The sequence below is a fragment of the Ranitomeya imitator genome, chromosome 2 (assembly GCF_032444005.1).
Source record: "Ranitomeya imitator isolate aRanImi1 chromosome 2, aRanImi1.pri, whole genome shotgun sequence".
Lineage (NCBI taxonomy): Eukaryota > Metazoa > Chordata > Amphibia > Anura > Dendrobatidae > Ranitomeya > Ranitomeya imitator.
In genome coordinates, this window is record NC_091283.1 from 835,343,814 (window position 1) to 835,415,902 (window position 72,089).

The 72,089-nt window shown below is 44.1% G+C and overlaps 1 protein-coding gene across 1 annotated transcript; it reads right to left on the reverse strand.

Moving 5' to 3' along the window:
• Positions 1 to 5,387: 5,387 nt before the first annotated feature.
• On the reverse strand, positions 5,388 to 40,071 carry LOC138667832 (transient receptor potential cation channel subfamily V member 6-like). The gene is made up of 15 exons (XM_069755919.1): positions 39,512 to 40,071; positions 20,656 to 20,753; positions 20,394 to 20,516; positions 19,686 to 19,826; positions 19,440 to 19,538; positions 19,022 to 19,197; positions 17,681 to 17,827; positions 17,391 to 17,603; positions 17,201 to 17,287; positions 15,821 to 15,897; positions 15,564 to 15,729; positions 14,989 to 15,055; positions 13,812 to 14,080; positions 13,467 to 13,573; positions 5,388 to 8,769 (listed from the first exon to the last, which is right to left on the reverse strand). The coding sequence occupies exons 1-15, from the start codon at positions 39,640 to 39,642 to the stop codon at positions 8,475 to 8,477; spliced, it is 2,196 nt and encodes a 731-aa protein (XP_069612020.1). The 5' UTR covers positions 39,643 to 40,071; the 3' UTR covers positions 5,388 to 8,474.
• Between the last annotated feature and the right edge of the window lie 32,018 nt (positions 40,072 to 72,089).

Sequence of the window (72,089 nt, forward strand, 5' to 3'; positions counted from 1 at the left end):
CTTTGCTATGACTTTTTCTCACTCTCTACAATACAGTTCTCTGTGTCCTTTCTTAGGAACTGCCGCACGTGGGGCAGGCACAGCTACGTGACCTTCTGTCTGGGCCTCTGACAGGATCCCATCCCTGTCAGGGACCAACTACCTGAGCAAAGCTCAGCCAGCAACTGCCTAACTTCCTATCCAGGCCACCAGTTTTACCTAATTGTGAAGAATGCCCTAATAAATAGGAGCATAGCTCCCCCTGGTGGACTGGAGTATGAAATGTGTTTTATGTTTGTGTTACCTGGTAAAGAGATCTCCTTTATTGCCTCCAAACGTAACATCACTCCCCCCTAGAGGAGAATGATATTACTGCAACAACTAGGACCCTGCACAAGCATGACACCGATAGATCATGCTGAGCTTTCTAGTAAGTCTTTTATTTCACCCCTAGAGCTGGATTCACATTTACTCTGCTCAGTACTGCTGTATAATATCCTCCATGTTGCCACCACTTGGAATGACGAGCAGGATCCCATGGCTATGGGTGCTGCATATTGGAGACATCATAGTGAACTGAAATACTACTGAAAACTAGAGATTAGAGCCTGCAGAGGGGAAAACTGTTGAAAAAAAGCAGGATACAAGTCTCATAATGGCCAGAAATAGTGTAATTCTCATATACACACAGTACGGTTTATTCTGAAAAGTCACCTGTCCTTTAACCCCTTAACGACTGCCTATACGCCTTTTAACGCTGGCAGGTAAGAGTACTTATTCCTCAACGCTGCTTTTTAATGGCACTGAGAAATAAGAGTATAGCGCCCCCAGTATCAGAAAATCTCCAGAGTCTTGGCTACTGGGGGGTAACTGAGACCACAGAGAACATGATTCGGGTCGTTTTTTACCATCCCCAGTCTTGTGATCGCCGTTATTCACTGAATAACGTCAATATAAAAAAAAGTCAGATTTTCCATAAGTTTCGCTCTCCTCTGATATGATCTAGCATATCAAAGGAGAGAGAAATGGGGTTCCCTGAAGCCCCCCATTCCTCTGCCATCCCCGAACCCTCTGGCTCAGTCCTCAGGCCCTCCATGTCATTTTCCCGGAAGAAAATGGTTGGCGCATGCGCAGTGCACCCAGGGGTGCTGCTATCATGAAGCAAGTTGAATACTTTGCCTCAGGCGGCAGAGCATCCTTAAAGACAGGGGGCGGCAGAGCAGCAGTCAGAACACGTGGTGCCGACTCTCCCTGTAATCCCTGCTCTGACACTTGCTGACAGTGCAGTGTCAGAACAACCTAATGTGCGGTGTGCCCGGCAGGTGACTGTTACTTACCCAGGCTGAGGTGCAGAGGTGCCCAGTCCCCTGACCTGCTGGGACACACACATTGCTGGGAGTCGGACTTGTACTGATTTTTACTACGTGGGGGGGGGGCGCCGTTTTGCAGTTCGCCTCAAGCAGCAGAGAGGCTAGGTTCACCCCTGAGTGCACCCGCCAAGATCTGCCGGCCAGCACCCGGCAACAGTAGGAGATTTTTTCCTCTTGGTTCATTTTGATCACTGTGATAGACCCTAACACAGTGATCAAAATAACAAAAATATAGTAAATCAAACCCCCCTTTATCACCCCCTTAGGTAAAAATAATAAAATTAAAAAATGTTTTTTTTTAATTTTCATTCTTTGCAGTTAGGGTTAGGACTAGGGTTGGGGTTGGGGCTAGGGTTGGGGGTATGTTGGGGTTAGGGTTAGAATTAGGGGGATTCCACTATTTAGGCACATCAGGGGGTCTCCATTGATTCCAGCCAATTTTGCGCTCTAAAAGTCAAACGGTGCTCCCTCCCTTCTGAGCTCTGCCATGCGCCCAAACAGTGGCTTTTTCCCCACATACGGGGTATCGGCGTACTCAGGAGAAGTTGCATAACAAATTTTGTGGTCCATTTTCTCCTAATACCCTTGTGAAAATAAATAAAGTTTGGGTCCAAATTTTGTGTGAAATTAAATGGCAGCTGATCAAGGGGAGCATCTAATAAGTAATTGATATATTCTGACAGGATGATCCCTTTAAATTTCTGCTGAATAAATAAGATGCTGTACAATATCATAGAATTGGAAACTCCCAGTCTGAGCATTGCTGGGGAGAAAATCATTCCATGTGAACCCACATGGATACAATTTTGCACTCCTGGTAATGGCCACTAGAGGGCACTGCTCAGTAGCAGCTTATATGCATTCAGAATAACCTGAGCGATCACTGACAAACTCTGGAAAACTGCCGAAATAGCAATTCCATAATATAATCAGATAGGGATAGACACCGTCACATCAGAAGCCTCATTATCTCGCGACTTTAACGAATTGTTGCAAAACTGTTGCAGTTTTATTGTGATCGCGGGATAAGTAACAAGACTAACGCAGCCGTTCAAATGTGGCACTTAATTATCTGATTCTCCATAGGCATCAGTGGAGAAGAGATGCTCGGAATTAATTTTGCAACACTTGGAAATCTACAGGTTGGAGACAACTGTGCACCCAACCTGCACTACAGGCCGCTACGTGTGCCGCCATATGGTGCCCCCTGCTGTTGGGGCATACCAGGAGGTATATTTTGTAACAAATGGTCAACCGCCGGCTGGACACCATTGTCAAAGTGCTTTATGGTCAGACATGGGGTCTCTATGGTTTGGTACTATGTGCCGCAATAGGGTGCAGCAGGCTGTCAGGGCATGCTGGGTGTTGTAGTTGTCAAACAGATTGGTTTTGATCGTGCGGAACCCCACTCAAGTCATTTATGGTTAGAGATAGGGGCTCTAATGTAATACGGAGCTGTTGTGCCGCCATATGGGGCACAATTCTGTTATCCATCATGGAATGCTGCACTGTTCCACATGGAGAGTGGAGGACCCCTGTAAGCCCCCATTTATTGAGGTATGTCCCCTTCTAATTGGGGTGGAATATGACCATATCCCAGTCATACACAAGGTGCAGACGTTTCTCCGTGCAGATCATTTTCTGAGCAGTAATGGATTACATAAAACAAAGACTCGTTAGTGATGTAACAGACGGAGGATGATTACCATCAGCACTAATGACAGATGTGCCTGATAATCAGATGTAAATTAGGGAAGAAGCAGGAGCTCCCGATGCCAATCTCAGGTTATTCTGGTCCCGGGTGGAGCACCTACTCTGGGAGTGGAGATGTTGACATGCAGGATTTACACGTTGGACCTCGAGGGCAAAAGATCCACTTGGACCTGGTAGTGGGGAATCTGCGGGAGAGTCACCCTGTTATGGGGGGAGAGGAAGGGAATCTCTGGCAGAAGCACCCTGTTATGGGGGGGCAGGGCCAGTTTTAGACAAAGTGAGGCCCTGGGCAAAAGTTTAAAGTGGAGCTCCAAATGCTGACATATTGCACTATCATACAAACATTTCTGTTGTATTTACGTGCACTGAGTTCAGGCCTCTAAACGAGCGATCGGCAATATTGAAGTCGTTCAACGCTTGTTTCCCGGCCTCTTTACACCAGCTGAGGTAGAATGATAGGTACAGATAGTCCTCAATACGATATAATGGAGGTCCATATAGTACATATAGTGTAATGCAGCCCCCCTCACAGTGTATAATGCAGCCCCCCTCACAGAGTATAATGGAATACCCCCCACAGAGTATAAGGCAGTCCCCCTCAGAGTATAATGCAGCCCCTCAGAGCATAACACAGCGCCTCTCAGAGCATAATGCAGCCCCCTCAGAACATAATGCAGCCCCCTCAGAGCATAATGTAGCCCCATCAGAGTATAATGCAGCCCCCACACAGTATAATACAGATCCACACAGACAGTACAATGCAGCCCCCTAAAAGTAAAAAGCAGCCCCCTCAGAGTATAATGCAGCCCCACACACACAGTATAATGCAGCCCCTCATAACACACAGTATAATTCAGCTGCCCACAAACACACAGTATTGTGCAGCCGCCCCACACACAGCACACAGTATAATGCAGCCCCCCACATACACAGTATAATACAGCCACACACAGTATAATTCAGTCCCCACACACACAGTATAGTGCAGCCTCCACACACAAAGTATAATGCTGCCCCCACACAGTATAATGCAGCCCCCCACAAACAGTATAATGCAGCCCTCATAGTATAAAGCACCCACCTCAGAGTATAATGCAGCCCTACACACAGTATAATGCTGCCCCCCACACAGTATAATGCTGCCCCCCACATGCACAGTATAATGCTGCCCCCCACACAGTATAATGCAGCCCCCACAAACAGTATAATGCAGCCCCCAGAGTATAAAGCAGCCACCTCAGAGTATAATGCAGCCCCACACAGTATAATGCAGCCCCCCCACACACACAATATAGTTCAGCACCCACTATACACAGTTTAATACAGTCTCCCCACACAAAGTATAATGCAGCAGACACAGACACTATAATGCATAATTATATATATATATATATATATATATATATATATATATATATGTATCACACACACACACAGCTTACCTCTTCTTCTTGTTCCCCAGTGCTATGGCTTCTGCAGAGCATCTCAGCTCCCCTGCTGGCACACGCTGAGTCAGAGGCAAAGGGGGAGTGATGGGAGAGAGAGCACCATCTGACACTCTCTCCTCCATCACTGCTTTCAACTATAGCGGAATGTATGATGCTGATAAATTGAATGTGGGGGAGGGGGCAGCACCGGGCCCCTCTTCCACGGGCCCCATAGCATGCCACTGGCTGGGAGCCCCTGGAGAAGTGGGGACCAGGCAGCTGCCTGCCCCTAATGCCGACCCTGATGAGGAGGGTTGTCAGAAGTACTGTGTTTGTTGGAGGTGGGGATCTGTGGCAGAGGTCCCCTGTGTTGGGGGGTGGTAGGGGGATGAAGAATCTGTGGCAAAGGTACGTAGATATTGGAGTAGGGGAAGGGGTATCTGTAGCAGAGGCACCCTGTTATGGTGGGGTTGTCAGAGTTACTGTTATTGTGGGAGATGGAATCTGTGGCAGAGGTACCCAGTTATTGGGGTAGGGGAAGGGGTATCTGTGGCAGAGGTACACTGTTATAGAAGGGGCATGTGGCATAGGCACCCTGTTATGGGGAGGGGAATCTGTGGCAGAGGCACCCTATTATGGGGGAGAGGAGGGGAAGGGGAATCTATGGCAGAGGCACCCCATATTGGAGGTAGGGAGGGATCTGTGGTAGAGGCACCCTATTATGGGGGAGAGGAGGGGTAGGGGAATCTGTGGCAGAGGCACCCCATTTTGGAGGTGGGGAGGGATCTGTGGTAGAGGCACACAGTTATGAGCCTTTTATAGCTAAAGTTCACTTTTATGGGGGAATTGTGGTAGATCAACTGAATCGTTTATTGACTGAATGAGGACAAGAACTTTATAGAAAATAAGATTTTATTGACAAAAATAACATTTCACTGACAAGAAAAATTAAAGTGCAAAACCAAAAGTGTTCCGTGTCTTCTGGGCAGTGGTAATCTATTATTCTTCAGCTATTGGAGGGTTCAAACAGAGGATGATAGAAGAGAGGAGTGAGTCGATTCGATCAGAATCAAAGTAGAGTTGAACTTTTAGGAATTTGCAAAACCCATTAATTCAAATAATTTGCATTTGATTTTGTGCAAATCTGACCAAAATTATATTTTACACATTTCCTCAGCCAGGGAAAGGTCACAGGAGCTTAGATGCAACCGGTTGGGCTTCCCCATAATGCCTTGCAGCCATCACATCATAGGATACAGCACAGCCAATCATGAGGACTATCATAGCCAGTATAAAAGCAGAGGCAGGGGAATGGAGCAGCCATTTTCTGATGAATCTGAATAGTTTCAGGACGTCACAGCTTTAGCCATAGAGATAGAAAGCCATAAACACTGAAGAAACGGTACTAATAGTATGTAACAGAGCAGTAGTGAAGAAGATTAGTGGGTGAATAAAATAGTATAGGGTTACAAGCCTTTTCAGTACTTTAGAGACATTGAAAATTACATTTAAAAAAAAAAAATTAAATGAAGCTAGCAAATTTAGATTTCACAAGGTCCGATGATCTATAAGGAAGTACAAATATCAGAACTGTTGGGAAAAGGACAAAATATAGTGAAAATATGAGCCTAAGCATACGGCGGGTCATGCCACATTCCGCGTGTGTAGTCATTGACCCAGCCAAGGTCGAGCTACTCAGCGGAAAGACAACAAAAAATCAGAGCCAAGTACAGGAGACAACCGTGTCCCGATACATAAGATGAGCCACATATAAATATTAGCTCTGTGTGGATTAATGTAATTATTCGCCAATGACTAACCTAGGATTAGATACATTAAGTGTCATGGATTACATGTAAAAACAAGATAATAGAAGGCACGCTAGAATCGGTGCACCATAAGCAAGAACATTGCCCTGGGTGCAAATATAAAAAAATGCCATCCGATAGGGCTCGTGTAGGATACATTAGGAGTGGGGACAAAAGTCAGGTGGGTTCTTTCATCATCGACTCTGGTGGTCCAAACCTGCACCAGACCATAGCTGAACATGAGCACCACAACTGAAGCAAGGAAGGATGATTGAACGGCAAACCATCTTTAGGTCTACATAGCCATAATCTTCCAAGAAGCATGGACATTTTTTGGAAGGAAACAAGTCCCAGGTCCCTCATGTCATAGCAGAGAAGAACCACCATTTACTGTTCCCTTAAAGTAGTGTTTCCCAAATCCAGTCCTCATGGTCCCTCAACAGATAAGGTTTTCAAGCTTCCCTTAGCACCGCACAGGTGAGACAACCTGCGGCCAGTTCTGATGCTTTGATGATAATTCCAACAATTGTATAAACTAAGGAAATCCTAAAAAAAACTCGATCTATTTGGGGAGCCTTGAGGACAGGATTTCGGAATCACGGACTTAAAAAGTAAAGATTTTTTCCCTTGAAATTTCCTCCATCCAAACTTAGAAGCGTTCATTTGGAACCCAATTTTTAATTACATTTTTTTTAGCTGTTTTACAATTTTTTTCAAGAAAAGCTCCCTAGTGGCTTGGGTATCTGAGGTTTCCTTCCAAAAATCCACAGGGGCCCTAGGTGATTAATAGAATATACAAATAGGCAAGAAAAAATAGATTTGAGGATTTCCCCTAACTGGATAATCTAGATCTGGCAAAATCTAATGTTCCTAGCAATTATTGGAGTAAGAGGTCCATCCAAATGTTGTTTTGGCCATCAGCTTTTCCTCCCCCCCATACACAATCTAAAATTGAGCATACATTTCCACCAAGAAATATGGGCACCTTAAAAGGGGTTATTTAGCTTAGTAAAAAAGGTGTGTTAAAATATATTGGAAATGCAAATTTAATAAAAACTTAGTAAAAAATACTTTCATTATGATATCTGGCAAATTTTAGAGCTTGTGTGCTCCAATTTTGGATTCATTCGCAAGAAAAGAGACCTCTATGACTACTGACTTCGAGGACGTCTATAGTCATGAGATTCAATCCTGCTTTGCCCCATATGTGTGCGGTTTGAGTAGAGAGGCCCCTAAAACATAAGATACATCCAGTTCCACTAAAACTGACAGATTTGACCAATTTTAAAATAACGTAAATGGGCACCTTAAGAACCTTACAAGGGTTGTCCAGTCAAAAAATAATCCCAGAAGTGGACCAACTGGTGTTGAAATCTGGACTTAGGAGCAACACATTTAAACATTTCCCTCTGGAAATAATACAACAACAGTGTAAAGACAGCGTTGACTCCTTCGTAGGGAATGTCTTCTCGAAAGAGTTTATGAAAAATGTTAATATGTTGGCATGTTGTCCTTATCAAGAGCCAAAGCCAAGTTCTTTCCATTATAACTCTATCCATGGATTACAGACGCAAAAAGAATATTTACTTAGATATGATGACACGACTGGTAATTCTCATCGTTCATGGCTTGGCTGTAGGCATTGATCCATTTGGGAGGCAATCAAAAGTCTTCTTTAAACAAAGTTAATATTGCAACTTATTGAATCAACAGCTGGATTAACCTTTTGTAATCTTAGTGGGGTAAGATCAGCCGCTCTACTTTAGTGAGACATTTTAGAGAAAGAATAGAGAACCTATCATCGATATAAAATCATCTCCAAGATGTTCTTCAAGTAACGAGGGTCATCCGAGAATGGTCGGTCAACGAGGGTCATCCGAGAATGGTCGGTCAACGAGGGTCATCCGAGAATGGTCGGTCAACGAGGGTCATCCGAGAATGGTCGGTCAACGAGGGTCATCCGAGAATGGTCGGTCACAACTCATGTTGCGCAATACAGCTTCCTTGCTCTTCAGAAGCTATGTCTATTCCAACACGAATGAAAGATGCTCAGCTTAAACATTCTCCAAGGGATTTCCTTTTTTTGTGAGAAGCTTAGATGGATCAGTTTTCCATGTTAAACCCAAGAGGATAAATCCCAAATCTTTGAGTCCGTTCAGAGTAGAAGAAATGTTCTCTCACACATCGTACACCTCTGCATCAATATCAAGTGCATAGTTGACTTTGCCTTGTAACTGGTCAATTGAAGCTCTTTTAAGAATATTCCAACCTCTGCTTGAACTTCTCTCAGAAATGTTTCGGAGTATAACAGGGGTACTACAAATAGACACCCTCTTTGTTTTGAGCTCATCTTCAGGAAACTCTGTTACCAGACACTCTGTTTCGGCAGCTTCATTATTGTCCCCATTACTGTGGAAGGCATCTACGAAGCGCTTGACTTTACGCTTGTCTAAATCTCTGCGCTCCTCGACTCTGTTGAATAAAATGACAAATTCTAGGTTGGTAACAATCCAAAGATTGTCTTATGTCGTTATCTTTAAATGAAGATATGCTAAATACCAAAAACTTCTAACTAATTTTTTTTTAGATTATGCTAAGAAAGAAGACTTAGGTTTATATCTGTGGTAGAGGCTTCATTTGATGCATTCATTAGAGTTTACATCATGTTTGATAAGATGAATGAAGGACTGTGGTGCTGGTTACTTGCATACTTTCTCAATGATAATCAAGTCACTGCATTCTCTGTTCTGCTCCTCCCAGTGTCAGGCAATTGCACTGAGCAGCCTCTTTTACCAAATCCAGAACTGTTGCATTCCCTTGTTGCTGGGGAGTCTCCACCTGGCTATAGGGACGTGCAGCCAGACTCTGCAGGAATTTAACCCACTGTGCCCTGCAGAGCTTTGCTTCCCTGACCTATCCTCTGCCTGCTTCTTCTCTCCACACCTTGCCTGTATTTAGGTTACTGGTTTCAGTCCATCTCTAGAAATCTCTCAAGGTGGATGATTGTTTTGACTCTCCTGTTACCGACCCGGCTTGTTCTTTCATTTTGTCGGACCTCGCCACTCCTGACACCAACTTCATATTTTGATCCTGTGCTGCCCACCCTGACCTTGGACTGTCTGACCATGTCTGTCTTTGCCCTTGGCACTTTGTTTTGTGCCTCTGACCCGTAGGTCAGCTGCTGCAGGTTTGGGTACTGCCTTGGAGTGGCACCTGCAGATTACCCTAATGGCTCAAACCTATCCTCACCATCAGTGTCTCTAGTGAAGACCAGGTAGTCAGTTAGTTATGCCCTTCCAGGATAAGCCTGCCCAAAGACCAGTAGTGCAGTGATGCTTAAAGGGAATCTGTCACCCCCCTGGGACACTTCAGCTATTACTATGGGCATACAGGTAATAAAAATATTAATCTAGTCTTACCTGTATACCTTATAGTTGCTGTCTGGATGTGGAAAAATAGACTTTTATGTCATTATGCTAATGATTTCTTCCAGGCTCTGGGGTGTAAGGTGCCTGGAAGAAATCCCTGCCTCCTCTCTTCATTATACCATCCTTCCCCATCTGATGCACGTCACACTGACCTGTGATGTGCAGTTGTGGCTCAGGAATCCGATGCATGCGCCCTGCTCTCCATAGAAAGAAGGAAGAGGTACAGATTGTTGAGCGAGTGCAGGGCGCATGCATGAGATTCTGGCCCGGGATTCAGGCACCACAACTGCCCGTCACAGGTCAGTGTGATGTACATCGGAGAGGGGTGATAGTATAATGAAGAGAGGAGGCAGGGATTTCTTCCAGGCACCGTATGACCCTGAGCCTGGAAGAAATCATTAGCATAATGAAATAAAAGTCTATTTCTCCACATCTAGACCGCAGCTGTGAAGCATACAGGTAAGACTAGATTAACAATTCTATTACCTGTATGCCCATAGTAATAGCTGAAAAAGTATCCCAGGGGGTGACAGTTTCCCTTTAAGAGATGTCTAGGGTCCAATAAGTAATTTTTTTTTCTTTAAATTTTAGATTACCCTGGGCCTTTTTTTTTTTTTTTTTTAAGCAGTGGACAACTTTTTAAGAGAATGACACTCAAAGGAGGTCAAAAGCAAGCTCGGACTGGCCGGTAAGAGAACAGGAAAATCTCCTGATGGGCTTTTAACCATGATTGGGCCTACTATCCTATTCCATTATAGGAGAAGTGGTTGGCATATTATACTTTATTCACCAACAAACAAAGGCAAAATGTTATCCTTCATTTATCCAACTACTAAAATCTATGATATAGTAACATAGTAACATAGTAACATAGTAACATAGTTAGTAAGGCCGAAAAAAGACATTTGTCCATCCAGTTCAGCCTATATTCCATCATAATAAATACCCAGATCTACGTCCTTCTACAGAACCTAATAATTGTATGATACAATATTGTTCTGCTCCAGGAAGACATCCAGGCCTCTCTTGAACCCCTCGACTGAGTTCGCCATCACCACCTCCTCAGGCAAGCAATTCCAGATTCTCACTGCCCTAACAGTAAAGAATCCTCTTCTATGTTGGTGGAAAAACCTTCTCTCCTCCAGACGCAAAGAATGCCCCCTTGTGCCCGTCACCTTCCTTGGTATAAACAGATCCTCAGCGAGATATTTGTATTGTCCCCTTATATACTTATACATGGTTATTAGATCGCCCCTCAGTCGTCTTTTTTCTAGACTAAATAATCCTAATTTCGCTAATCTATCTGGGTATTGTAGTTCTCCCATCCCCTTTATTAATTTTGTTGCCCTCCTTTGTACTCTCTCTAGTTCCATTATATCCTTCCTGAGCACCGGTGCCCAAAACTGGACACAGTACTCCATGTGCGGTCTAACTAGGGATTTGTACAGAGGCAGTATAATGCTCTCATCATGTGTATCCAGACCTCTTTTAATGCACCCCATGATCCTGTTTGCCTTGGCAGCTGCTGCCTGGCACTGGCTGCTCCAGGTAAGTTTATCATTAACTAGGATCCCCAAGTCCTTCTCCCTGTCAGATTTACCCAGTGGTTTCCCGTTCAGTGTGTAATGGTGATATTGATTCCCTCTTCCCATGTGTATAACCTTACATTTATCATTGTTAAACCTCATCTGCCACCTTTCAGCCCAAGTTTCCAACTTATCCAGATCCATCTGTAGCAGAATACTATCTTCTCTTGTATTAACTGCTTTACATAGTTTTGTATCATCTGCAAATATCGATATTTTACTGTGTAAACCTTCTACCAGATCATTAATGAATATGTTGAAGAGAACAGGTCCCAATACTGACCCCTGCGGTACCCCACTGGTCACAGCGACCCAGTTAGAGACTATACCTCCGTGCCATCTCCGTGTGCGGTTCCACCATTACTCCAAAGCAACATGCCCGCTGCCTTGGGGTCATCCTTGATTCTGACCTTTCATTCACCCCCCACATCCGATCACTGGCTCGCTCTTCTTACCTGCATCTCAAAAACATTTCTAGAATTCGCCCTTTTCTTAATTTCGACTCTGCAAAAACTCTGACTGTTTCACTTATTCATTCTCGTCTGGACTATTGTAACTCTTTACTAATCGGTCTCCCTCTTGCAAAACTCTCCCCGCTCCAATCTGTCCTGAATGCTGCAGCCAGGATCATATTCCTCACCAACCGTTACACCGATGCCTCTACCCTGTGCCAGTCATTACACTGGCTACCCATCCACTCCAGAATCCAGTACAAAACTACTACCCTCATCCACAAAGCACTCCATGGCTCAGCACCACCCTACATCTCCTCCCTGGTATCAGTCTACCACCCTACCCGTGCCCTCCGCTCCGCTAATGACCTCAGGTTAGCATCCTCAATAATCAGAACCTCCCACTCCCGTCTCCAAGACTTTACACGTGCTGCGCCGATTCTTTGGAATGCACTACCTAGGTTAATACGATTAATCCCCAATCCCCACAGTTTTAAGCGTGCCCTAAAAACTCATTTGTTCAGACTGGCCTACCGCCTCAACGCATTAACCTAACGATCCCTGTGTGGCCTATTTATAATAAAAAAAAAAAAAAAAAAGGTTCCTCGCATCATGTTCTCATACACTTTATGCAGTATTAGCCCTCTGTGTCTGTACTGCTACATACTGGTTCATGCAGCTTTACATGATCACCCGAGCCTTACACTATAGCTGGTCCGAATAACTAAAGCAATTGTTACCATCCACCTCTCGTGTCTCCCCTTTTCCCCATAGTTTGTAAGCTTGCGAGCAGGGCCCTCACTCCTCCTGGTTTCTGTTTTGAACTGTATTTCTGTTATGCTGTAATGTCTATTGTCTGTACAAGTCCCCTCTATAATTTGTAAAGCGCTGCGGAATATGTTGGCGCTATATAAATAAAATTATTATTTATTATTATTATTATACCATATATACATTTGTAAATGGAGTATTGTAATATTTGCATCTGAAAACTGGGCCCCAGAGGTGAAGGTATTGGCGGGCCTTAGGCACCCCAGTCTGACATTGTCAACAAGACACTCTTTTGGCCATTGTACAACGAATGGGAGCCAAAAAGATTGTTAGACATATGGATCCAGGAACTTGTCTAGAGGGTAGTACAAACAAGTCAATGAAGTGTGGGGCAAAGGACGCCTTAAGGTACCGTCACACTCAGCGACGCTGCAGCGATATAGACAACGAGCCGATCGCTGGAGCGTCGCTGTTTAGGTCGCTGTAGAGACGTCAAACAGCAGCTCCAGAACGATGCAGGAGCGATCCAGTGACGTAATGGCGACTCACTGATCATTGTAGCTGGTCGTTAGCTCCATGTAAAACATTGCTGGCATCGTTGCTTTTGCTGTCAAACACGACGATACACGCCGACCTGACGACCAATTAAAGTTCTGGACTTCTAGCTCCGACCAGCGATATCACAGCGGGATCCAGATCGCTGCTGCCTGTCAAACACAACGAGATCGCTATCCAGGACGCTGCAACGTCACGGATCGTTGTCGTTCTCGTTGTAAAGTTACTGAGTGTGAAGGTACCTTTAGACACTTAATTCCAAAGTTCCATCAATGCCCCCTACTGGAATCGATACTAAATTATTGGCATCCGGCTGAACTACCCAATGCCACATAAAGCTTATGAATACCGGCAATAAATGTTTTTTCTCCACTTACCGGAGATACCAAGAGTCTCCTAACCCGTATTCTTTTCCACTAATACCAAGGCGAGGCCATAGGGCCTTTGGCATCTTTCGTTCAAGCATTATAGTTGTGGCTACAACCTGCAAGATAAAAAAAATCATTTAGTACAGGGCATTGATGATATTTTTGTCATAGGTATGGAGGACTGCAGATGTAACTGTCGTATCCAAGCCCTGGTGTCCTAGAGAGCCCAAAGGCCTCTATACCACATAGGACAACGCCATCATCATGGAGGGTTACATTGTAGGTGGGGGCGAGTTACAGAATTTGTATTGGGGCTGGAGTCATCAAGGTAAGTCAATTCCGTTGTCAACCCACCTGAGCTCTCCATAATTCATCTCCTTCATGAGCGACGCGCCAATGTGTGTCCCCCATCATGGCAATCAGAAGGTTCAACATTAGCAGAGCAGCAACTACTGCAAACGCCGAGTACATGACGCTGTACATAAACGGTTGGTCTACCGAGTAATTCGCCGGGCCATCGACGATGGTTAGGAAGAGTTCAAAAGTGCTGAACAGAGACATGGGGTAGGACATAAACTGACCCAGTTCTTCAGGGTCCTGGGTCTGAAATATTACAAAGAAAGCTGCAAAATAATAATAATAAAGAAAATTATAAATTTACAGCTCTTTTCTATATCCACTCATAGCATTGATACCTTGTAGCTTTGAAACCACAAGCTCAGATTTAGATTGTGCTACATTACCATGACGTTTATAGGTTATGCGTTTTACCCATGCAAAAACCAAATATATATATTATATATATATACACACAATTATAATCTTACATCTCACTATTTCCAGAATATCTCAAACTATAAAATAATGACAGGATAAAAAAGAAAAAAAAAAAAGGAATGGCAGAATTGCTGCTTTTTTCGCGCCAAGACTTAAAGGAATCAGGAATAAAATAAGAGGAAAGTGTCATATGAACCCCTAAATGATACCTATAAAAAACCTCATCCTACAAAACACAAGACGAGCAAATATAAAACAAAAAAAGTTATGGTGTTCAGGAAATGGCTAAATAAAAAAAATATATTTTTAAGTGTTTTCTGTGACTAAAAATAGTAAAAAAAACAGTGAAATGAACAAATAAAAACAATAAAAAGCAAAAGAAACACATTACCACATTATTAACGCAATAAAAACAAACAAAAAAAACCAACAAAATGCAGTGTTGTTTGTTCCGCAAAAACGTTAACGTAAAAGTTAATAAAAGGTTTTACAATGCATTCTAAAACCATACTAATAAATAATATAACTTGTCATCCGGAAAACCAATCCCCCCACACAGTTACATAATCAGGAAAATAGAAAAAAAATAGGGATTTTCGAATGCACTAAAGAAAAAAAATTGAGATGTCTTGATGGACAGAATTGCCCATGTATTTGAGGGGTTAATCAATTCAGAATTGCAGAGTTCGGCTTCCTATTCGCTGACAATAACTTGCAACCAATTCTTTAAGAAGCAAATAAAATAGAATCTCACCTGCACCAAACCCAAGGATAACCACAACCATTAGCCAACAGAAGCGCAGGAGGTCTCCAAATATCATCTGAAAAGTCAAAAGACCAGTATTCAGTATCGTAGATATCCACTGTACATGGGAGACAGATTTCAGTTTTTCGAAAGTCACTTGGTGTAAAAGGTTGAAGACCGTTCCTCTGCTGGAGTGAAATTTCCAAAATATGCACAGAGAAATTGGCCAGGAACTTGGCAAAACTTTGACCGGTGGTTTTGCAGAAAACCATCAGAATATTTCTGCCCCTAGAATGCTACTATTAGATAGACCTTCACGTTTCCCCCGAGCTGTAGATTTCTTTAATAATGTCTGTTTTTTCCTCAAACAAGTATAGAAGAAGCTGAATTTCAACTACATAGATTACATTATTCTAGACTCAATATGGGGGACCCATTTCTCCAAGATTAGAAATCTGATCATCATCGTAGCAAATTTTTATAGATTCGGTAGTCTCTAAGTTTTGTTCTAGTTTATAGAACGAAAACAAAAAATTGAAAAATGTCAACGATGGTGAAAAGTGCATAAACATCACCATCTTTACCTTTTGTATCATGATGGTAAATGGTCCAAGCATCTGGAAACCACGCGTGAAATACATGATGTAACACCAGCCCAGGACCAAAGCCACCGACATAGGAACCGCTTCTCCATCGCTGTTGGTCAACCTCATGACCAAAACGGCCATCACCATACAGGCAAAAGCAATTCTACATAAAAGAGTTTATAGACATTAAAACAAGAGATCTTATAGGCCAAAAAGAACACAAAAAATTCCCAATTATTCTAGTATGTTCTTACATTATTATATGAAAGGGACCACCAAGAACGGTCTGCCCAAAGTATCTTGTGGCTCCAACCCTCAACAAGTCGGGAATCTAAAAACGAACAATAAGTAAATTCATAAAGTAGAAGGTATCACAAAAGAAAAAGTAACATCTGATCGGCACAACGGGCAGGAGTAGACAAAGGGGAGAGTTGGCTTTGTTGAACTTTACGGGAGTCGGTAAATGTTCAGCTGCTTCCATAACTAAGCATTATTTGTGTAAACGGACAACCAGGGTTACTAATAACTGTTTAAAATTCCATAGAACACCGAGGATATTACCATTACCCTTTTTATTTCGCTAGACCACCAAAGAGGTCAATATTATTTACCATCTCTTTTTAGACCACCAGGAAAAATTACGGACCTCAACTAGTCCACCAGGAATATTATTAACTTTAATCTCTTTATTGCCCAAGACTAACAGGGATATTATTATCCATTTTTTCCATTTCCCTAGTCCTACAAGAATGATACTAATAACTTTTTAAATTTCTTGGACCAGCAGAGATATTATTATTATTATTTTCTCTGGTGGTCTACATAAGCAAACTAGTTTGTAATAATATCATCCCTGCTAGGCAAGAGCACTGAAGGGTCCCGTAGTAACATCCCTTAGATCAGTGTTCCCCAACTCCGGTCCTCAAGAGCCACCAACAGGTCATGTTTTGAGGATTTCCTTAGTATTACACAGGTCATTGAATGCTTGCTTGTCCAGGTGATGCAATTATCACCTGTGCAATACTAAGGAAATCCTCAAAACATGACCTGTTGGTGGCTCTGGAGGACCGGACTTGGGGAACACTGCCTTAGATCAATGAATGGGTTCATAATAAGATTCCTTGGTGGTCTAGCTTAGGAAATAAGAGAATGTCAAACCATTCATTGGACTAGCCCACCAGGGTTGTTACTTATAATTCTTTGCTGCCCGTTGGCCATCAAGGAAAATATACTTAACATCTTCTAAGGACCAGGTGAATAATAGGTTGTCATTAAATTCCTTTTTTGACCAAAGCCAGCAGAGATGTTATCATTAAACAGTTTATCAATACTTAATATATTGATTACCGATCCAAAGGATAGGTCATCAATATTACATGAATGAGGGTCCGAGACCCGATACCCTCACTAATCAGCCACTTTCAGCTCTGGCAGCACCCAAATAAAGGCAGCATATCGAGCCAGAAATGGAGCTCCGGACTCGATGCAGTGGCTGTTGCCAAGAATTGAAGCTACGCTCTTACTAAATTGAACAGGAGTGAACAAAGTGATGGGACAATCCATCCATCCAATCTAACAATGGGGCTCTTAGGCCACAAAAGTTTGTGCAATTTGTTTTTTTGAGGATTTCTTACCAAAAGCAGTAGTATAATGATTGCTCCCAAAACGCTAATGAGCTCTCCAACGAGACGGAGATAGTCCTGATAGGATACGTATGCTTCCTGGTAGGAATAAAAAGAATAATCATAAATTAAAAAGAAAAAGCTTCAGTCATATAAAAAAAAACAAAAAGAGCAAACTTGTATCCATTATTTGGGCACATACATAAAGAGGCCTTTGCTGGAAAATAGTTGCATCCCGAGAATCATTAGGTTTGTTCGAAATTTCCTTAAGAGGCCTGTAGGTGCAACACATGGTAACGCAGATCATATAGAGGACGTAGACTGCCGCTAAAAACCAGAAGTACGGTCGACCACAGCTCCTCCACTTCAGGCTCACAAGTTCTTTCACTGGTGTAAGGTGAAGGATGTGACGGGCCTGAAACAAAATGTTGGGTTAGAGCAATGCTCATGTCATGTAAAAACATCCACAACCTGAAAGACAGAAGTTCTTACCGCTCTCTTTCTGGAAGACACTACCAGATCCAACACGGACTGACTTTCTCCCCATGAATCGATACCCGAAAGATCATACAAGACGGAACTCACCGGGCCAAAACTCCATTGGACTTTTTTCCGTTTTTTTAACAGATGCTGAAACATCTGAGAAATAAAAAAAAAAGTTTGATTAGGGGCACGAGAAACGAGTCTAATGTTCAATGACCGGACTCCAGGGAAGGGCTTTTGATAGACAAATCCTCCTGATGAAAGTTCATGAAACTTTTGCCTTACTACTAAAAACTTTAAAAGTCATCATTTATTGAAAATTTTGATATTCCACCATGTCCCCTTCACTGCTCTTATAAACGGTCCTCTAAAAGACCACCATGTGAGAATAACAAATTACTTTGATCCATTTAGAAGAGATTTCATTTCTAGAATTTTTGAACATTTTTATAAATGCGCACAAGTTCTCGTAAATGGTAAAAACAAAAACCTGTAGCGCTGGTGTGTTTCTTGAGCCACAGCAACTTGATGGATGAACGATTTATAGGAGGATCGATCTTTTGCAGGCCTACATAGGCCCACCAGGGTCTTCTCTGCCGTTATCTTGATTGTATCAAGCCATCAGGTTGCTGGTCTTCCTTTTCTCCTTGTTCTTCTGACTATGATGTCCTCTCCAGTGATTCCTCTCTTTGTATGATGTGTCCCAAATAGGCAAGTCATAGCTTGATGAACCTTGCTCTGAGTGACATGTCCGGCTTGATCTTTTCCAAATTGATTTGTTTGTTCTTCTTGCCATCCATGGTATTGATAACATCCTTTTCCAGCACCACATTTTGAAGGCGTCGATTCTTCTTCTGTCTTGTTTATTTATTGCATCCGCATATTACCACAAAAAAGATCTGTAATAAGAATGGGCCGGTTGTACCTTAACATGCCATCAAGGTACGTAGGTTAGCACCATAACATTGTCTTGTGGTTTGACACTGTTGGGAGTTGGTTGTATGCCTAAAAAGAGTTATATGTTCCTATTGCTTTACAACTCCTCTCCAGGAGCTAGTGTCATGTCAAAATTCCCAATGTACTCTTTGTTGCACTTCTCCTATTAGAGACTTTGTACGGTAAGTATTGTGCCCGTACATAAGTACCATAAGGCGTATGCGCCTCTTTGAAGTTGTAACCATCATGGCTATATGCCTCTCAGGGGAAAAAGTAAATCTAACTGGAATATGCAACTTTTTTTTCATTTGCCGATTCTTCTGGGAATGTCTCCTTGTTGGCCCCATCTCCACTGTCTCAACAGAAATAACATTTTTTTTTCTCTGTTCAAGACATTCAAAAAGTTTTACTTACAACAATGTTTCCCTCGGCAGCTGAAAATTTGAAGGCGGTAAGACCCATGTAATTGGGGATCGTCTGAATGTTCACCTCGTTGTTTTCTGCATCATCGTAAGACAATATGAGATCGTACATCTGGCAGGAAAAGTTCTGGTTGGGTTGTAGGGCCAAAATATGGAGTATAGTGTTACCTACAATATACAAATACCATAATTAACTACTTTATTGTCAATTTTCATACTTCTATATGGAGTTGATTAGAGGGCATGTTACACACCAAAGCAGAATCCATCCATTTCCAAATGCTGGAGCCAGTTATTTACATGGACAGATATCCAATTGTCCACTCCAAATATAGACAACAAATAACTTTTTTTTTTTTTCATTCTCACCAATGTATGATGACTAATAAACTCTTAAAATTGGTCCTCACCGTAGGAATCTTGAGCTCGAACGCTGGCCCCATTCTCAATAAGTAGACGGACAATATCCTCGTTGCCAGTGCAAGCAGCAAAAGACAGAATATGTTCACCTAAAAGTAAGAAGAAATGAAGAGTCCGATGATCAAAGATGAAGATGATCTAACCAAGTTCTAAAGGAAAAAAAAAATATTTGAGAGCTTTTGTCGAAATGCAATTATGTCATATATATTTTACGTGATGCCAATAGTTGCACTAACCAAAGTAAAATAGATTTTCCTGGCTGTAAGAGAAGAAACTTCCGATGGCTCGAGGAGAACTGACATCGGCGCCTTTTTCAATCAGTAGCTTCACCAAATTCAAGTTTTGATTGACAGCTGCAATATGTAGTGCTGTTTGTCCTAAAATAAGAGAAATTTTTTTAAAAAACAACAACATGTGAACTTTACTAGCACCAATAATACAAATAATTTCATGTTTAGGACTCAAATTTCTACAGTAGTCGTCCTTGTATAAAGGTGTTGTCCAAGCAGATGAAAAGGAGATTGACACTTCTGGTGTGGACGCTCATGGAATGGAGAGGTGGCTCTCCATTCATTCATATTGAAGCTCAGAAATTCGAACGTTTACGGGACACATGAAGAGTCCAAAAAAGGAGGAAATATGAGGAACTGTTTGGTGAGGTCTGCAAAATGGACAGCCATTTTCTTCATTGTTCCATCTACGCTTTCTGGAATCCACCCCCTTTCCATAACATGCAATGCAGTCATGCAGTAAAAGTTCATGCAAAGCTAATATTTGGGGTCAATGAGTAAAAAAAGTTTTTTTATAAATAATTATTTTTACGGTTCCTTTAATTTAATAGGGAAAATAGAAAATAAAATGTGGCGTAGATCCTCAAATCTCTGTTGATCGAATTGAGCATTATGGTCACCAAATATCACCGCAGTACAATAGCAGTCCCTCACCTTCATACAGGGTAGAGGTGAAGGATTGATTGACGAGGTCTGGTACGGCATCTAGAATTATTTCTGCAGCTTCCAGGTTATCATATGTAACAGCCACATGAAGTATGGTCTCTCCCACGGCTCCTAAAACACAAAATAGTGCCACCAAAGGCTCGGATTACATAAGACTTTAAATGGGGCATTTTCATCATTTTGGCCTTGGCGCTATGTGTTCTATGAAACCCCACTCTTTTGCCACGCTCAAACAGCTCTACCCACTTACCTCTTATATTCGAGTCAGTTGATGAGCACTCTAAAAGTTTTTTGAGAGCCCCAATATCATTGTCTTTGGCAGCACTGAGTAAAGGACACTCTCTGATCCTGTAAAAGACAAGCAAGACACAGGCATAAAACAAAACAAAAAAAGAAAACAATAAAAATAAATAGTTTAGTAACATTGTTTAGAAAACATTCTAGAAACTATTACTGCCTAACACAAAAATTCAAGATTGGGAATTGAATATTGGTTCAGGAGCCTCCAAAGTGGAGGTTTTCAGCTGGTGTTTAATTTGTGTTGATAGCTGTCCCATTAAAGTGTCCACCACTGTTTGATACATGCAGTCATGGTAGTGGTTAGTGAAGTAGCTGCAGCTAGAATTTAGTTTTTGGGTAGCATTTTTTACCATTAGCAGGAGATCAGCAGATAAATTTTGTCAAGTAGGTTTCAAATTTCATTTTATGTTCAGCTTTCACTTGTCAACATGACAAACGAAAGTTAATCAGGGGTGGATCTAGCCTTGGTATTTAAGAACAAAGAATTTTGTCACACCGTTTCACATGGGGTATGACTAGGGCCCATAGCGGTGCCAGTTCAACATATATACAAAGAAAATGGAATGATAATTCTTCCCTTATTGTTACATGCAAAACATTTTGATTACAAAACATAATCTATAGCCAGTTTTCTAAAGGAATGGGAATATTAAGTCCCATTGAGCTGAAACTGTATTGAAGTGATTCAGAGGTATATATTCTAAACTGCAGTGAATATTATTACATCATTTTTCCCTTTCTTCTCAGCACTTACATATTCAGTTGTAAAATGGTTTCTGGCATGGATCCAGATATATGATTTAGTAGTGGGAGTGGAAACATAGTAGCATGCTCTGGGGATTTACCCTAGTGCATGGCACCATAGAGGATTTTTCAACATTTGTGCCCATTGAACATTTTTAATGCTTTTTGTCAATATTTTTGACAAGGAAGTATTTTGATACTGTATCAAATTATATATTTTAGCATGTAGAGATGTAGCAGTAGGAGGTGGGATCTTCAAAAAGTTTGTGAAACCACTAACATTCGTTAAAATTTCCTAATTTAAATTGTTCATTTTTATTTCATTTTAGAAAATCAATATATTTTTTTTTTACCTCAACCCATTTTCAATTTAGAAATGCCCCTTTGAGGTAAAAACTGAATGCCCAGAAAAAGAGTTTAATCAGTTTAGTTTCTTACCATTGTCCCCATTCACATTTTTTTTCTTTATTGTGCTCTAAAAAAATTCTCATTTGAATATTCAATTTTATCTTCATTATATAGGCCTAATTTTTAATATTATTTTTATATATTGGACATTTTTTTCTCCATCAAGGGTGGTTCTAGAAACATCATATTATCCACAGTTACATGGAAAATTCAGTCTCTTGGCTGAACTACAAAGCTGTCCGCATCTGCAAAGACCCCGCAGCTCCTGCACCCTTCCAGAGATTCAAGATGTTACAATGCTAGTACTTCCAAAATGACCAACACTTGTGTTGTGTTGTGTTGTGTGGTGTACAAGGAAGGTAAAGATGGTAATAAACCATCTCTGCCTCCTCTGTGAGGAGTCTGGCTGTGTCTGACTGCCTGCTTGAAGCTCCTGTGTGATCTTATAGAAATGTAAGAGGACTTCCTCAACGTTTTAAGTCATTGGGCGGCCCGCAAGTAGTTAAGCAAGTTATCAGACAGAAAAAAAACTAACCACTATCTGTGGACTAAGTGATCAATCTCGGAACGTGGCCAATATCTACGAGACTGAAGAAGGTAACCAGGCACTGAACTCAGACATTAAGGGACAGTCGCTCTATAAAAAATGTCTCCATAAAAAAAGAAGCTTAAAAACAAACGGTCGCACTGTGATCACCCATCCTGACAATTCTCAACTCAACGATTACCGATCTTCAAAGTACAGTAATTATCTCCTACAGGAACATTTCACATCCAGAGGTTCACATTATCCTGCGGTTTTGTAACATTTTTTACACAGGATAAGTACAGGAGTAGCGTGCCTGCCTCCGGGCAGCAACGTTACGTGAGCCGGCATTGCTATGTACATTTATAGATTTCATCACGGCCACGAGGTCGTTTAGAGGTAAAAATAACCAGAACGCGTCCAATGGAAGAAGAAGTGACGTAACCCCACATGATACTACTACTATTGTGATGGTAGGTCTTCTGCAAGACAGCCATGACGGTCTACTCGTCTTCAAAATGGACATTTACTTCTACGGTTGCTACCTCGAATACGTGGCATTAGAAAGACAACCTCCTTTCTCATAGAGGAGAGCTCATTTGCATACCTTTACCCCCAGAGAGCATTGCCTGAACTACAAGTCTCCACATTGGATGTTGGTTTTTCCTTTTGAGGAAAAATAAAGAACATCCTTAACGCAAACGTAGTATTATCATCTTCTGGCCGAAACCACCTCCAGCCATAAGTTTCTCTTAAGCATCTACCAATCTAAACAGGGAAAAAAGTTCTTCGAGTTGGGCAAAGTTTTACAAGTTCTTAACCAAGTCGCATCACTCCTCACAAAGCCGTGAACAGTGATTGAACCATACATCTGCTTTAAAACTAGAAGGGGCAATTTGGAGCACAATGTGTTAAATTTTGACGAAAAATGGGGAAAGATTCCGGCACAACCATCCAGGGATAAAATGGATTCTTTATCGAAATGTAGTTAAAGCATTAAAAGGCGAGGCCTCGTGCCTGACGCGTTTCAGGTGGACCCAAACCCTTAGTCATAGGCTAACACCTGAAACGCGTCAGGTACAAGGCTTCCCCTTTCTCCATTTTTTGTCTATCTTCCTGTGATCACCAGTGGAAACGGCACCCTCAGGAGGAACTCCGGGCCAAATTTCCAGCTACACGTTCTCAGCGCGGTAAGCTCCGTCATCCCTCTCCCTGGATCTCACCATGTTACATTTTGGTGCAAATTGTAGGAGCACTCAACAGTAAATCTGCACCATTGTTTCATCAGTAATGGTGGTTGTGAAAGTGGTTCATCATGAATATATGGTCAAAATGCTGCACTCTGTGTGTCACTGTGCCACATTGGTCCCGATCTCAAGAATGTTCCCACATTTGTTTCCATGTTTAGAGACAGGAAATGCAGGTTCGTCAGCGATTTTACAGTAATGAGATCCTTTTACTATTATTTTGGTGGCTAATTTCAGTAACGTAAGAGCGTCAATGGCAAAAGGCATCAACAGCGTAAGATTTAATTAAAAACTTAAATACAACAGTTATTAATGTCTACAAATCACAGGAGAGTAAACAGCAAGAGAGACAAGATGTCAGCTATAGGTAGTGAGGAAAATTTCATTAATGTAGGTCATCACGTCACCGGAAATATGGAAACTTTTAACCAAAGCAGTATTATAGTAGTTATATTCTTGTACATAGGGGCAGTATTATAGTAGTTATATTCTTATACATAGGGGGTAGTATTATAGTAGTTATATTCTTGTACATAGGGGCAGTATTATAGAAGTTATATTCTTATACATAGGGGGTAGTATTATAGTAGTTATATTCTTGTACATAGGGGCAGTATTATAATAGTTATATTCTTGTACATAGGGGCAGTATTATAGTATTTATATTCTTGTATATAGGAGCAGTATTATAGTAGTTATATTCTTGTATATAGGAGCAGTATTATAGCAGTTATATTCTTATACATAGGGGGTAGTATTATAGTAGTTATATTCTTGTACATAGGGGGCAGTATTATAGTAGTTATATTCTTGTACATAGGGACAGTATTATAGTATTTACATTCTTGTATATAGGAGCAGTATTATAGTATTTATATTCTTGTACATAGGGGCAGTATTATAGTAGTTTTATTCCTGTACATAGGGGCAGTATTATAGTAGTTATATTCTTGTACATAGGGGCAGTATTATAATAGTTATATTCTTGTACAAAAGAGCAGTATTATAGTAGTTATATTCTTGTACATAGGGGCAGTATTATAGTAGTTATATTCTTGTACATCTGAGCAGTATTATAGTACTTAAATTCTTGTACATAGGGGGCAGTATTATAGTAGTTATATTCTTGTACATAGGAGCAGTATTATAGTAGTTATATTCTTGTACATAGGAGCAGTATTATAGTAGTTATATTCTTGTACATAGGAGCAGTATTATAGTAGTTATATTCCTGTACATAGGAGCAGTATTATAGTAGTTATATTCTTGTACATAGGAGCAGTATTATAGTAGTTATATTCTTGTACATAGGAGCAGTATTATAGTAGTTATACTCTTGTACATAGGGGCAGTATTATAGTAGTTATATTCTTGTACATAGGAGCAGTATTATAGTAGTTATATTCTTGTACATAGCGCAGTATTATAGTAGTTATATTCTTGTACATAGGAGCAGTATTATAGTAGTTATATTCCTGTACATAGGAGCAGTATTATAGTAGTTATATTCTTGTACATAGGAGCAGTATTATAGTAGTAATATTCTTGTACATAGGGGCAGTATTATAGTAGTTATATTCTTGTATATAGGAGGCAGTGTTATTTTTGTATGAAGAGGCAGAATTAATATCTTCTTGAACACAGAAGTAGCATTGCATATTTTTTTCAATTTATATTTTAATATTTATGCAGTCTTGTATTAATAATTACATTGTTTTATGAAGCAGAAAAGTATATGAAGAGATTTGCTACCTAAAAGTTGTAAATTTTCTTATCCCTTCCTACCTGGGCGTGCAAGATTCATATTCTCATTGAGGTCATTAAGGTACCGTAATTAAGGCTTTTAATAGAAACATAAAAAGTGATAATTTGCAGGCTATGGTCATAGATCACATCCATCTAACAGCCAAGTAAAAAAACCTTTATGTAACGAGCAAAGTAATCTAATGTATGAAAGAAAAATACAGCTTGTGGCCAAGCAATAGTGTCACGGGGTTACCGCGACAGAGAGGAGCCAGAAGACAGCAGCGTCTGATTGCTCCTACTCCTTTGCTGAATAGAAGCAGTTCACCTTCTTTTTAAATGTTGTTAATTTATTTTGGTAGTACAGGGGTTAATCTGTCATGTAGGGAGCAATGGGAGTTATGGTTCTCAGCTGAGCACTGTTAGCCACTCCTATCCCTATATAATCTGGGTCCTGACTGACACACATCGTCAGAGCTAGCTTATGCTGCATGTCTGGGAGGATAGACGTTGGTGGTTACATGAGAAGATGTTTGGTGGTTTTATCTGTGACTGTTGCATGGGTTTATAATCAAGTGTGATAATTCCCTTCCCTCCTCTTATAATGGTTTTTCCCTGTCCTCCATTCCCAGGTGCATTCCTCGGTTATATGTGAGTGAATATTTGTATGCCTTGTATTTTCCGTTTCCCCTGTTCGTGTTACCTTGTTTGTATGGTTGGTGTACTACAGTGCACTGCTACGCTCTTGTTACCTGGGTCAGGGAAGGGTATAGACGGAGGGTGGATATAGTAAATAAGGCAAGGTAAGTGGCCCTGGGATCTTCACCTTCAGAAGTAACCCGAGGAGCAGGGCGAGCTAGGGCGCCCCCTAGTGTTAGGGACAGAGAAGGAGTCCCTGGTCCCGGGTTTCCTGACAACAGAGTCGTGACAAATGGATATAATAATCACCCAAAATGCTTCCTGCTGATGAAAACCTCATGGAGTTGGTTTTCCACTATGTTTTATAATTGCTTCCTCTAATACAGGGGTGGGGAGGGCCATTTGGAATTCTATAATAGCGTTCGGGGACCGTATAAAAATATTAACTTAAAAATTAACAAACTATATTGATTCAAAGATTTAAACAAATTGCAGCTCCCCACACTACACAGTATAGTGCAGCTCCCCCCACTGTATAGTTCAGGTGAAGCTCCCTAATGCACAGTTTAGTGCAGCTCCCACCTACACAGTACAGTTTAGCTCCCCCAACGCACAGTACAGTGCAGCTTCCCCAACACACAGTACAGTTTAGCTCCCCCCACACACATTATAGTGCAGCTCCCCCCAACACACAGCTCCCCAATACACCGTATAGTGCAGACACACACACTCTATAGTGAAGCCCCTGCACTCACACACACAATAATGCATACACAAAACTCACCCTACTCCTTGTTCCCCACGCTGCTTCAGGCTCTGGTCCAGTCTCATCGGCTCCACTGCTGGTACAGCAGCGTGGTGTACGATGAAGTGACGTAATCATGCGCCCGATGAATCAGAAGCAGAGGGGGAGTCATGGGAGAGGGAGCGTCACATGGTGCTCTCTCCTCCATCACTGCTTTCAACTATATCAGCGTCTATGATGCTGATAAGTTGAATGAGCAATGGGGGCAGTGCCGGGCCACAGAGCGGCCGTCCGCATGCACCTCTGCAGTCTTGAAGGGCCCGCGGCCAATAACGGGCATAGTGGCTGTGGGCTGCAGTAGATGATATACGGCCCGCGGGTCAGATGTTCCCCACCCCTGCTCTAATAAAAGCCTTAGATCCACTATATAACTAGAATGACTAAATTCTGCTAAAACATGATCGATAGATACCAGTGGATCATCAATCGAGCTAGACATGAATGAGCTGGGGACTACATATTTTTCTACATGCACTAAAGACACTTGCCACAAAAATATAGTCATTTTTTTATTCACGTTAGTGGAAGCCTTGTAGATAGTTCAATGGTGATAAATTTTATTCTGCATTCTTCATTCATTTTTTTTCAGACTCTCCAACATGCAGTTTCAGTCTGATATAATTTAGTCGTCCATGCCAGTAATCTAAGTTAGAAATAACCTATGTGTGTCCCTTCCAGTAATATAGGCTGGATGTGAAGTATGTGTGTCCCTTCCAGTAATATAGGCTGGATGTGAAGTATGTGTGTCTCTCCCAGTAATATAGGCTGGATGTGAGGTCTGTGTGTCTCTCACAGTAATATAGGCTGGATGTGAGGTCTGTGTGTCTCTCCCAGTAATATAGGCTGGATGTGAGCTCTGTGTGTCTCCCAGTAATATAGGCTGTATGTGAGGTCTGTGTGTCTCTCCCTGTAATATAGGCTAAATGTGAGGTCTGTGTGTCTCTCCCTGTAATATGGGCTGGATGTGAGGTCTGTGTGTCTCTCCCAGTAACATAGGCTTGATGTGAGCTCTCTGTGTCTCTCCCTGTAATATAGGCTGGATGTGAGGTCTGTGTGTCTGTCCCAGTAATATAGGCTGGATATGAGCTCTATGTGTCTCTCCCTGTAATATAGGCTGGATGTGAGCTCTGTGTCTCTCCCTGTAATATAGGCTGGATGTGAGGTCTGTGCGTCTGTTCCAGTAATATAGGCTGGATGTGAGCTCTCTGTGTCTCACCTGTAATATAGGCTGGATGTGAGGTCTGTGTGTCTCTCCCAGTAATATAGGCTGGATGTGAGCTCTGTGTCTCTCCCTGTAATATAGGCTGGATGTGAGGTCTGTGTGTCTCTACCAGTAATATAGGCTGGATGTGAGGTCTGTGTGTTTCTCCCAGTAATATAGGCTGGATGTGAGGTCTGTGTCTTTCCCAGTAATATAGGCTGGTTGTGAGGTCTGTGTGTCTCTCCCAGTAATATAGGCTGGATGTGAGCTCTGTGTGCCTCTCCCAGTAATATAGGCTGGATGTGAGGTCTGTGTGTTTCTCCCAGTAATATAGGCTGGATGTGAGGTCTTTGTGTCTCTCCCAGTAATATAGGCTGGTTGTGAGGTGTGTGTCTCTACCAGTAATATATGCTGGATGTGAGCTCTGTGTGTCTCTCCCAGTAATATAGGCTGGTTGTGAGCTCTGTGTCTCTCCCTGTAATATAGGCTGGATGTGAGGTCTGTGTGTCTCTACCAGTAATATAGGCTGGATGTGAGGTCTGTGTGTTTCTCCCAGTAATGTAGGCTGGATGTGAGGTCTGTGTCTCTCCCAGTAATATAGGCTGCTTGTGAGGTGTGTGTCTCTACCAGTTATATAGGCTGGATGTGAGCTCTGTGTGCCTCTCCCAGTAATTTAGGCTGGATGTGAGGTCTGTGTGTCTCTACCAGTAATATAGGCTGGATGTGAGATCTGTGTGTCTCTCCCAGTAATATAGGCTGGATGTGAGGTCTGTGTGTCTCTCCCAGTAATATAGGCTGGTTGTGAGGTGTGTGTCTCTCCCAGTAATGTAGGATGGATGTGAGCTCTGTGTGCTTCTCCCAGTAATATAGGCTGGATGTGAGGTCTGTGTATCTCTCCCAGTAATATAGGCTGATTGTGAGGTGTGTGTCTCTACCAGTAATATATGCTGGATGTGAGGTCTGTGTGTCTCTCCCAGTAATATAGGCTGGTTGTGAGGTGTGTGTCTCTCCCAGTAATATAGGCTGGATGTGAGGTTTGTGTGTCTCTCCCAGTAATATAGGCTGGATGTGAGCTCTGTGTGTCTCTCCCAGTAATATAGGCTGGATGTGAGCTCTGTGTGTCTCTCCCAGTAATATAGGCTGGATGTGAGCTCTGTGTGTCTCTCCCAGTAATATAGGCTGGATGTGAGGTCTGTGTGTCTCTCCCAGTAATATAGGCTGGATGTGAGGTCTGTGTGTCTCTCCCAGTAATATAGGCTGGATGTGAGCTCTGTGTATCTCTCCCAGTAATATAGGCTGGATGCGAGGTCTGTGTGTCTCTACGAGTAATATAGGTTGGAAATGAGGTCTGTGTATTTCTCCCAATAATATCGGCTGGATATGAGGTCTGTGAATATTCAGGGTGCAGCCGTCTTCCTTAGCTCATGTTTTACCCCCCAGATTTTCTCCTACTCATTTCTTTTCATGCATTTTCCTGTTTTTTCCATCCTCCTTGAGGCTGTAGATACCTCTCTCTCTTCACTGTTGCCTTCAGTACAACCCGCTCCCTTTCTCTACTGCCGCCTCTAACACTGAGAGAAGAGAGGACAATGCTCTATGAAGGTGAACACAGAAGATTTAAGCATGTACGCCATGTTCCATTTTAAGTAATGAAGAAATCCACAATATCTCGTATTTGCCCTGGGAATGTCTTAGTAGTGGTTTATGAAACCCCCCAGCTATACCCTGGAGCTAATGAGACAGTAACCCCCCATTTCATGTCACTCAGCCCATGGTGAGATTTTTGGAGGAAAGTAGCTTTTTTTATACCAAGTGAGAAACACAACCATTGCCAAAATGATGGTGAGAGTGAAACGTGGGATCCGTTTAGCTTCTCTTTCTGTCCTCATTTGCAGCTTTATGTAACACAATTTTGAATTATGCATGTCCTCCATTCTACCAGGAATAGCTCAAGCTTTGCACCAAGATGTTCTGCAGAGTAAGATGTCTGAAGATAAGTTGTACTAATAATACAACTCCTCCTCCTGGAGATGGACTGTGAGATACACAATGGTAATGGTGAGAGCGGTCTGAAAACCAGGGTTCCACCATCTTCCGATCCAGTCATCCGTCTGTCAAAGGAAGATGGAAGCTTCGCTCACCATTAATGGGTTTGCCAGAAGGGTCTTTTTGGTTGAGAGAACCAGGTTGTCCTCATTTAGTCTCTCCATCTGAGTTCTGCGATTTACCGTTTCTAAAGACGCTTGGAAACCTTCAAGGACAGGTCTCTTGACTCAAGTCATTTTTTTCACCATTAGGTTTCATAAAAAAATTGCAGAGTTTGTTTTTTTACACACCTTTTGTTTCTTTTCAGATATATTGGCTGCAGAGTGAGTTAATTTGCCAGTAAGCTTGTTCTAACAGAGTTTATAACTAGGGATGAGAGAACACAAGCTGAACAAGTTTTGGGGTTCCTACCAGACACCTAGTGTCCGGTGCTGAACTCCGAACACTGACTTCTCCCGGAAGTCCATTTTAGTTTTTTGGATGTGGAGGAGAGGTGAGGAGACACAGAGAGGAAGAGAGACGAGCTCCTGCTACTCTCCCCAACCAAGAGAAGCCTCCAAGACCGCCTGGCGGTGTTGGAAGCATTCGGCACCAGATGGACGCTGCCCATAAACCAAAAGAAGAAGACCAAAGTCATGGTGCTTCAGAGAAGGAACCAGAATAGAACCCTAATCCCTCCGTCACATTAATGACTCCACGCTGGAGAAGAAGACCAGCAGCTATACCTACCTCGGTCTGGAGCTAAGCCAAAACCAAGAGCGCCAAGCAAGCAGCAGAAGCCCTGAGAAGAAAAGCGTGCAGAACCTTCTCCGCCATCAGAAGACAACTGGACCACCAGAAACCACCGGTGAGAATCTGGCTTCAGATATTAGACAGCGTCATCACAGCGAGGTATGGGGTCCAGAGACCTACCCCGACTAGACAGTGGGATCTCAGCCCAACCGAGGGTCTTCCACCAACAGTTCTGCAAATCTCTCCTCCAGGTCCATCGTAGCACCACAACTATAGACTGTCTGGCAGATCTGGGCCGATTCCCCATATGGCTCACTACACGCAAAAGCCCAAATAAAACGGGGACCTCAGAGAGCTGCAATAGGCTATAAAGGGAAGGAAGAGTGAATTAGGCTACGTTCACATTTGCGTTGTTGGGCGCGGCGACGCGACGCAACGCAACCAACAACGCAAATACACAACGCAACGTTTTGCGACGCATGCGTTGTCATAAGACCCTACAGATCAAGAATTTTGGCGCAGGGAAAACGCTACAAGTAGCGTCCTCTGCGCCCTGTCTTGTGCATCTATATGACGCATGCGTCGTAAAACGCAGTACAACGCATACCGGCGCATGTCCATGCGCCCCCCATGTTAAAGATAGGGGCACATGACGCATGCGTCGGTATGCGTCGACGACGCTGCGCCCAACGACGCAAATGTGAACGTAGCCTTAGAGACTGAAATCAGAAACTCAGCATCTACCGGTCACTGTGGCGGGACTACACTCTGATCCTAAATCTGGAAAGGTTATGTCTCCCCAAAGACAGCCAGACCGAGTCTGTACAGCGCCCACAGCCTAGAGGTGGAAGCAGGGCGGCACTGACAGACATACAAGCCGCGGGAGAACAGACTGTGCCAGCAGGGGGCGCTGGAGGACAGGGCGCACTTCCTGCTGCACTGCAACAAATACTCAGCTGTGAGGATCTCACCCTCCCAGAGACTCTCCGCTCACATCTCAGACTTCCCATCCATGGACGAGGAGAGGAAACTGCATCCTACTGGGGGGTGAAAGGAGAGACGGGAAAAGGAAAGAGAGTAAGACCCCAAACTCCGAACCCCTTATTTCATGCAGTAAAGACAATGCATTTGGTCACTCAACAGTTAATTCTTGCTATAGTTTTGCATCTTGCAACATTCACTGTGGTTCTTAATCACTTTTTAGGCAGCAGCTCATTGTAAAAGGCATTATGCAATCAATAGTCTAGCGCACATTAATGACCCGGCTCATCTGATCCTCATCCAGATACATTATGTAAATTATACCATTAAAAAAAAGGAGTCTGGGCTGGTTTCTAACCTTCAGAGAAAAAAAAGCTAAGTACAGTTATTTCTAATATTATTTAAAGAAAGAACTCAGTATTTGGCGTTTTTTTTAAGTACATTAATAGTGTCTTGTTCTTTTATAGAACCTAAATGCCCAGTATAGTTACATGATGAATTTATGGCTGCTTGTCATCACCACCAGGGGGAGCTAAGTGCATACAGTGTTATTGAGTCTGCTCTTGAGCTCCCTCTAGTGGTGGCTGCCGGCTGCCAATATTTCAATCACCAAAGTAAAATTTCTGCCTCTGTTTAATTCAGTTTGAGCCAGGAAACCGGCGGGCAGTCCATGCATCATGGTCCGTGTTCAGACTGACACATAGATGTGTAAATGTGACATAATATGCAGAATACAGCCGCCATAAAATGTTCCTACTCTGCCGACTCCACGGCTCCAGTGTTTCGTAGACAAAGCCATCTCTGCAAGTATCCCGGACAGTTCAGGCCAGCGGAGCGACCATGCTGCTGCCAATCTTCAGGAGTGGGAAGTCAGGAGAGCAGTGCGCTCCCGATTGAGAACGTGGAACAACCCCTTTAAATAACTGGACAATTGTAATGCAATTAGCAGGTGAGGTTTCAAATATTTTCGGCACCGATTACCCCCATAAAGCAGAATACGAGGGCAGGAACAGGCGGATTCCTGTCATTCAGGCATATAAAATCGATAACACTGACTTTATAACTTTCAACCCTACTGGCCCATATAAAAAGACAAGAGCGCACGAACTCTGTCCAGATGAGAATAAAGTGTGACAATGAGGTCAATCACTAACGAGAACAATCCGGACATGGATTCCTCTTCTTAAGTCACTTTTTATTTTTTTTATTTTTTTTATTCATAGCTGGGGGAGGGGGAGATTTTCGCCAAATTCTTCAAAATGGCGCACGCAGGTTCAAGAAATTAGTAAGAAACAAAAATGCTTTTTATTATGTCTTTTATGTCCGTGCATCTTTCAGAGTAAGTAGTCAGACGATAAAATGTCACATACAACCCCGACATTGGCGCAAAAAATCATTCCAAAAAGGAGAGTTGCCGCAAATTCTCAGCAAACGACTGAACGTTCAGTAATGCAAGCGGGGGCGCCCCTGCGTGCTGCCGAGCGCCCCTGCGTGCTGCCGAGCACCCCTGCGTGCTGCCGAGCGCCCCTGCGTGCTCCCGAGCGCCCCTGCGTGCTGTTGAGCGCCCCTGCGTGCTGCGGAGCGCCCCTGCGTGCTGCGGAGCGCTCCTGCGTGCTGCCGAGCGCCCCTGCGTGCTGCTGAGCGCCCCTGCGTGCTCCCGAGCGCCCCTGCGTGCTGTTGAGCGCCCCTGCGTGCTGCGGAGCGCCCCTGCGTGCTGCCGAGCGCTCCTGCGTGCTGCTGAGCGCCCCTGCGTGCTGCTGAGCGCCCCTGCGTGCTGCGGAGCGCCCCTGCGTGCTGCCGAGCGCCCCTGCGTGCTGCCGAGCGCCCCTGCGTGCCGCCGAGTGCACTGGGTTTGCACTAAGCGTTGTCCTTCGGTCCCCTCGGCCGCTCCGCTTCCCACACTCATACAGGTAATTGCTTCCACTCCTGAAACACTTTCACTTTTTAAAGCTTCCGAGCTTTATCTTTACAACCATCAAAGTGGCCAAAGGCGATCAGCTGATCCCACAGCGCAGCCAGGTAGCGCAGGGTCATTATGGATCCTGCCGACTCCGGATCACCCGGTTCTGTCACCTAGAACATTAAATTGTAATCAGAAAATGCATTTTATTTCTATCCAGAAATGATGGAGAGAAGGAGCCATGGGGAGGAGGAAAGGGAAGAGGCAAAGGAGCAGCCACAAGGGAGGAGAAGCAGTCAGAGAGGAGGAGGAGAGGGAAGAAGCAGCTATGAGGGAGGAGAAGCAGTCAGATGGGAGGAGAGGGAAGAAGCAGCTATGAGGGAGGAGAAGCAGTCAGAGGGGAGGAGGAGAGGGAAGAAGCAATCACTAGGGAGAAGACACAGTCAGGGGAGAGTAGGAGAGGGAAGGAGCAGCTATGAGGGAGGAGAAGCAGTCAAAGGAGAAGAAGAGAGGGAAGGAGCAGTCACTAGGGAGGAGAAGCAGTCAGGGGAGGATAGGCAGTCAGAGGGGAGGAGGAAAGGGAAGACACAGCTACAAGGGAGGAGAAGCAGGCATTGGGCAGGAGGAGTGGGAAGGTACAGCTAGGAGTGATGAGAAGCAGTCAAAGGGGAGGAGAGGGAAGAAGGAGTCACTAGGGAGGGGAAGCAGTCAGGGGGAGGAGGAGAGGGAAGGAGCAGCCACAAGAAAGGAGAAGCAGTCAGGGGGAAAGAAGAGAGGGAAAGTGCAGCTATGAGGGAGGAGAAGCAGTCGGAGGAGAAGCAGTCAGAGGGGAGGATAGGGAATGAGCAGTCACTAGGGAGGAAAAGCAGTCAGAGGGGAGGAGAAGCAGTCAGAGGGGAGGTGCAGCATAAGAAAGGAGAAGCAGTCATTGGGGAGGAGGAAAGGGAAGGCACAGCTACAAGGGAGGAGAAGCAGGCATTGGGCAGGAGGAGAGGGAAGGTACAGCTAGGAGTGATGAGAAGCAGTCAGAGGGGAGGAGGAGAGGGAAGGAACAGTCACTAGGGAGAAGCAGTCAGGGAAGAGGAGGAGAGGGAAGGAGCAGTCACTAGGGAGGAGAAACAGAGGGGAGGAACAGCCACAAGGGAGGAGAAACAGTCAGAAGGGAGGAGGAGAGGGAAGGAGCAGTGACAAGAGAGGAGAAGCAGTCAGGGGGAGGAGGAGAGGGAACAAGCAGCTATGAGGGAGGAGAAGCAGTCAAGGAGGGGGAGTAGAAAAAGAAGAGAACAGTTAAAATGGAGGCATAAACCAGACAGAGGAAGGAGGAAAGAATTAGGCTATGCGCACACATTGCGGATTCGGCTTAGGAATTTCTGGTGCGGATTCTGCCTCTCCTGGCAGAAAACGCACCTGCGGATTTGTCACGCTTTTTGTGCGGTTCCGCAGCATTTTTTGTGTGTTTTTGCTGTGGTTTTCTTGCAGATTTGCTGCGTTTTTTACCCCTGCGGTTTTCTATAATGGAATGGGTACAAAAACGCTGCAGATTCACAAAAAACAAGTGACATGCTACTTCTTTTAAACCGCAGCGGATTTTCCGCAAAGTGTGCACAGCATTTTTTTTTCTCATTGATTTACATTGTACTGTAAATCAATTGCGGATCTGCAGCGTTTCTGCACCTCAAAAAACGCTGCGGATCCGCAGAGAATCCGCAACGTGTGCACATAGCCTTGGCAGGAGGATGAAGTTTTCAAGAGAGAAAAAGAAAAGACACTCAGAGGGGAAAGGAGGAAGAGAAGAGGAGCACCAGCTAGGGAAAAGGTGGAAGAGAAGAGGAGCACCAGTCAGGAGAAAGGTGGAGGAGAAGAGGAGCACCAGCTAGGGAAAAGGTGGAAGAGAAGAGGAGCACCAGTCAGGAGAAAGGTGGAGGAGAAGAGGAGCACCAGTTAGGGAAAAGGTGGAAGAGAAGAGGAGCACCAGTCAGGAGAAAGGTGGAGGAGAAGAGGAGCACCAGTCAGGAGAAAGGTGGAGGAGAAGAGGAGCACCAGTTAGGGAAAAGGTGGAAGAGAAGAGGAGCACCAGCTAGGGAAAAGGTGGAGGAGAAGAGGAGCACCAGTCAGGAGAAAGGTGGAGGAGAAGAGGAGCACCAGTCAGGAGAAAGGTGGAGGAGAAGAGGAGCACCAGTTAGGGAAAAGGTGGAAGAGAAGAGGAGCACCAGCTAGGGAAAAGGTGGAGGAGAAGAGGATCACCAGCTAGGGAAAAGATGGAAGAGAAGAGGAGCACCAGCTAGGGAAAAGATGGAAGAGAAGAGGAGCACCAGCTAGGGAAAAGGTGGAGGAGAAGAGGAGCACCAGCTAGGGAAAAGATGGAAGAGAAGGGGAGCACCAGCTAGGGAAAAGATGGAAGAGAAGAGGAGCACCAGCTAGGGAAAAGGTGGAAGAGAAGAGGAGCACCAGCTAGGGAAAAGGTGGAAGAGAAGAGGAGCACCAGCTAGGGAAAAGGTGGAGGAGAAGAGAAGCACCAGTCAGGAGAAAGGTGGAGGAGAAGAGAAGCACCAGTCAGGAGAAAGGTGGACACGGATGCTCCGTAGTTACTGAGAAATCCATGAATGGATGTCAGCAGGATTTCACCTCCCAAACTGTTATGTGCATGTAGCTACTGCAAGGACAAGTCCAGCCATATCTGTACACGGGCCATCAGATCCATGATATGCAAATCAGGATGAAGAACTGAAGCCTCTGTCACTCCAACTCTTTTCCCTTCCCAGCGCCGTCTCTTCCTGCTTGACTGATTCCTCTTTTCAGCTTGTGGAAGCTCCTTGCAGCCTCAGTCACTCCAGCTCTACTCCTCGCCTAGCCCAGCCTCCTCCTGTTTGACCGACAGCCTCTATGCTTGGTGACGTCAGGCAAAAGAGGAATCAGTCAAGCAGGAAGAGACGGGGCTGGGCGGGGAGAAGAGTTGGAGTGACAGAGGCTTCAGTTCTTCATCCTGATTTGCATATCATGGGTCTGATGGCCCATGTACAGATATGGCTGGCTAATAGTTTGGGAGGTGAAATCCTGCTGACAGATTCCCTTTAACCCTCTGCATCCTGATGTTCCCGCCACCTCGCTCTCATCACCGGAGCTCTAATTGGGCTGGTGGCATGGAGACGCAGCTAAATAATCCACGCTGCCAACACTCCGGGCTTATAAGCCGTTTCCTACATGTTTATTAGGCTCAGTAAACAGAAAAGAAGAAGAACCTACAAGCTCAGGAATCTTTCTCCCCGCGTCCTGCGCTGGAGACATTTTCTGCTTATTAGAAAGTTACATAACCGGCAATTCCCAAGTATAAATGTTATTAGAACTGCTGCTAATCTAAAAGTCTATAATAGACTGATCCTGCATGATAAAAACAAATGATTCATGTCATAAACAGCGCCCCCCCAGCCCGCTGGTTGTGTGTGGTACTGCAGTTCTGCCACCGACTCCGGTGTATCGGAGCTTTATTACCCATCACCGCTGATTGTTTCGGGAACATTCTTAATTTTTTCCAAAAATTGTCTAGTTACTGTATATGGGGATGGTCTTTTCTCACTGTGGGGCCGCAGAGTTCATGATAATGATGAGAAACTGATCTCCAAAGACCCCTAAATACCCAAACAGATTCTGCCAGAATTCTGGGGCACAGCTGTATAAAATATCACAATTGCCTATATTAGCGCCATTTTTCATTTTTACCAGTTGGCGGTTTACACCAATCCTGTCCAGCGCCAGAAACTTTGTGAAAAGTGAGCGGAACTTTACCTTAATGGGGCACGGATGCCAAATTCATCACGATTTATGGCACAAAAGTGTCAGAACTCACTACAGACCTGACGGACACGCGCGTCTTAAGGCGGCGCGCAAAAGTCTTGACGAATCAGGGGGCGAAAAAAGTATTAGACGTTAATTTAAAGGGGTTCTCCTGTATGTAAAAGAGAAACTTTACGTCTTTGGGGGAAGTTTTTGGAGGAGTTTTTGTTTTGTTTCTTGAAGCAGATTCAAAGTTTTTCCAGAGCTGTTGTTGATTCCCCCCCGAATCATATTTTTATTTTTTTGATTAGACGGCCCTTAGTTTGGGGGGAATCCATAAGGATCCAGCACCATAGTAGCGACTTGTGCCATCTTTTTTTTAAAAAAACGCGGAAGAAAAAAAAAAAAACAGTTTCAAAAGTCCGAACGTATAAACAGTATAGTGGGTTTACAATAGAAATAAAACGGAAGAGTCTTTATTGTTCGGGGAGGATTTGATCTTCACAAACTTACGGTAATTAAACTTTGCCCCAAAATCCACAAAAAATAAAAACTCCAATGATTTCAATAAGAGCAAAAGGGAAAGTTACTAAAAAGAATCTTGAAGTGAAGAATTGGAGCCAAAAGTTATCAGAAAGTTGTGAAACTTTTCCGTAAACATCATTTAATGACAAAAATGTAAAGCGCTGCGGAATATGTTGGCGCTATATAAATAAAATTATTATTATTATTATCTCGTGAAGAGACAGGTTCTCTCGCCTAGAAGATCCGCAGCGCTCCGTCCATGGCGGCCGATCCTCCTCATAGTAGGGAGGAAGACTGCGGTATTGTCTTATATCCCTGGAGGAGCTCGGACATTAAAGTGACACCGGGCAGAAAACTTGCAGAAGTTACAGAAGTAACACAAGACGTGCTGCAGAGCTTTCACACAAGAGGAAGGTTTTTTTTCTGAAACTTCAGATTTTCAGCTGCAGAATTTACACTGAAGGATCACAGCACCGACGCGCGGAGGAGAATCCATCTTTAGGTCCTTGTGGAGGACATCAGGTCGCCGGGTTACATCCATTTACGCACCCGATATGTGCTCATTTTTATACAAAACCTCCAGAAAGTCATTTTTCGGAGCAGAAAATAATTGTTTGCCAACTCTGTGCTCAGAAAACCACAACTCTCCGCAGACGATGAACGCACCGCCATATTGTGCACTGTATAGATCCGTGAGCATCTGATACAAATACTACAGATTTTTCGTGTGGATTTGTCCTAAGTAAATCGGATAGTGCGCCGGCCATGTGGACTTTGAAGATATTGATCTCACAGCATTCCCAACGTCAAGGCGACAGAAAATCTGCGGGGAAAATTGGGAACTTTTTTCTTTTTTTTTTGTGCATTAGTCGCAGAGTTTCTGTACATTTTGCATTACGGAGGGTGAAATCTCTGGCGACGTTCACACTATGGATTGACGCAGATTTCGGGTCGGTTTCGGCTGCGGATTTTCTCTACATCACATGAATGAGTTTTCGGGAAATCTTTACATCGCGGCTCCCGTAATTTGCAGAGGATTTTTGGGGGACAGAGGATTTTCTTATTCCTCCGGTGGAACAATACTCTCCAGGAGAATTCACACGTGGCGGCATTATTGCTACACAAATCCTTCGCTTGCGGCAAAGACGTCTCCATTCAAACACATGAAATGCATTTTTTCTACAACTCCCAGCATTTTCTGACTGCCCAAATTTCCAAATTTCCTGCGGGACTGACTTATGTGCATGTTGGCGATACCGACATCCTGCAAATCTATTTACAACTTGTGGATCACTTTCCGCTAAAGCACTACAACTCCCAGCACGCTGACATTTGCCATTAGCCTTAAAATCACATCATGTTGCAGACGACACTTTTACTGCGGTTCATTGACCCTTCTATCGATCTGTCGCCTCCGGCCAAACCGTTTCCAACCGGCGTCTAAAATCAGATTGCAAGCTCTTCAGCCCAGACGAGTGGGACCGAACATTTCCTTTAAGAAGCAAACAACTCCCATCATCCGGCAGTCTCCTACTCACCGCTTCTGCTGCAACATGTGGATGACATCCAGCTCCAGCCCCTCCGGCGCTCGACTCTGGATCTGACTCTTAATACCGTTCCATACGTTACTGGTGATCCCGGCCGTCTTGTCGCAGTAGAAGAGCCCCATTCCTAAATCGGGGCGATCACCCTAAAAATTAAAAAAAAAATCTGCACCTTTTCCTGACTTCCTCACAAGCTAGGATGGCAAAAAAAGTCTCAGATTTGCCTATATTATCCTCCTAGCACCCGGGTCGCTCATTCACTGGGAATCTCGGATTATTCGAGACGAAGTTTAACTTCAAGGGGGGGGGGGGGGGGGGAAAAGTAAAACTCTAGAAAAAGTTAAAATTTTGAAAAAGCGGAATTCACAAAAAAAAGTTTGATATAAAAGCTGGAACAAAAACTACTTCTAAAAAAAAAGAAGGTTCTCAAAAGTTCTAGAATTTTCGGAATTTGCTACAAATTTTTGCTACAATGTTAAAAGTTTGAAAACACAAAAGCCGAGTTCTTCCCTGCGTGTTCCTGGAGGAGCTCGGGCTCCTGGGAGAGCAGTGGCGCAGGGCAGGATCCAGGGCTCAATTAAGAACTATCTCCTCATGCCGTAATTAGCAAGTGGGCAGAGACTGGGAGGGTTCTCCTCTACCTGTGGCTGAGGATCCCACACCTACCGGGACTATTAAAGAGATAGCAAACCCCACAGAGGGAAGGACGGGGCTACAACCCTGGGTTTATGAAGAGATGGGGGCTGGGGTGAGGAAGGGGGCTGGGGTGAGGAAGGGGGCTGGGGTGAGGAGGGGGGGGGTGTCCTTTTTTAATTTGTCCTGGTCGATGGGACCGACAACGATGAAGAGTCAGGCAGGTTGTAGCAGAGCTGGGTTACGGTATGATGATGGCGTAGAGTGGAAATTGTGATAATACAACATTGGGGCAAAAAAACAATCTCAGCTCTGCTACATTTACGTATCAGATACGATAAGATTAAATCATCATTCAGTTTCTGAAAAGGATGTCTGGCGTTAGAGCGTAAGGACTGGTGCATCCATACAAATCGGTCCAAGATCTGACCCCGGTGCACGGACTGGATACCGGTCTCCCGAGCCGAACGTGACGTTAGAGGGGCCGCCGACTCCTCTCCTAACTATAGAATAGGACACGTGTGACTCCTGCCATGAAAAGCCTGACAGTGGCACCTATAACCTCCCGATGGAGAAGTCAGGGGGCATCGGTTAACCCCTTTATCAGAAAAAGGCAATGGCTGCGCCGGTTCTGGACAATATGCAGATTCTTGTTTTGTCACACTGGAAAACTATCAATCGTTCTTTTATTAATAACACATATTTGCACTCCGGGTTTATGCTACATTAATTATGAAAGTTTTTTTTTTTTACTTGTATCAAACCATATTAAAATATATTAAAGGGGTTGTCCGGGACTTTAACATTGATGTTCTATCCTTAGGTTAGGCGATCAATGTCTGATCGGTGGGGGTCTGACACCCGTCACCCCGCTGATCAGCTGTTATCGGTGTCGGCACAGCTCCATCTACTGTGTAGTGGCCGCTGCCAGGTATTGCACATCCATCCCCCTATTCAAATCAGTAAGGGGCGAATGTGCGGTACCCGGCCGCTGCCACCATTCCATAGACAGAGCTGTGCAGTGTCGTAACTGAGCAGTATTGGCCGACATTGATAACAGCTGATAGGTGGGATGATAAACAGGACACTGTCACTTCTGCTACTGGTGAGGTCCACCGGAGCGATGGCGCTGCAGCCTGGTGGGAAAAAGAGAGAAGTAATTGTTCTGTTTCTTGAGTGCATGGATCAGGACTGGATGATGGACCGGTCATTATCACTTCTGCTACTGGTGAGGTCCACTGGAGTGATGGCGCTGCAGCCTGGTGGGAAAAAGAGAGAAGTAATTGTTCTGTTTCTTGAGTGCATGGATCAGGACTGGATGATGGACCGGTCATTATCACTTCTGCTACTGGTGAGGTCCACTGGAGTGATGGCGCTGCAGCTGTGGGAAAAAGGAAGGGAGTAATTGTTCTGTTTCTTGAGTGCATGGATCAGGACTGGATGATGGACCGGTCATTATCACTTCTGCTACTGGTGAGGTCCACCGGAGCGATGGCACTGCAGCTGTGGGAAAAAAAGGAAGGAAGTAATTGTTCTGTTTCTTGAGTGCATGGATCAGGACTGGATGATGGACCGGTCATTATCACTTCTGCTACTGGTGAGGTCCACTGGAGTGATGGCGCTGCAGCTGTGGGAAAAAGGAAGGGAGTAATTGTTCTGTTTCTTGAGTGCATGGATCAGGACTGGATGATGGACCGGTCATTATCACTTCTGCTACTGGTGAGGTCCACCGGAGCGATGGCACTGCAGCTGTGGGAAAAAAAGGAAGGAAGTAATTGTTCTGTTTCTTGAGTGCATGGATCAGGACTGGATGATGGACCGGTCATTATCACTTCTGCTACTGGTGAGGTCCACTGGAGCGATGGTGCTGCAGCTGTGGGAAAAAGGAAGGAAGTAATTGTTCTGTTTCTTGAGTGCATGGATCAGGACTGGATGATGGACCGGTCATTATCACTTCTGCTACTGGTGAGGTCCACTGGAGTGATGGCGCTGCAGCTGTGGGAAAAAGGAAGGGAGTAATTGTTCTGTTTCTTGAGTGCATGGATCAGGACTGGATGATGGACCGGTCATTATCACTTCTGCTACTGGTGAGGTCCACCGGAGCGATGGCGCTGCAGCTGTGGGAAAAAAAGGAAGGAAGTAATTGTTCTGTTTCTTGAGTGCATGGATCAGGACTGGATGATGGACCGGTCATTATCACTTCTGCTACTGGTGAGGTCCACTGGAGTGATGGCGCTGCAGCTGTGGGAAAAAGGAAGGGAGTAATTGTTCTGTTTCTTGAGTGCATGGATCAGGACTGGATGATGGACCGGTCATTATCACTTCTGCTACTGGTGAGGTCCACTGGAGTGATGGCGCTGCAGCTGTGGGAAAAAAAGGAAGGAAGTAATTGTTCTGTTTCTTGAGTGCATGGATCAGGACTGGATGATGGACCGGTCATTATCACTTCTGCTACTGGTGAGGTCCACCGGAGCGATGGCGCTGCAGCTGTGGGAAAAAAAGGAAGGGAGTAATTGTTCTGTTTCTTGAGTGCATGGATCAGGACTGGATGATGGACCGGTCATTATCACTTCTGCTACTGGTGAGGTCCACCGGAGCGATGGCGCTGCAGCTGTGGGAAAAAAAGGAAGGAAGTAATTGTTCTGTTTCTTGAGTGCATGGATCAGGACTGGATGATGGACCGGTCATTATCACTTCTGCTACTGGTGAGGTCCACTGGAGTGATGGCGCTGCAGCTGTGGGAAAAAGGAAGGGAGTAATTGTTCTGTTTCTTGAGTGCATGGATCAGGACTGGATGATGGACCGGTCATTATCACTTCTGCTACTGGTGAGGTCCACCGGAGCGATGGCGCTGCAGCTGTGGGAAAAAAAGGAAGGAAGTAATTGTTCTGTTTCTTGAGTGCATGGATCAGGACTGGATGATGGACCGGTCATTATCACTTCTGCTACTGGTGAGGTCCACCGGAGCGATGGCGCTGCAGCTGTGGGAAAAAAAGGAAAGGAGTAATTGTTCTGTTTCTTGAGTGCATGGATCAGGACTGGATGATGGACCGGTCATTATCACTTCTGCTACTGGTGAGGTCCACCGGAGCGATGGCGCTGCAGCTGTGGGAAAAAAAGGAAGGAAGTAATTGTTCTGTTTCTTGAGTGCATGGATCAGGACTGGATGATGGACCGGTCATTATCACTTCTGCTACTGGTGAGGTCCACTGGAGTAATGGCGCTGCAGCTGTGGGAAAAAGGAAGGGAGTAATTGTTCTGTTTCTTGAGTGCATGGATCAGGACTGGATGATGGACCGGTCATTATCACTTCTGCTACTGGTGAGGTCCACCGGAGCGATGGCGCTGCAGCTGTGGGAAAAAAAGGAAGGAAGTAATTGTTCTGTTTCTTGAGTGCATGGATCAGGACTGGATGATGGACCGGTCATTATCACTTCTGCTACTGGTGAGGTCCACTGGAGCGATGGTGCTGCAGCTGTGGGAAAAAGGAAGGAAGTAATTGTTCTGTTTCTTGAGTGCATGGATCAGGACTGGATGATGGACCGGTCATTATCACTTCTGCTACTGGTGAGGTCCACTGGAGCGATGGTGCTGCAGCTGTGGGAAAAAGGAAGGAAGTAATTGTTCTGTTTCTTGAGTGCATGGATAAGGACTGGATGATGGACCGGTCATTATCACTTCTGCTACTGGTGAGGTCCACTGGAGCGATGGCGCTGCAGCTGTGGGAAAAAGGAAGGGAGTAATTGTTCTGTTTCTTGAGTGCATGGATCAGGACTGGATGATGGACCGGTCATTATCACTTCTGCTACTGGTGAGGTCCACCGGAGCGATGGCGCTGCAGCTGTGGGAAAAAAAGGAAGGAAGTAATTGTTCTGTTTCTTGAGTGCATGGATCAGGACTGGATGATGGACCGGTCATTATCACTTCTGCTACTGGTGAGGTCCACTGGAGCGATGGCGCTGCAGCTGTGGGAAAAAGGAAGGGAGTAATTGTTCTGTTTCTTGAGTGCATGGATCAGGACTGGATGATGGACCGGTCATTATCACTTCTGCTACTGGTGAGGTCCACTGGAGTGATGGCGCTGCAGCTGTGGGAAAAAGGAAGGGAGTAATTGTTCTGTTTCTTGAGTGCATGGATCAGGACTGGATGATGGACCGGTCATTATCACTTCTGCTACTGGTAAGGTCCACCGGAGCGATGGCGCTGCAGCTGTGGGAAAAAGGAAGGGAGTAATTGTTCTGTTTCTTGAGTGCATGGATCAGGACTGGACGATGGACCGGTCATTATCACTTCTGCTACTGGTGAGGTCCACTGGAGTGATGGTGCTGCAGCTGTGGGAAAAAGGAAGGGAGTAATTGTTCTGTTTCTTGAGTGCATGGATCAGGACTGGATGATGGACCGGTCATTATCACTTCTGCTACTGGTGAGGTCCACCGGAGCGATGGCGCTGTAGCTGTGGGAAAAAAGGAAGGAAGTAATTGTTCTGTTTCTTGAGTGTGTAACAGTCCCCATTTTTTACTCACTTTTGAAAAATCACAGAATATCTGTAAGAGACGACAGATTAGTATATTAAATGGGTTGTCCGGGACTTTAACACTGATAGCCTATCCTTAAATTAGGTCATCAATGTCTGATCGGTGGGGCTGTGACACCCAGCACTCCCGCGGATCAGCGGAGCTGTGCAGTGCCGTAACTGAGCAGTTTCTGTCAACATCGATAACAGCTCATGGGTGAGTGTGCCGCACCCCCAACGCTCAGCCCAGGGACAGGCCATCAATGTGAAAGTCCTGAATGTACTAATCTGTCATCTCTTAAAGGATTTTCTAAAGTGGGCAAAAAATGGGGAACGTTATGAAGAAACAGAACAATTACTTCCTTCCTTCTTTTTTACCCACAGCTGCAGCACCATCGCTCCGGTGGACCTCTCCAGCAGCAGAAGTCACAGTGTCCTGTCCATCATCCAGTTCTGTTCAATGTACTCAAGAAATAGAACAATTACTTCTCTCTTTTTTCCCACAGCTGCAGCGCCATCGCTCCGGTGGACCTCTCCAGTAGCAGAAGTCAAGTTGTCCGCTCCATCATCCAGTCCTGTTCCTATTCATTCTGACTGGCAGAAGTCATCACTGCGACTTTGATGCTGGACTCTGGGGGGGGAGGTGATGCCTATTTCTGTATTTTATAATATTCTGTATTCTTTGCCCCCTTTTTGGAGACACGCGTGAAGTCTACTCTATTAATTCGCTGCTCGCTGAAATTTCATTTACTAAAGTTTCATTAACTCTGAACCAATTCCAAGATTGTTGTGTAAGGTGCGACTTCAGGGAACGCCCTCGGCACACGTCTGTCGTGCCCTAAACACTGGATTGTATCTTGCGTTACGCTTCAACGTTTTACTTTGTAAAATTTTTGCTCTTCTGTTACATGAGGGATGTCCGATTCTGGGGGAAGGACGCTGGTTCCCCTGTAATTCCCATCTAAAAAACTATTACAGTCACAAATAAACCAGTGAAAGGCAGTGTTCACACCTCCTCTTCTAACCTTTGGAATATATTTTCCTGAAACGTCTTTTGTTTCATCTTTTCTGTCGTTTTCCGAGCGATTTTGCAATGGTTTTGACCATCAGCATTTCCCGTAGTTTTTGTGACATCTTGTGTACTGACGCTTTCCAGTTTTGTTTTGCTTTTTAATGAAGAAACAGTGAGTCGTTTTTCCATAGAAATGAATATGTTCATTCTTTCGAGCGTTTTCTAATAGGTTTTTCAGTTGATTTCTTCAGTCGAATCCGCCTGGAAAATCCGCCGTATGCATAAACCCAAAGGTCTAAAAGCCATGATCATGCTGCTCTCATCCCCCACAAGTGACGGTGTACATATACCAGTCTATGTCCCGGAGCTACACCAATTCTCCCACTCTGGAATGTGCCATCCTCACCTTTTGAATTTATCAGCATTCTTCCAGCACTATAGGTACTAGAAATTCCTTTCCATCATTGCCCAGGATAAACTGCTCCTTTCATTGTCAATTAGCTTATTTGCCTTGAATCGAAATCCCACCTTTCTGTATTGAATACATACAAGTTGACGCATACAATAACAGAAGTAAAGAGATAGAGACTGGCCTCTGCTTTCTGTAGAATGATAAAGCCGGCCCCACCTACTGTAGAGAGATATAGCTTTACCCCTACCTTTTGTAAAGAGATAGACCCACCCCCACTTTCTGTGGAGAGATAAAGACCTGCTCCTACTTCATGTACCTAGACACGGGTCACAAGGGCCCAAAAAAACGACCTTATCCATGTGATACAAAGTGTGAAAAGTCTTTATTAATAATAAAACATCATAATGGGACAATCATGGAACAGGTAAGACAAAGGTGCTACACGGTGTACGGGAACGCTGCACCGACTAAGATGTTACACAGGCGTATGGAACCGGGACGGAGTAAAAAAATATCTAAACAGCTGACAGTATTATAAATCTGAGCCTAATGTCATATGACAATAAATATACGTGCCATCTATACACAGGGACACAGATCCATAGTATAAATAGAGTATAGTTATCAGGACCCTGTGTATAATGTACAAGTGGCGCTAGGACATAAGAAAAGACATAGGCACCAGATAATATGTTACCTCTGAGTAGAGCGCAGTATACAGACTCCTCCCGGGGCCAAACGCCTACCCCAACGCGCGTTTCGGCCAAACTCCTTCTTCAGGGTGCTCCTACTTCATGTATAGAGATAAAAGTCCACCCCTACATCTTGTAGAGATAGAGACTAGACCCCACTTCCTATAGAGAGGCAAAGATCCTCCCCCACATCCCGCAGAGAAATAATGACTCACCCCCACGTCCTTGAGAGACATAGACATGTCCCTATTTTCTGTAGAGAGGCAAAGACCTGCCCCTACTTCCTGTAGAGAGATATAGACCTGCCCCTACTTCCTGTAGAGAGATATAGACCCGCCCCTACTTCCTGTAGAGAGATAAAGACCCACCCCTACTTCCTGTAGAGATAAAGACCCGCCCCTACTTCCTGTAGAGAGATATAGACCCACCCCTACTTCCTGTAGAGAGATATAGACCCTCCCCTACTTCCTGTAGAGAGATATAGACCCGCCCCTACTTCCTGTAGAGAGATATAGACCCACCCCTACTTCCTGTAGAGAGATATAGACCCGCCCCTACTTCCTGTAGAGAGATATAGACCGGCCCCTACTTCCTGTAGAGAGATATAGACCCGCCCCTACTTCCTGTAGAGAGATATAGACCCGCCCCTACTTCCTGTAGAGAGATAAAGACTTGCCTCCACTTCCTGTAGAGAGATATAGACCCGCCCCTACTTCCTGTAGAGAGATAAAGACCCGCCCCTACTTCGAGTAGAGCGATAAAGACTCGCCTCTACTTCCTGTAGGGACATATAGGCCCACCCCTCACTTCCTATAAAGCAAAAAAGAACCTCCCACACTTCAATGAGAGAGATATAGACACACCCCTATTTCCTGTAGAGAGGCAAAAACCCTCCCTCACTTCCTGTAGAGAGATATAGACACACCTCAACTTTCTTGAGAGAGACATAAACATTCCCCACTTCCTGTAGAGAGATAACGACCCACCCCTATTAAGATAGAAAGATCTTGGCCCGCCCCTACTTACTATAGATAAAGACCCGCCACTACTTCCTGTAGAGAGATGTAGACCCACCCCTACTTCCTGTAGAGAGATGTAGACCCGCCCCCACTTCCTGTAGAGAGATGTAGACCCGCCCCCACTTCCTGTAGAGAGATGTAGACCCGCCCCTACTTCCTGTAGAGAGATGTAGACCCGCCCCTACTTCCTGTAGAGAGATGTAGACCCGCCCCTACTTCCTGTAGAGAGATAAACACCTGCCTACACTTCCTGTAGAGAGATGTAGACCCGCCCCTACTTCCTGTAGAGAGATGTAGACCCGCCCCTACTTCCTGTAGAGAGATGTAGACCCGCCACTACTTCCTGTAGAGAGATGTAGACCCGCCCCTACTTCCTGTAGAGAGATAAAGACCTGCCTACACTTCCTGTAGAGAGATGTAGACCCGCCCCTACTTCCTGTAGAGAGATGTAGACCCGCCCCTACTTCCTGTAGAGAGATGTAGACCCGTCCCTACTTCCTGTAGAGAGATGTAGACCCGCCCCTACTTCCTGTAGAGAGATAAAGACCTGCCTACACTTCCTGTAGGGAGATATAGGCCCACACCCCACTTCCTGTAAAGCAATAAAGACCCTCCTCCACTTCCATGAGAGAGATATAGACACACCCCTATTTCCTGTAGAGAGGCAAAGACCCTCTCCCACCCCACACCCCCTACAAAAGACCTCATACATATAAAGAGCCACAAGATAGGAATCTGTGAACGTTTTTGCATTGTGCCTTGATGGTGCAGTAAGCATGACACTGGTGATGCAGGGGGGCTCTATTGTGACGTTTGCACTCCGACACTGCACATATTTCAATGTTCCTGTGGACAGGTAGCACATAACATACCTGCATGTTACCGTTACCCCGTTATTTTATTTAGTTTTGACCCCCATTAATGGCTCTGGGTCATAGATTGGGGGTCTCAAGTGGAAGACCACCATCTTTGACTTCAGGGCAAATGAAGAGGGGGTTTACTGATGGAATAATATTTTCAGCATGATCCTTTAATAATGTTTAAAGAATTCTTCTGTGTGTCTCCCAAAAAATCAGCCAGTAGCGAAACTCGATGCCCATGGGCCCCAATTCAAAAGCTCCAAGAGAGCCCCCCAATTATTGCAAGTCTTTAATAGTATTGGTCTTTTAATATAGGATAAATGGAGTTTTGGGGACCCCTAGGCTTTAGGACCCGGGTGTGATTGCAACCCCTGCACCTATTACAGCTGCGCCCCTAGATTCCGCCGCTCTCCTCCTGCCAGACTGCAGAGCGGCTTCACGTCTGGCTGTTGGTCAACTCCCTGCAGCAGAAGCTCCCTTATCTCCAGTAGATCACATAATGTCAGCCATCTCTGCACCTCAGCTGTTCACAATGGAAGGGCCTGGAGGAAAACAATCCCTGCATTCTACAAGACTGTAACCACCCAACCTAAAGACACCTGAACAGGTGAAAAGTTCCCTTTTATAGGCGCAGGATTTGGTTATAAAGTCAGTGGAAAGTGTTTGATTTACATGACACAACATTGTCTTAGATTACCACCATAATAGTTTTATTAAAAGATAATATCATAAAACCAACCAAGAAATCAACATCATGCATGCTATCATCTCCTGTAATAAATAAGATATAATATTGGCATGTCTGTTAGTCTGGTAATGATATACTTACTGTCAGCATTCCTGATGGTCTAGTGAAAAAAGTTACTGACTTTATTCCTTGTCGTCTAAAGTGATGAAACAGCTATTGAAAACAACCCTGGTGGTCTAGTGGAAGTGAAAAAGTTACTGATATTATTCCTGGTGGTCTAGAGTGATGAATCAACAATTGAAAACAACCCTGGTGGTCTAGTGGAAGTGAAAAAAGTTACTGATATTATTCCTGGTGGTCTAGAGAGATGAAACAACTATTGAAGACAACCCTGGTGGTCTAGTGGAAGTGAAAAAAGTTACTGATATTATCCCTGGTGGTCTAGAGAGATGAAAAAACTATTGAAAACAACCCTGGTGGTCTAGTAGAAGTAATGACGTTATTGACACCATCCGTGGTGGTCTAGAGTGACGAAACAATTATTGAAAACAACTCTGGTGGTCAAGTGGAAGTGAAATAGTTACTGACAGTATCTGTGGTGATCTAGATTGATGTAGTAATTATTGACGACATCCCTGGTGGTCTAGTGCAATGGTGGAGATAATGTCAGCATCCCTGATGGTCTAGTGAAATACTTACTGACAGTAACTCTGGTGGTCTAGAGTAATGTAGTAATTATTGACAACATCCCTGGTGGCCTAGTGGAAGTGAAAAAGTTGTTGGCAACATCCCTGGTGGTCTAGTGTGGTGGTGCAGTTAATGTTAACATCCCTGGTGGTCTAGTGTGGTGGTGCAGTTAATGTTGACATCCCTGATGGTCTACTGACATAATTACTGACAGTATTTCTGTTGGGCTAGAGTAATGAAGGAATTATTGACAAGATCCCTGGTGGTCTAGCGGAAGTGAAAAAGTTGTTGGCAACATCCCTGGTGGTCTAGTGTGGTGGTGCAGTTAATGTTAACATCCCTGGTGGTCTAGTGTGGTGGTGCAGTTAATGTTAACATCCCTGGTGGTCTAGTGTGGTGGTGCAGTTAATGTTAACATCCCTGGTGGTCTAGTGTGGTGGTGCAGTTAATGTTGACATCCCTGATGGTCTACTGACATAATTACTGACAGTATTTCTGTTGGGCTAGAGTAATGAAGGAATTATTGACAAGATCCCTGGTGGTCTAGCGGAAGTGAAATAGTCACTGAGAGAATCTCTCATGGTCTAGGGTGGCGATGGAGTTAATGTCAGCATCCCTGATGGCCTAGGGCACTAAAGGAGATTTCTGGTGGTTTAGAGCAGTGAAGGAGTTCTTTCCAACATTCCCGGTGGCCTAAAGTTCTGCAAGAGTGATGGAACACTGATGAGACCTATTGTGGCCTAGAAAAGTAACAATGGTAATGCTTCACTGGTGGCCTAGGGTAGTAAACAACAAAAATGTCATTCCTGATTTTTAAGGTAACAAAGGGGTTAATTCTAGTTTTTATAGTTATTTAGAGTGGTGAAAAAAAATGTAGTATCCCTGGTGCTCTAGGGTACTAAAATACATGTTGACAGTTTCCCCTGTAGTGTAGGATAGTGAAGGTATTGCTGACAGGATCTCTTCTCATTGGTGGTAGTGAAAGAGTTAGGCTACGTTCACATTAGCGTTGCGCCGCCGTGCGTCGGCGACGCAACGCGCGACGCACGCTAAAACGCACGCAAACGCGCGCAAAAACGCGTGCGTTTTGCGACGCGTGCGTCGTTTTCCGACTAAAATCGGACGCACAGAAAATGCTACATGTAGCGTTTCCTTGCGTCCGACGCTAGCGTCGGAAACGACGCACATGGCGAAAAACGCCACCAAAACGACGCGCGCGTCCCCTATGTTAAACATAGGGGCGCGTCGCCGCTGTGTCGCCGCTGCGTCGCCGGCGCAACAGCGACGCACATTGGCGGAACGCCAATGTGAACGTAGCCTTACTGTCAGTGTCAATGGTGGTTCTTAGGTAGTGAAAGAATTGCTTAGAGTATCCCTGGTGTCCTAGGGTGGTGGAGGCGTCAATACCGGCATCCCTAGTGGATTTTGGTAGCAAAACAGAAACAAATACTGTAATTCTTCATTGTCTAAGGGTAGTAAATGAGTTAATGAATGCAGAGAAAGATTACACTAGCGTCCCTTGTGGTCGAGGTTAGTGAAATAGTTACTGACAGTAATCCTGGTGGTCTAGGGTTGTGGACGAGTTAATGCGATCATTCCAGGTGGCCTATGGTAGTAAAATAGAATAAATCTGTAATTTCTAAATGTATAAGGGTGGTAAAAGGATTAACACTAGTTTTAAGGTAGTTTAAATTAATGAAAGAGTTCATGGTAGCATCCCTGGTGGTCTAGAGTACTGAAAGATTTAATGACAGCATCCACGATGTTTTAGGGCAGTGAACTCAAGAATTATTAAATCTTTCTAAAGTTAAAAGAGGGTCGATGCTAGCCTTCCTGGTGGTCCAGGGTGACAGAGGAGTGCCAATATCCCAGCTGGCCTAGAGTAATAAAAAAAGAAGTAAGCTGTCATTCAGGATTTTTTTGCTAATGATTACTAAGGAAAAGGAAAGGGGGTCCAACGCAAGTCTAGTGTCCAGTCAAGTGACGGGAAAACCCCCAGACCATCTCCTGCCATGCATTGTCTGCAGCTGTGCTCCTCCATAACTACTATAATACTGCTCCCTATGTACAAGAATATAACTACTATAATACTGCTCCTATGTACAAGAATATAACTACTATAATACTGTCCCTATGTACAAGAATATAACTACTATAATACTGCTCCTATGTGCAAGAATATAACTACTATAATACTGCCCCAATGTACAAGAATATAACTACTATAATACTGCTCCTATGTACAGGAATATAACTTCTATAATACTGCGCTATGTACAAGAATATAACTACTATAATACTGCTCCTATGTACAAAAATATAACTACTATAATACTGCCCCCTATGTACAAGAATATAACTACTATAATACTGCCCCCTATGTACAAGAATATAACTACTATAATACTGCTCCTATGTGCAAGAATATAACTACTATAATACTGCCCCTATGTACAAGAATATAATTACTATAATACTGCTCCTATGTACAAGAATATAACTACTATAATACTGCTCCTATGTACAAGAATATAACTACTATAATACTGCTCCTATGTACAAGAATACAACTACTATAATTCTGCCCCTATGTACAAGAATATAACTACTATAATACTGCTACTATGTACAAGAATATAACTACTATAATACTGCTCCTATGTACAAGAATATAACTACTATAATACGGCTCCTATGTGCAAGAATATAACTACTATAATACTGCCCCTATGTACAAGAATATAACTACTATAATACTGTCCCTATGTACAAGAATATAACTACTATAATACTGCTCCTATGTACAAGAATATAACTACTATAATACTGCTCCTATGTACAAGAATATAACTACTATAATACTGCTCCTATGCACAAGAATATAACTACTATAATACTACCCCTATGTACAAGAATATAACTACTATAATACTGCTCCTATGTACAAGAATATAGCTACTATAATACTGCTCCTATGTATAAGAATATAACTAGTATAATACTGCCCCCTATGTACAAGAATATAACTACTATAATACTGCCCCCTATGTACAAGAATATAACTACTATAATACTGCTCCTATGTACAAGAATATAACTAGTATAATACTGCCCCCTATGTACAAGAATATAACTAGTATAATACTGTCCCCTATGTACAAGAATATAACTACTATAATACTGCTCCTATGTACAAGAATATAACTACTATAATACTGCCCCTATGTACAAGAATATAACTAGTATAATACTGCCCCCTATGTACAAGAATATAACTAGTATAATACTGCTCCTATGTACAAGAATATAACTAGTATAATACTGCCCCCTATGTACAAGAATATAACTAGTATAATACTGTCCCCTATGTACAAGAATATAACTACTATAATACTGCCCCCTATGTACAAGAATATAACTACTATAATACTGCCCCTATGTACAAGAATATAACTACTATAATACTGCCCCCTATGTACAAGAATATAACTACTATAATACTGCTCCTATGTGCAAGAATATAACTAGTATAATACTGCCCGTATGTACAAGAATATAACTACTATAATACTGCCCCTATGTACAAGAATATAGCTACTATAATACTGCTCCTATGTATAAGAATATAACTAGTATAATACTGCCCCCTATGTACAAGAATATAACTACTATAATACTGCCCCCTATGTACAAGAATATAACTACTATAATACTGCTCCTATGTACAAGAATATAACTAGTATAATACTGCCCCCTATGTACAAGAATATAACTAGTATAATACTGTCCCCTATGTACAAGAATATAACTACTATAATACTGCCCCCTATGTACAAGAATATAACTACTATAATACTGCCCCTATGTACAAGAATATAACTACTATAATACTGCCCCCTATGTACAAGAATATAACTACTATAATACTGCTCCTATGTGCAAGAATATAATTAGTATAATACTGCCCGTATGTACAAGAATATAACTACTATAATACTGCTCCTATGTACAAGAATATAACTAGTATAATACTGCCCCTATGTACAAGAATATAACTACTATAATACTGTTCCTATATACAAGAATATAACTACTATAATACTGCCCCCTATGTACAAGAATATAACTAGTATTATATATAGAGACAAGAATATAACTGCCCCTATGTACAAGAATATAACTACTATAATACTGCCCCTATGTACAAGAATATAGCTACTATAATACTGCTCCTATGTATAAGAATATAACTAGTATAATACTGCCCCCTATATACAAGAATATAACTACTATAATACTGCTCCTATGTACAATAATATAACTACTATAATACTGCCCCCTATGTACAAGAATATAACTAGTATAATACTGTCCCCTATGTACAAGAATATAACTACTATAATACTGCCCCCTATGTACAAGAATATAACTACTATAATACTGCCCCTATGTACAAGAATATAGCTACTATAATACTGCTCCTATGTATAAGAATATAACTAGTATAATACTGCCCCCTATGTACAAGAATATAACTACTATAATACTGCCCCCTATGTACAAGAATATAACTACTATAATACTGCTCCTATGTACAAGAATATAACTACTATAATACTGCCCCCTATGTACAAGAATATAACTACTATAATACTGCTCCTATGTGCAAGAATATAACTAGTATAATACTGCCCGTATGTACAAGAATATAACTACTATAATACTGCTCCTATGTACAAGAATATAACTAGTATAATACTGCCCCTATGTACAAGAATATAACTACTATAATACTGTTCCTATATACAAGAATATAACTACTATAATACTGCCCCCTATGTACAAGAATATAACTAGTATAATACTGCCCCCTATGTACAAGAATATAACTACTATAATACTGCCCCCTATGTACAAGAATATAACTACTATAATACTGCTCCTATGTACAAGAATGTAACTACTATAATACTGCCCCCTATGTACAAGAATATAACTACTATAATACTGCCCCCTATGTACAAGAATATAACTACTATAATACTGCTCCTATGTACAAGAATATAACTACTATAATACTGCTCCTATGTACAAGAATATAACTACTATAATACTGCCCCTATGTACAAGAATATAACTACGATAATACTGCCCCTATGTACAGGAATATAACTACTATAATACTGCCCCTATATACAAGAATATAACTACTATAATACTGCCCCTATAATACAAATTCCCGTGACGGCACAGACCACAATCAATTAGTATTGATATACATGGGACCTATATGCCGCAGGATGTATGACCTCCTGTTTATGATTATTCGTCATATATTGATATTCACATAAGGTATTGTGTATAGCTTCCTTATTTGAGAACACAAAATGACAAGATGTTATATATACTTGAACTCCTCCTACCTGCACTTTTTTCCACACAATTTGGCCTTTAATATCTGTTAGTAACACTTGCCAAAGTGGGTGCTATGTGTATGGCATCTTACTTGTTCTCTTTTTAATCTGTACACAACTTCTTCCTTTTTTCCTCTGGACACTGGTTTACAACTGTCTGGGTGTGCGCCCCTTGTTTTTATTATTGTTTTTATATATATACTAGCTGAAGAGCCCGGCGTTGCCTGGGCATAGTAAATATCTGTGGTTAGTTATAGCACCTCACTTCTCTTATTTTCCCATCACGCCTCTCATTTTCCCAATCACATCTTTCATTTTCCCCCTCACATCTCTCATTTTCTCCCTCACTCCTCTCATTCCCCCTAACACTTGTCATTTCAACCTCACATCTGTCATTTTCCGATCACTCCACTATTTTTTCTCACTCCTTTCATTTTGCACTCACACCTTTTCATTTTCACCTCACACCTCTCATTTTCACCTCATCACCTCAGTATATACATGTTTGCCATCTCCCTTATATATAGTATACATCTGTATGTCATCTCCTGTATATAGTATATACCTGTATGTCATCTCCCCTGTATATAGTATATACCTGCTGTGTGTCATCTCCCCTATATATAGTATATACCTGAATGTCATCTCCTTCTATATATAGTATATACCTGTATGTCATCTCCTCCTGTATATAGTATATACCTGTGTGTCATCTCCCCTGTATATAGTATATATCTGTGTGTCATCTCCTCCTGTATATAGTATATACCTGCATGTCATCTTCTATATATAGCATATACCTGTATGTCATCTCCTCCTGTATATAGTATATACCTGTAGGTCATCTGCTCCTGTATATAGTATATACCTGTGTGTCATCTCCTCCTGTATATAGTATATACCTGTATGTCATCTCCTCCTGTATATATATGTACCTGTATGTCATCTCCTCCTCTATATAGTATATACCTGTGTGTCATCTCTCCTGTATATAGTATATATCTGTGTGTCATCTCCCCTGTATATAGTATATACCTGTGTGTCATCTCCTCCTGTATTAGACCTCGTTCACACCTTATTTGGTCAGTATTTTTACCTCAGTATTTGTAAGCTAAATTGGCAGCCTGATAAATCCCCAGCCAACAGGAAGCCCTCCCCCCTGGCAGTATATATTAGCTCACACATACACATAATAGACAGGTCATGTGACTGACAGCTGCCGTATTTCCTATATGGTACATTTGTTTGTCTGCTTATTAATCAGATTTTTATTTTTGAAGGATAATACCAGACTTGTGTGTGTTTTAGGGCGAGTTTCGTTTGTCAAGTTGTGTGTGTTGAGTTGCGTGTGGCAACATGCATGTAGCGACTTTTGTGAGATGAGTTTTGTGTGGCAACATGCGTGTAGCAACTTTTTGTGTGTCGAGTTGCATGTGACAGGTTAGTGTAGCAAGTTGTGTGCAGCAAGTTTTGCGCATGGCGAGTTTTGCGCGTGGCGAGTTTTATGTGTGGTGCCTTTTGAGTATGTGCAAGTTTTGTGTGAGGCAACTTTTGCATGTGTTGCAACTTTTGTGCATGTGGCAATTTTTCCGCGTGTGCAAGTTTTGCGTGTGGCGAGTTTTCCATGAGGTGAGTTTTGCACTTGTGGCAAGTTTTGCAAGAGCCTAGTTTTTGCATGTGGCGAGTTCTGCGCGTGGCGAGTTTTGAGCGGCGACTTTTGTGTTTCGACTTTTATGTGGCGAGTTTGGTGTATGTGTGGTGAAATGTGTGCTGAGGGTAATATGTGTTCAAGCACGTGGTAGTGTGTGGCGTATTTTGTGTGTGTGTTCATATCCCCGTGTGTGGTGAGTATCCCATGTCGGGGCCCCACCTTAGCAACTGTACGGTATATACTCTTTGGCGCCATCGCTCTCACTCTTTAAGTCCCCCTTGTTCACATCTGGCAGCTGTCAATTTGCCTCCTACACTTTTCCTTTCATTTTTTCCCATTATGTAGATAGGGGCAAAATTGTTTGGTGAATTGGAAAGCACGGGGTTAAAATTTCACCTCACAACATAGACAACATAGCCTATGACGCTCTCAGGGTCCAGACGTGTGACTGTGCAAAATTTAGTGGCTGTAGCTGTGACGCCTCCAACACTTTTCCGTTCACTTTTTTCCCCATTATGTAGATGGGGGAAAAATTGTTTGGTGAATTGGAACGCGCGGGGTTAAAATTTCGCCTCACAACATAGCCTATGACGCTCTCGGGGTCCAGACGTGTGACTGTGCAAAATTTTGTGGCTGTAGCTGCGACGGTGCAGATGCCAATCCCGGACATACACACATACACACACACACATTCAGCTTTATATATTAGATCACGCATTGTTCTGTTGTCCTATTATCACCTGAATATTAATAAAATATATATAGTTTACATTGGACTTTATGGTTGGATTTGTTCCTTGTTTTCTCCTCAAAATATCTGAGGTACAGTATGTCTCCAAACTTCGGTTTAGGCATTCAGATTGACCATTTGTTTGTCGATGGAACGCTGAGGAAAAGGATAGATGCAACCCTAAACGGGAACAAAACGTCCTCCAAAATTTGGATACAAATTGGGTCCTCTGATCTGACACCACACCGGAGGGAACCCCATGAAGCTTCATGATCTCACGACAAATACCTGAGCCAGTGTCTCGGCATTAGGGAGAGCAAGCAAAGAAGTGTGTCATTTTACTAAAACTACCCACCACAGTTAAGATAACGATTATACCAGAGGATGAAGGAAGATCCGTAATGAAATCCTTGGATAAATGAGTCCATTGACGGTCAGGAATGCTTAATGGTAAAAGAACCCCAGACGAACAAGTATGCGGGTCTTGGAATGCACACAAAGACAACAGGAAGACCCAAATCAATTACATCCTTACACAACCTTGGCCACCAAAAACTACGAGAAAGGAGGCCCAAGGTCACTTTATTATCTAGGTGACGAGCCAGAGCCGAGTTATGACATGCATCCAAAATTTTAAGACGCATATGTACATGTACAAACAATTCCATAGAAAGACCAGCAGGGACGTCCTTCTGAGCCTTCAATACCTTACCCTCAAGTTCAGAACACACTGCGGAGATGACCACCCCTTCTTGTAAAGTAGGGACAGCACCATCAGTACTTCTACCCCCAGGAAAATTCAGAGACAATGCATCCGCGTTGACGTTCCTAATACCATAACGGTAAGCGGCCACAAAATTAAACCTACTGAAAAACAGAGACCATCTAGCTTGCCTGGGATTCAGATGTTTAACAGATTCAAGGTACATCACGTTTTTGTGATCAGTGATGACTTTGACTTCGTCCGGGTGAACAGCCCCCTCCAAAGAATGACGCCACTCCTAACAAGCCAACTTAAGGGCCAAAAGTTCCCTATTGCCCACATATAAGTTTTTGTTGGCCGACGACAAATTTTTAGAGAAGGCACATGGATGCCCTTTACCAGGGGACAACCCCTGAGACAATACAGCCCCAACCTCCACCTCAGAAGCATCAACCTCTACAATAAATGGTTGGATGAGTACTAGCGCAGTGAAAAAACATCTCTTCAGAGAAGAAAATGCCTGCCGAGCGGACTACCTAGAGAAGTCCTAGTCATCTCAGTAAGAGGTTTAACAATAAACGAGAAGTTTCGGATAAATTTCCGATAATTTGCAAACCCTAAAAAACATTGTATTGCTTTCGATTCCAGGACCGCTTGAACCTTCTCTGGATCCATGTGGAAACCTGAGTCTGACACTAAGAAACTTAAGAACTGAACATCTTGTACAACGAATACATACTTCTCCAACTTGGCATACAGTTTGTTATCCTGTAGAACCTGTATCACCCGGCTGACACGTACCAGATGAGACTTGAGATCTGGTGAGTAGATCAAAATATTGTCAAGATACACTACTACAAATCTACCCATGAGGTGACGGAAGATGTCATTAATGTTGGAGCACGGCCGGAGCTTTAGTCAAACCAAAAGGCCATGATTTTCATATTGCCCTTCTGAGGTGTTAAAAGCCATCTTCCACTCACCCCCCTCACGATGGGGAGGCAGTTGTTGACACCCCTTTTCATAGAACATCTCCTCAAAATCAGACAGAAAAGATGGAATGTTTTTAGTGGAGACATCAGAAATAATAGTACCAAGGCAATTATTTGTGTAAAAATCTATGACCGGATTATGCATAATCAGCCAGGGAAGGCCCAACACAAGAGGAGTAGGGAGGCCTTCCAGAAGGTAACAAGAAAGGAGCTCCTTGTGAAGAGCCCCTACACGAAGGTTCAGCCTATGCGCTATTTGCGTAAAGCTTACCGAACAAGAGGTGCAGAGTCTATCGCAAACAAGGGGATGGAGTTCTCCAAATTACTACAGGAAAGATCATGGATCTGGGTGACCTGAGCATCCACCATATTAGCTCCAACCCCACTATCCAGTAGGACAGATATTGTCTCAGTTTCTGTACCTATAACCACTTCCGCAGGTTGGACAAACTGAGACACATCTGCGGAGGAGATATATATATACGCCCAGGTTGTAGTCCTCCACACAACCTGGGGTCAGAGGTTGGCAGGTAACACTAGCAGGCAACACTTTCCTGACTCCAGACAAGAAGGGGGAGCTGCCCTATAAGTTCTGGCTTGGAGGAGGGGTTGAGTAGTCAGTGAGAGACAGTGAAGGAAGAGGAGGCAAGTGAGGAGAGCCTGGGAGTGGAGCTGCGACTGAGCTCACCCAAGGACTGAGCATAAAAGACCGGACACCGGAGTCCGTGGTTGTGTGGGGACTGCATGCCCAACAACTGAATCGGGAGGACAGGAGATTGCAGGTCTCCTGGCCACAACTGACACTCGGAGGCACAGCAGCAAACTAGAGCCCGGAGTCACCACGAGAGAGTGACACCTGGAAAAGGCTCGAGCTGCCTGCCATGCGGTTAGTGTTCCACTTAAGGGACAGACTCAGAGAGGGACTTGAATAAGGCATCAAGGACCTATGGAGCAGCGCCGAGGGAAGGTCTCCAAATCCACCTGGCTAGATGGATCCTGAAATGCTTCCAGGCTGGCCGGACCTCCAAAATCACCTGTCACCAGTGCCCCGAACTGCATCTAAAGTCACTGCGTTCTCCACGTTCCGGCACCCAACATCCACAACCCCTCATAGACTGTCTTGGTAGCCCTGGGGCCCCCACTCCACCTGTGGGGAGCAGAACCATCCCAGCTGCATCACCATTGACCCCAGCAGTCTCCTTAAGCAGCGTCGGGCATTTATAGCCGAATACCACAAGTGGTGTCACAAACATTTCCCTTTATCCCCTACAAACTTTATTTCCATCATCCATTCCTTTTAATTGCGCTCCCAGGGCCACGTACCGTGTCACCACTGCCGTGACCACCCCTTTAAGAACCATCCGACCCGGTTCCTAGCGGGTGTTGCACACACAAGACCCATAGCGTGGGGAAGCCACCCTAACTAGGTTCTTCAGATCACACAGGGAGAACTTCAATTTTGGGAAGTACCACAGTGGGTGGGGTCACTACAGGTCTACTTCTGAGTCATCTATCCATATGTATTGCAATAGACATGGTGGCCTCCAATGATGCTGGAGTGTCGTACTGCGCCAATGCATCTTTTAACCGTTCAGACAGGCCCTGACGACAAAACTGACCCATAAATGCAGGATCATAGCAGCCTGAAGCCTGAAATAGAGCTTGCAGGCTTCCCGGAATGCAACAAATTTTTTCTGACCCCACCCCCCCCCCCCCCCCCCCACCCCCGAAAACCTATCCGGGAGCACCGCTTTAGGTTCCAGTTCAGCCATCTTTTGTGACCAAATTTTAGACCGTAGGTCAGACATCTCTAAAGACAGACCCTGCAGCTGCCTCGCAAGGTTAGAGAAGTGATCCATATCAAGATCCAAATAATGTGGGGCCAGTGAAAATGTCATGCTGTGACTGTATGTAATTATGGAAAGGGGCACTGAGAAGTCCCTAGGACTTGGGCCCTAATTATCCCTACTCCCAAAGGTACCGCTAAAGGTGAGGAGGTTTGGGCCACCAGCCTTACTGTTCTCCTGTTATCCCCTAAGCTGTCCCCTCCCCCTACTCCCAGGGGGCCTGGGACAGATATGCTAGTGAATAAACAAGTAAGACAAACAAGGATAGGAGAAAGCAACAAAAATACAAAACACTAACCAAATGTAGAAAGATAGGAATGTGCCAAACAAATGGGGATAGGACAATTAGGAAAACATACACCCAAAAACAGCACGCAACAATCTCCAGTAGCAACAACAATCTCCAACTCAGCACAGCGTCTCCAAGGAACTAGGAAGTAAAACTTTCACTGGCAAGGAAGAGAAGGTCTTACCAGATTTTATAGGGAGAGGAAATGACCAGGAACAGCTGTGAGATGGAGCTGCAAGATTCTAACCAGCATAGAAAGGGTTGTTAACCTCTTCAGCACCAAAGGAAATGAAATCCGTTTAATATGAAACACAAACACACAGGCAAAAGGAAAGATCTGCGATTTACAATACGTAGTGATCTTCTAACCTCAGATCTCCCAGGAGGACGTGACCCACTTGTGACACTGACAGTATGCGAATACTCCGGTGAAATTTGGCCTCTGCACTTTTATGGATTTATAAGCATGAACTTTTAACTATTGTAACTAAGTTGTAAAGTAGAAATATATTGCAAAAAGTGACACTTTATACTTCTTTAGGAAAGTTTATAAAAGTTTAAAAAGCAATGTTGCACGTGTTTTATCGTCCTGCCAGAAATGTGCATTTAATAATTTAAAGATTTACTGCATTAAAAAAGACAAATCCCAAGACCTGATCTCTTATTCAATCCTTGGGGCAAAAAACGATGTTCGGACTTCCAATGTCAGTGCTCATCAGATAGAGATAACTCAGCGAGCAGGATATGCAGGGACTCTCTGTTCTCCCTACTCGTCGGGATATTTTTTTTACAATGCACACTGACAGTGCGCTCTTTTGCAAGCTGGTCACTTCTCATCTGAACTTACGAGGGAGCGCACTGTCACTACGAATTAAATACAATACTGCACAGTGACAAGATCCTATGGAGCATACATTGGAACTGACAACTGATGCATGCCCAGTACAACAGGGACTAGCCCAGCCCTTAAAATGGAAGTCTCCAATGATACTTTATTTCAGGGTGCAGACAGAGGCTGCTGCAATGACCCAGCATGCACTAGGGAGTCTCAAACGAAAAGTCATCAAAATGGAAATATGTAAACAGTAGGGATTTTTTTAATTAAAGTAAATTAGAAAAATGATTAGATTATTATAATAAATAGCCAGACATTTAGGATTACTGACTGTTTCCAGTTTCTCTCCTTTCATGCAGTATATATGTGCGTCATACCAATGGTCTCCACTAGATGGCACACTTACAATTCTCTTCTTCCCATTTCACTGTTTCCAGTTCAGTAGGTGAAATAAAAATATCTGGATAAATCTGGAAGTTTCTGCGGTCGTGTAAGTCGCGGCTGACATTATGTTTACAGCAATGAATGCCATATTATTATCTAAGTGAAGGAAAGTTCTGGGCTTTGAGTTATATGGAAGTGATAAGACCAAACGTCTGATGTAGAAACTTTCAACATAAACCATAAATATTTAAGATTCAACTTTCTATCAAAATGGACTTTATGGGTAACTGGTATTATTTTGGAATTCCAATCAAATGAATCTATTCACCTCCCCCCCATCAATCCCCACAATTAAACCCCTTAGATGCTGCGTCAATAGTGACAGTATCATCTAAGCGGTCAGACAGGTGACGGCGGCTCCGTCTATCCTGGATCGCTGGGTCGTGTTTGATATATTTATCACTTTTTATTATAATTTTACAAAAAATCTCAGTCTTGCTCTTTTGATTTTTTTTCTGCTTAAATCTTTTTTTTTTTTTACTTTTATTGCACATAATCATTAATTTCATATTTGATAGATCGGATTATCCAGATGCGGCAATACTGAATTTTCAATGTTTTTTTAGCAATTTAATTTTAGCAGTGGTGTGAATTTAAAGTTTTTATATTTTGTTTTTTTTAAGATTTGTTTTAAAACTTTTTTGCATTTTTTTTTACATAGGTTTTTTTTTTTTTTTGGTTTACTTTGCGGCCTAGAATTAGTGATCGATTGATTTCTTGTTCTTTATACTGCCATGCAATAAAATATAGACAAAATGATGTTCTCCTACGAAGACCAGACGGGCTGGGCATCACATGGGGATAAAAACCGCAGCCACGGGGCCTCCAGCTTCAGGCACACGGCGACTGCCATTTTCAAAATTATTTGCATGAATGATGACTGTTTTTTATTCATTCACATCGAAAAAAAAGTGGAATAAAAAACAATAAAAAAAAAAAAATCACTTGCCTCCTAAAATGAAACGAACTCATCTAACAAGCCACAGACGGCTCAATCCATGGAAATTTTTATAAAAAAAAAAAGTTATAATGCTCGGAATCTGAGACGCAAAAGTAAAAGACTTAAAAAAAAATGGATTTTATTGCCCCAAAGTAGGGGGAAAAATAGTTAAATTAATTAATAAAAAATAAATTAAATTAAACTGCATAAATTTGGTATTTTTATAACTGTTCTGACCTATAGAAAAGTTAACATGTCACTTTGGCTGAAAAAAAAATTGCAATATTACTATTTAAAAAAAAAAAATAAAAAAAATAATAATAGGAGTTTTTCAACACTTTGGATGGACCCTAAAATGATGCTATAAAAAATTACAACTCGTCCTACAAAAAAAAAAAACGAGTCTAATATTGGAACGCAGAGATAAAAAATAAGAAAAGAAAAATCAGTGTCCTCTATGTCCAGTATAGGTTCCCTTTAATGCTACTTTTCTCTTGCCGGATTCTAAAGACTAGAAATGAATCGATTTGAAAAACTTGAAATTTGAAGATTTGCTCAAATTTATCCAGGAAATAAGTTTCTGACAAAATGTATTTAAAGTATAATGAAATATAGGTAAAAATAATAATAATAATAAAAATATTCTCCCCAGTCCCTCCCTTGTGCCGCTGCGCTGCCCTACTCTGGTGCGGTCGCCTTTTTTCGGTCATTTTTGGCATCTTCCAGCGTCTGGCCATCTTGTGCTGACGGAGCCGACAATATCAGGGGGTCGCGTGGCGCCTCAAGCATTGTTATGACTTGGACCTCCAGAATTGTGTAATGCTTCATTTCTCCTGCGGAGGTGCTGCAGGGAGACTGAATTCAGCATCTCTGGCCGCAGCTGGTGCATCCCTGCCCTGCAGATCATTCTTAGCCATTGATTGACCGTCTCGGCAAGGATTGGAGTCCTGTCTGATGCATTGTCTAGCAGATGGAGCTCGTTGTTGGTTGTTGTGTCACATGGATTATCCTGGTATTTGTTGTCAGATTTGCTCACTTTCTAATGACTGACGCCCCTGATCCCGCCGTGATTCTCACTTTTTCACTTTCACTCACAGGGACGACTGATTCGCTCTACATTGACAACTTTCTCTCACCACCGAGAAGAGCTCTCTCCATCTGATATCGGCCATCTCTGCACCTCCCACACGGCTGGCACCGATCCTGTTTGGCAGAGAAGGGAATCTTCTTTCATCACCTCAATGTAACAACCTCATTAACCCCGGCCTGGCCCTGTGCCCAGACGGTGAACGCAACGACCTCAGGACGGTGGTGCATTTCCATATCTGTCCACTAGGGGGAATAACTGCACTGCAGCCTCGTGGATTAGTCGTCTCGTAACCGGCTAAATGTAACAAATCATCGAGGGCAACAAAAATGTTCAGATTTTTTTGGTCGTAGATAAATTGCTTAACATGATAGATTTACCAAATCACCGACCTAACCTCTTACAATGATGTGGTTGTTATAACACCTGGTCTTCCATGCAGCTCCTCGTCTGGTCCTCCATGCAGCTCCTCGCCTGGCTCTCCGTGCAGCTCCTCACCTGGTCCACCATGCAGCTCCTCGCCTGGCCCTCCGTGCAGCTCCTCACCTGGTCCACCATGCAGCTCCTCGCCTGGCCCTCCGTGCAGCTCCTCACCTGGTCCTCTGTGCAGATCCTCACCTGGTCCTCCGTGCTGATCCTCACCTGGTCCACCATGCAGCTCCTCGCCTGGCCCTCCGTGCAGCTCCTCACCTGGTCCACCATGCAGCTCCTCGCCTGGCCCTCCGTGCAGCTCCTCACCTGGTCCACCATGCAGCTCCTCGCCTGGCCCTCCGTGCAGCTCCTCACCTGGTCCTCTGTGCAGATCCTCACCTGGTCCTCCGTGCTGATCCTCACCTGGTCCACCATGCAGCTTCTCACCTGGTCCTCTGTGCAGATCCTCACCTGGTCCTCCATGCAGATCCTCGCCTGGCCCTCCGTGCAGATCCTCACCTGGTTCTCCATGCAGCTCCTCGCCTGGCCCTCCGTGCAGCTCCTCACCTGGTCCACCATGCAGCTCCTCACCTGGTCCTCCGTGCAGCTCCTCACCTGGTCCACCATGCAGCTCCTCACCTGGTCCTCTGTGCAGATTCTCACCTGGTCCTCCATGCTGATCCTCACCTGGTCCTCCGTGCAGCTCCTCACCTGGTCCTCTGTGCAGATCCTCGCCTGGCCCTCCGTGCAGATCCTCACCTGGTCCTCCATGCAGCTCCTCGCCTGGTCCTCCGTGCAGCTCCTCGCCTGGTCCTCCATGCAGATCCTCGCCTGGCCCTCCGTGCAGATCCTCACCTGGTCCTCCATGCAGCTCCTCGCCTGGTCCTCCGTGCAGCTCCTCACCTGGTCCTCTGTGCAGATCCTCACCTGGTCCACCATGCAGCGCCTTGCCTGGCCCTCCGTGCAGATCCTCACCTGGTCCTCCATGCAGCTCCTCTCCTGGCCCTCCGTGCAGATCCTCACCTGGTCCTCCATGCAGATCCTCGCCTGGCCCTCCGTGCAGCTCCTAACCTGGTCCTCCATGCAGCTCCTCGCCTGGTCCTCCGTGCTGATCCTCATCTGGTCCTCCGTGCAGCTCCTCACCTGGTCCTCCATGCAGCTCCTCGCCTGGCCCTCCGTGCAGCTCCTCACCTGGTCCACCATGCAGCTCCTCACCTGGTCCTCTGTGCAGATCCTCACCTGGTCCTCCATGCAGCTCCTCGCCTGGCCCTCCGTGCAGATCCTCACCTGGTCCTCCATGCAGATCCTCGCCTGGCCCTCCATGCAGATCCTCACCTGGTCCTCCATGCAGCTCCTCGCCTGGCCCTCCGTGCAGATCCTCACCTGGTCCTCCATGCAGCTCCTCGCCTGGCCCTCCGTGCAGATCCTCACCTGGTCCTCCATGCAGCTCTTCGCCTGGCCCTCCGTGCAGATCCTCACCTGGTCATCCATGCAGCTCCTCGCCTGGCCCTCCGTGCAGATCCTCACCTGGTCCTCCATGCAGCTCCTCGCCTGGCCCTCCGTGCAGATCCTCACCTGGTCCTCCATGCAGCTCTTCGCCTGGCCCTCCGTGCAGCTCCTCACCTGGTCCTCTGTGCAGATCCTCACCTGGTCCTCCGTGCTGATCCTCACCTGGTCCACCATGCAGCTTCTCACCTGGTCCTCTGTGCAGATCCTCACCTGGTCCTCCGTGCTGATCCTCGCCTGGCCCTCCATGCAGATCCTCACCTGGTCCTCCATGCAGCTCCTCGCCTGGCCCTCCGTGCAGCTCCTCACCTGGTCCTCTGTGCAGATCCTCACCTGGTCCTCCGTGCTGATCCTCACCTGGTCCTCCATGCAGATCCTCGCCTGGCCCTCCGTGCAGATCCTCACCTGGTTCTCCATGCAGCTCCTCGCCTGGCCCTCCGTGCAGGTCCTCACCTGGTCCACCATGCAGCTCCTCACCTGGTCCTCTGTGCAGATCCTCACCTGGTCCTCCGTGCTGATCCTCACCTGGTCCTCCATGCAGCACCTCACCTGGTCCTCGATGCAGCTCCTCGCCTGGCCCTCCGTGCAGCTCCTCACCTGGTCCACCATGCAGCTCCTCACCTGGTCCTCCGTGCAGCTCCTCACCTGGTCCACCATGCAGATCCTCACCTGGTCCTCCATGCAGATCCTCACCTGGTCCTCCATGCAGCTCCTCGCCTGGTCCTCCATGCAGCTCCTCGCCTGGTCATCCATGCAGATCCTCGCCTGGCCCTCCGTGCAGATCCTCACCTGGTCCTCCATGCAGCTCCTCGCGTGGCCCTCTGTGCAGATCCTCACCTGGTCTTCCATGCAGCTCCTCGTCTGGTCCTCCATGCTGATCCTCACCTGGTCCTCCATGCAGCTCCTCGCCTGGCTCTCCGTGCAGCTCCTCACCTGGTCCACCATGCAGCTCCTCGCCTGGCCATCCGTGCAGCTCCTCGCATGGCCCTCCATGCAGCTCCTCGCCTGGCCCTCCATGCAGCTCCTCGCCTGGCCCTCCATGCAGCTCCTCGCCTGGCCCTCTGTGCAGCTCCTCACCTGGTCCTCCGTGCAGCTCCTCGCCTGGCCCTCCGTGCAGCTCCTCGCCTGGCCCTCTGTGCAGCTCCTCGCCTGGCCCTCTGTGCAGCTCCTCGCCTGGCCATCCGTGCAGCTCCTCGCATGGCCATCCGTTTAGATCCTCACCTGGCCATCCGTGCAGATTCTCACCTGGTCCTCTGTGCACATCCTCTCCATTTAAATTCATTTGCTTATCTCAAAGTACCACTAATAAGTATTTCTTTTGTAAGTCAATTCACCCACAAAATTTTTGTGGTAACAATTTACATCTGATTATTTGCTATGTGTCAAACCTTTGGAAGTCATAAAAACGATTTTTTTTTTGCTTTGTACATGTTTTAGTTTGGTTAAGAAAGATTTATAACAAATAGAGAAAATAGGAAGATGGAAAACATAGATTCAAATTGCGCTCACGTCTGTGCGTCCACAAGTAGCATCCATGTAATGAATCATGTGTGAACAGTTACAAGTGGCTCTGAATGTCCAGGACAAATCACTGAGTTCATTTTTGGGATGATAGTAGATTATTATTTTGGTTTTGAGACCAAATCTTTCACCCAACATTTACAAAATGAATCAGCTTCGTCATCTCAGAGCTGCTTTTTTATTGGAAGCCACAAATCTCTCTTAGTTCAGGAAACCATTTTTGCAGTTTCGGGACAACAGTTTTGTATTTCCAACCAAAAATGAAACAAAATAAGGAGAATTCTAAATTCCTGATAGTGTGTTGACTTCTTCTATTGCAGACGCCAGCAGCTGCAGAACCTCTTTGGGGGAAGTAACACAGTAACACAGTAGCACAGAAAGTCCAGTGCTTGTTACTAGATAAGAATGTTTGTAAATAAAAATTGCTACATTTGTATCTAGCCGGATCAATCAGTCTACTAAACCAATAACAGGCCCAGATCACAAACTAGAAAAGTGGTGGCCAATAGTCTGATAGTAAATAGCAAATACAGATAGTACTGTGCATCCTCGAGTTCCACACCAGCTCCGGGGTCTGTGCTCCGGCTGCAGCCAATCACTGTGGCAGCCACAATAAAGCTTATTGATTGGCTGCAGCTGTAAACATGTCACCACTGCAGACACAACTCAGAGACTGGAGCCATCACTGGACTCATGGAGATGGAATACTATCTATATATATCTATATATCTATATATATATATATATATATATATATATATATATATATATATATATATATATTTTTTTTTTTAACTAAGATCGGATTGTTGGAGCAGCACTTTTCAAAAAGTAGAAAACTCCTTCAAAAGAAGTTGGGAGGTTGACCATTTGCTGATCACTGGGTATCCCACCACTCCAGATCTAGTCACTAAATCCTTCACAAACTCTGCTAATACAGAAAAATCTTCACTCCAAAATCTCTTCTGCCATGATAGTATCAGTGCAAGAAAGACATTCAGTCTGGAGAGCAGATAGAGGATTGGTCCAGACTGGATACATGTACAGAAAAGCCTAACGCGAAGTCATGATATGCGGCGCTCTACGATGTTATAGTGTTGATGTCATGTCAGCGGTGGAGGCACCAAAGACCGGACGGGACCTATGAAAAACTCCAAGGACGACTGGACTGGACTGTAAGGATCGGGCTGGCAGATTTGTGTTCTAGGTGAGAGCCATGGAGAGGTAAGGATAATGTTTTTTTTTTGTTTTTTTAACCTGAACCTGACCCTTCCGAATCCGACCCTCCAGCAGTCATTTTCTTGGATCTGCAAAAAAGGGAATTGCAAAATCTTGAAAATCCAAATGTTTGATGAACTTTGAGGCAAATTTGAATTGATTTGCGCATCTGTACTCATAATGTCATCTCTGGCAAAAATCCCTAATTTGATTTTTCTTGTTCCCCAATGTTCCTTTGCTACAGAAAATCACATCTGCGCTTTGGCTTCTTAGTTGCAGTGTGGAGTTTGGGGAACTTAAATTTGCAGCATATTTTTGTCCATCTTGGTTTCCCTCCAGGGAAGGGTGTGGAGAAAACTATTTAAGAGGCAGTTTGCTGGCGCACCTCCATATTATAGCTACTGGGTTGGCAATGTCTTCTCCATAAACCCGTTGACTTCTTGAGAGTCACATGTTAATGAGGCTACGAGCGGCTGGAAAACTACAGCTCTCACTGTTAACTCCAAAACATCCATGTATACAATGGTTGTGGAAGACTCAACTGCGGTTAGGTGCAGAATGAGGGCTTTTTTAGGAAATGGAAAAAGATAGAAAAAGTTCTTCCAAAGATTTTCAAGAAAAATAAGTAAATCATTAAGATTTAATTCTAAGTCTTAGTGATTTAGAAGCAGGAGAAATATTACACAGCAGCTGGGTGACAACCTTTATATGACCAGCTATGGCTTCCAATTTGGTTGTCAACTAGTTTTCCCTACCTAGAATACCTACTGTATTCTCACTCATCCCTTGTAGATTGTGAGCCCTCGCGGGCAGGGTCCTCTCTCCTCCTGTATCCTCACCCATCCCTTGTAGATTGTGAGCCCTCGCGGGCAGGGTCCTCTCTCCTCCTGTATCCTTACCCATCCCTTATAGATTGTGAGCCCTCGCGGGCAGGGTCCTCTCTCCTCCGGTATCCTCACCCATCCCTTGTAGATTGTGAGCCCTCGCGGGCAGGGTCCTCTCTCCTCCGGTATACTCACCCATCCCTTGTAGATTGTGAGCCTTCGCGGGCAGGGTCCTCTCTCCTCCTGTACCAGTTATGACTTGTATTGTTTAAGATTATTGTACTTGTTTTTATTATGTATACCCCTCCTCACATGTAAAGCGCCATGGAATAAATGGCGCTATAACAATAAATAATAATAATAATAGATATAAAGTTCTAGGTCATATGAGAACGCCAAATCTTCAAACCAAATCTCCCTTCTATTAACGGTGTTCTTCCAAAGTTACTGATCCCTGAGGATCAGACTAACCAGTGGCTCACTGATCCTGAGAACATGCCCCATGAGAATGGAGTAGTGACCCTTCAATAGAAGAAAAAGTGAGGAAGAGGCAAGTGACGGGAAATGTTCTCCATTGAAAGCGACCACTGTAAAGGTACCTTCACACATAACGATTTCGTTAACGATATCGTTGCTTTTTGTGACGAAGCAACGATATCGTTAATTAAATCGTTATGCGTGACAGCGACCAACGATCAGGCCCCTGCTGGGAGATCGTTGGTCGCTGGGAATGATCAGGACCTTTTTTTGGTCGCTGATCACCCGCTGTGATCGCTGGATCGGCGTGTGTGACGCCGATCCAGCAATGTGTTCACTGGTAACCAGGGTAAATATCGGGTTACTAAGCGCAGGGCCGATATTTACCCTGGTTACCATTGTAAAAGTTAAAAAAAAAACCAGTACATACTCACATTCCGATGTCTGTCACGTCCCCCGTTGTCAGCTTCCCTGCACTGTGTAAGCGCCGGCTGTAAAGCAGAGCACAGCGGTGACGTCACCGCTGTGCTCTGCTTTACGGCCGGCCGGCGCTGACACAGTCAGTGCGGGAAGCTGACGCCGGGGACGTGACAGACATCGGAATGTGAGTATGTAGTGTTTTTTTTTTTAAAACTTTTACAATGGTAACCAGGGTAAATATCAGGTTACTAAGTGCGGCCCTGCACTTAGTAACCTGATATTTACCCTGGTTACCCAGGGACTTCGGCATCGTTGAAGACAGTTTCAACGATGCCGAAGTCTTTCCCCTGATCGTTGGTCGCTGGAGAGAGCTGTCTGTGTGACAGCTCCCCAGCGACCACACAACGATTTACCAACGATCACGGCCAGGTCGTATCGCTGCTCGTGATTGTTGGTAAGTCGTTTAGTGTAACGGTACCTTAAGGCTAGCTTCAAACATTCGAGCTTTAAGGTCTACGTTCACGCAAGATTTCAGGACCTTCCGTGGTCTCCAGAACCAAACTCAATAGTTTGATTTGTACCTATGTTGTAGCTGTTGGATTCCGGTCAGGAATGTTGCATGTTGAATCTGCAACAAGGAAACCGGTCCGGAGATTGGGATCTGTACATGTAAAGTCTCTACAGTGTTGAGTCAATGAGCTGCGGGAAAGCGATGTATAAATGTAATGGCTGTTGGATAACTTGCTG

What these genes read in the sequence shown, in the direction of transcription:
- LOC138667832 (XM_069755919.1), bottom strand. Translation starts at nt 39,642, where the DNA reads ATGGGGCTCTTCTACTGCGACAAGACGGCCGGGATCACCAGTAACGTA. An exon ending in GGAAAATCTATTTTACTTTG is followed by an intron (nt 19,539 to 19,685) that starts GTTAGTGCAACT and finishes TCTTACTTTTAG; the next exon opens with GTGAACATATTCTGTCTTTT. An exon ending in GGAGACTCTTGGTATCTCCG is followed by an intron (nt 8,770 to 13,466) that starts GTAAGTGGAGAA and finishes TTTATTCAACAG; the next exon opens with AGTCGAGGAGCGCAGAGATT.